Here is a 62814-nt window from a genome sequence, read left to right as displayed (position 1 = left end):
GATCTGCTTCTCTTCTTGAAACAGGAATGACAGGGGGAAGTGGGAGAGCCAAGGTGGAGATAGAGAAACTCATCAGGAGACCACTGTGGTGGAAAGAGGCAGGAGTGAACTTGAACTGGGTGGATAGTGATGAAGATAGAAGAAGTAGATAGATTCAAGGTAGATTTTGAATGTAGGCATGACAGGATTTGTTGATGGAAAGGATGCAAGGATTTATTGAGAACAACAATATCTATAGAGAAAATTCTGTTTGATAATGCCGGGACTTTTCAGGGGATGTTAGATTGTCATTCCTGCCCATCCCCCAAATTTATGGCTGTTCTTGCAGTTTTAAACATGAGATATGAAAACTTTAAGCTGAAACAATTGAGCACTGATCATAATTATCCCTGTTCCTGTCTTGGCAGACCCTTGTGCCAGCTTCTACTTGCTTCTATCTGCCCTTTGCTGCACGGGGCCATTAGAAAGAACTAGTCTGCAGGGTTGAATATCCTGTTGTTGAGAGTCATATATAATAAGAAAGTTGGCAACAGTAACTGCATGATCAGTTCTTGCCTATTCCCTGATGAATAATTTTGAAATCATATCATACCTACTTTCATTTTTGCTTCCTTTATTTCATTTTCCAATTTCTCTTGTATATTCCTCCTTTTCAATACATTTTTTCTTCTGGTTTACCGTTTACTATACTTACACTTTCAATAGTATTGTATTGCCTCCATTTTGTTGACTTATGCTCCATTTTCTCTTGCAGAGTCTTTAATAATTATAGTGAATATATGCTTAAGATAAAAAATGATAATGGTAGAGAACTGTATGAAATAAAAAGTAAAATTACCTCATTCCTCTGAATATATCCTTCCCAGAGGAAGCCATACACTCTGTGACTACACAAATATTACCATACTATACATGTGGCTCTGCAACTGAATCACACGAAATATCATTGTTCTATGTAGATATATAACAATTTACCTCACAAAAAATTACTGCATAGTATTCTACTGACTAGTAGGATAGGCTCCCTTTTTTGTTAAAAACTATATACACACATGAATATACACAAACATTCATAAAGTACATCAAGGTAAGCACCAAATGGTCAGGTTTGGTCAATTCTGGAACTAATAATGGGCGAGGGGATTTTTCTTTTTAACCTCAGGCACTTTTGATCTTTGGGTTTTTTGGTAATGAATAATAAATATAACTGTGTAATTAGGAAAGATTACAAAGAACCCTTACACTGCTGTAGGGCTTTACAGTCAACCAAGCAGTTTTGCATCTTTCACTTCATTTCATTTTCACGAGTATGTGGGACACCTGTGAAACACATCACTCACACTTACAAGTGAGGAATTGACGGTTAGAGAGATGACACTACTAGTCCAAGGTTACGTGGTCAATGAATGCAGACCTGGAGCAGGGGGACTGATCCTGTCTGCATCCTGTGGTTCAAAGTGGTCACTTGGCTGTTTTTATTAGTGGGCCAGAGTTCTCCCTTTTCAGCCCAGGTGCCCTTGTGAGCAGAAGAGATACGGATATCCTTAGTGATCCCCAATATTCTTCATCTCATTCAGAAAATTGGCAACTGTTGAGAGCTAAGACCTCTTTGAATAGATGGAGTGAGATCAGGACACAGCACAGTTATTTCATGGTGGGAACACGGTCACCACTGTTTGGTAGGACACACCACTCCTCTGAGCCTGGCCCCAAACAGGCCACATTACGGGCTCAAGAAGCATTTCTACACTCGGTGTATATTTATTTGCTGGCTCACCAAATGATCCTTCATATCACTCTGGCTTTATGCTGCCCTAAAGCCTTAACCTTAGAAGAGATTCAGACACAGCTTCTGATATTAATATTTGCTGAAAACAGCCATATTGTTCTAAGACGTGATTCCACAACATATTGAGTACTAGCAAGATGATACAATTTACAGAACATAAGATTAGGCACTGTCTCTTTGCTCCATCCAAAGCCATGAGCAGAACGTCAATATTCTATGAACTGATTAAATGAACAAATCCTGAGGAAAGCATCAGAAAATAGAATTAGCCACGTATGCAAATGTCTGTGGCTGAAAAACATCTCGGATCTCCTAAGTTTCACAACATCTTGCATCTTATCTACCAGGTGGCCTGTTGTAAATAACTCTTCCTAAGACAAAAGATGGAGAGATGCTTCCTGTCTGAGTCAGCCCCAGCACTCCCACTGAGTGCCTACCATGTATCAACCCCGGGGCCTGCTCTGAGAGCTAAGCCTTTGGTTGATCTCATTTTGTCTCTTCCTCTTCTTTACCTAATGAAATATGCCTTGTAAATGTCAATGGAAGGACTGTGGAATTGATTATATTATATTCTCATCTAAGGAAAGAGACCTGTATCAAAAAATGGACAAGGTCTGTCAGACGCTTTGCCACAAGGAACAGAATACTAAAAACTTCCAAACGAAACAAAAATTCTACAACATTATGCAATTTATTGGCATTTTAAAAATTGAGAGATATCAAACATAGAGAAGAGCATCTGAAACATTTATGTACAGTTTAAAGAATAATCACAAAGTTCTATGTAACCACCAGAGAGGAGAAAGAAATAGTATATTTCCAGCACCCCAAAACCCCCTGCCCCATGTGCCTCTTCAGAAACCCAACTCTCTCCACCTGGAAGGGAGGGTGATCATTTCCTTACTTCTATTTATAGTTTCACCACATATGTATGCATTGTTAAAATATTAATGTTTAGTTTTGTCTTTTTTGAACTGTTTATGAATGAAATCATCCTCTAAGAATTGTTTTATCATCTTCTTTTTTGTTTGGTTTTGCTTGATAGATTCATCCATATATGTCTAGAACAACTTACTTATTTTGATTGCTGTATAGTATTCCACTGCATGAACATACCACAATCTAGTTATCCATTTAAGTGCTGATGGACATTTGGGTTGTTCCAGTTTCTGGCTCTTAGGAGCAATGCTGGAGTGAACCTTCTGATATACACGTGCAAGTGTTTCTTCAGGGTATGTTCCTAGGAACAGGTGGAAGCACAAGGGCATGTGCATATTCCAGTTTGCTAGATAATGTCAAATGTTAACCATAAAGTTTGGACCAATCTACACTACTACGAGAGCTCCCATTGCTTCTCACCTCTGCAACACCTAGTATTTCCAATTATTTACTTCTTGTCACTCTGGTGAATATGTAATGGTATTTCTCATTGTGGTTTAAATTGGCATTTCCATAACCATTGAAGACTTTTGACATCTTTTCATATGTTTACTAGCAGTTTGGGTATCCTCTTTTATGAAATGTCTGTCCAAGTCTTTCACCAATTTTTAATGTTTGAGTTGTTTTTCTTTTTTATATTTATTTATAAGATTTCATTATTATTTCATTCACTTAAACCAACAAATATTTATTGAGTGCATGCTGTGTTCTGGGCATTTTTCAGGTACTTGGGATCTGTCAGTGAACCAACAGCAAAGATTCTGACATTGTGGAGCTTACATTCTAAGGGGAGAAAGAGATAATAAACAGTAAGCATAATACATAAGTAGATAATTGGGTATGTAAGGAGGAGAAGAATACTATGAAAAATAAGAAAAAGTAGAACTTATATACAAGAAATAAGATGTAACCTCTACTCAAAGAGGCATTAGAAATGCTGGAGCTTCGAGAACTGTTGCCCTGCTTGAGAAGTAGTCTTTCAGCAGAGACTTGGAGGGGTGAAGGGTTAGCTAATGTAGCCTAAGAGTAGTGAGCTAGGGGATAAAAGTAGTCCATGATGTCAGAGTGGTGTAGGGGGCAGATCATGTTAGGCCTTGGGGTCATTGTAAGGACTTTGTCTTTTACTCTGAATGAACTGAATAGCCACCTTACACATTCCCTACAATGCCTAAACCATCTGATGACTGGGTCAGACCATTGGCCACATTGGGATAATCAACAGAGGACAACATGCTGATTTAAAAAAAAGGAAGTGATTCTCCCTTTTAGACTATGGATGGTCACAGACCTGGAACTAAGAAAGAGATGCCTAAGACCTAATAGAATAAGTTACTGTGGAATTAAAGTCACATGGGAAGTGTATGTGTATGTATGTGTTTGTGTATGTGTCTATACATGAGTTTTCTTATGGTGTCTTGAGCACATTTTTGTTAGTTTGTTTGAAGGAGAATATTACTTAAGAAAACTTGGTTTGATAAGATTATTAATAATGGTGAGAAATGAACTTGTGTATTCAACAGTCATGGATTGCTTTTAAAATTCTGCAGCTCACCTTTCAGTGATTCTCCTTGCCAAGGTTTGGGCTCCATTTAACCAATGCCCTCATGTTCATCAGCAACTCCTTAATATATTCATTTTCAGTCATTCTAGAAACATCCAAACGTACTGGGAATACCTACTGTATGTGGGAGTCTTTATAATACCATGATTAAGATCTTAGTCACTGGAGACAAAGTACTACAGACTGGGTGGTTTATAAACTACAGAAACTTCTTTCTCACAGTTCTGGAGGCTGGGAATTCCAAGATCAAGGCACTAGCAGATTCAGTGTCTGGTGAGAGCTCATTTTCTGGGTCATAGATGGCTGTCTTCTCACTGTGTCCTCACATGGTAGAAGGGGCAAGGGAGCTCTTTGGGGTCTCTTTGATAAGGGCACTAATCTCATTCATGAGAGCTCTGCCCTCACAACCTAATCACCTCCCAAAGGCCCTACCTCCAAAGACCATCACATTGGAGATTGGAGATTCAAATCACATTGGAGATTCAAATTCATATGAATTTTGGGGAGACACAAATATTTAGTCTATAGTACTGGGTTCATGTTCTGACTCAGCCTCTACAAAGGACATGACCTTAAACATCTCTCCAAATCTCAGTTTCAGCATCTAGAAAATGTGAAATAATCATATTCCTTACATGAAATTTGTGAGGGTTATGTGAGATAATGCCTAGAAAATGCTCAGTAAACAAAATTTATAGTTATAAAATTTATACAATTGATTGGAGAAAAGTCGAGAAATAAGATGTAACCTCTAATCTCAAGGAATTGGATGGACAATTAACTAAAGAGTTACTTGTAATAGAAATAAGAATAAAAAATACTATAATTGAAGTATAAGCAAGGTGTTTTGAGAAAAGAGAAAATAAATTCTGCCCAGGAATATTTGGAGAAATTTTCATTAAAGGCTTGATAGTGAGTTAGATTCCACTCATCACAGGAGACAGAAAAGTCAAGCCTACTGAAAGTATGTAAACTCCCAGGCTACCCAGAGCCTCTCAATGAAGTCCCCTTTCTTTACATTTCTGCTGCACAGTGCTGCTCTAGAACATGGTTGTCAGCATCGAGTCCTAAAGGATCCCCCCTAGAGTTGTCATTTCAGAGTTTCTTCACAATAGCACAAAACCTCTGGAGTGCTGTTTTCTTGAATTCATTCTCTTTTGGGGGGTAGTGATTATATTTTTCGATATATTTTCACTATTTGTAGGATTTTTTTTTTAAAACAGTGGCAGCTTAAGAAATTATCTAATTCAAACATTATTGCCACGGAAAACTCTCTCTCAGAACTCTTCCCAGCATGTTTGTAATGTCTAGTCACCTTTTCTCATGTATTAAATAGCACCTGTCACAGAGAGCCCAATATCCACAAATATTTTGGTTTGATGTTCACTGTGGATCAAAACAAACCAACCCCTCTCTATATTTAAAGCTCTCAGGGGGTCCCTTCTTCTTTGTCTCCTTTCCTCAGCAATTTGCTTCTTCTTAGAGTCAGTTATCTTTCTCCTTCAGTGATGTTTGATGCTCTAGCTCAACGCACTGAACTGCTTTGTCTGAGGGGTCTGACATAAGGTGCCGAGATGCATTTCAAGTTTCACAGACTCTGTATCCTCTGATCCTGGATTACTGCAATAGTCTTTTACTTGCTTTACCTGTCTGCACGTCTCCCTCTTCCAATCCCTCCTTCCTGTGGTTGCATGATCAATTTTCCTAAAACAGTGATTCTATCTCCCTGATTGAGAGATTCCTATCGTTTGTCTCAACAAATCTAGACTCTAAACTACATGTGTAAGAAAGAGGCTATCACTCAATTTCTGAAGAAAGAATTATGTGCTTGTAGGGCACAGCTTGTAGGGCACAGCTCCTTAAACAAAGAAATCTGCTGATCTCATACAGGATTTTGGAAAATGGTAGATTTCAGGAATTTGTGGACTTTTAGAGTGGGAATTGTTTGAGAATTGGTGGATCTTAAGCTTGGAAGTGCAGTTATTGGAGTGAAATTATTGCTGATTGGCTCACATTCAGAATTATGGGACTGTAACTGATTGGCTGACTTTCAGAAGTGTGAGACTATTACTGATTGTTGGCTTTCAGAATCATGAGTACTGAAGCAAAAGTTGTCAGTGGTCAATTGGGAAAAGTTTCAATTAGATTATAGTGATTTCTTACTCAAGGCTTGGGAATATGGCCCTTTCTATGGCCCAAATCCATTTCTTGAAATTTAAGAGATAGGAACATTTTATTTTCATATGAGTAAAGAGAGACTGTGTCTGATTTTGTTCCCCACTGTATGGCTAGTGCTTAATATCATTGACTTAGTAAACAGATCTAAATACCTTTGCCTGTAAGTCTTAGTCTCTTTGGGCTGCTATAAAAAAAACCCATAGAATAGGTGGCTTATAAACAACAGAAATTTATTTCACACAGTTTGGGAAGCGGGAAGTCCAAGGTCAAGTCACCAGCAGATTCAGTGTCTGGTGAGGACCTGCTTCCTAGACAGCCATCTTTTTACTGTAACTTGACATGGCAGAAGGAGTGAGGGATCTCTGTGGACCCTCTTTTGTAAGGGTACTAATCCCATTCATGAGGGCTCTGTCCTCATGACCTAATCATCTCCCAAAGGCCCCACCTTCAAACATCATCTCATTAGGGATTAGGTTTCAATATAAGAATTTTGAGGGGACACAAAATTCAGTTTGTAGAACTGTCCTTCAAAGCTCTAAAATCTATCTGCCCTCCACTCTATCCCACCTAGCTACCCTTATTTTTCAATATTGTCCAAGGTATAATCTCTGATTTAATTAAGCCTTCTGACCATTCTACCCCACCCATTAAACTGAATGAAAGGCTCAGTTGCTCTTCTTCACTCAACTTGACTCTCTCTTCTGTCATTATCCCAATGTCTTGTCTGATTTCACCCTACTTACAAGCTAATAATAAATCTGTTACCATGTCATGGAAGCTGGTAGAAGAGATGAAATTTCTGGGCCAACAATAAAAGACTATATCAATCACAGCAGAGCAAATTGCATGAGCACCATGTTTGCATTGGTTACCCTTGCCCCCAAGTCATCCAGGGACAACACAGAAGGCTAAGATGGATACCTGCACACACAATAGGTTGTGTTACTGGAGAGAACATGGAGCCTGGGGCACCACCATTTTATAGCAAGTAGTAATCAAGCCTGCTCTTTGTCCAAGAGGAAGATTACTTCATCTTTCAAGGTTGATTGCTGCAAACACAACCCTGAGAAATGGCCTGGCTAAAAAGCAGTCAGAGCCTTGTATTCTTGGCATGCTAGTAAGACATATAAGAGCATGAGAGACCCATAGAGGACTATGTCCCAACACACAATATTTCACTCTCTCAAGTCCCACTTCAAATCATACTTCCTCCTCAGTGCATTCCCCAGCTATATCAGTACACAGTAACTTCTTCCTTCACAGAACTCTTAGGACTTTACCTTTAAACTCACTATAGCACTTGATCATGTACCTCTTTGTATCGTATTAAAATTCCAGGTTTTCTCTTCCCAGCATGATTTTACGTCTTCTGAAGACTTTTTTTTTAAAAAGGTTATCTTGCAAATGCTACAAAACGGCAACAAACTGATAAAAACAAGTCAGAAATGTTAAATTTTTAAAATTGTATTAAGAAGAAAAATTGTTAATTATCAAAAATATTTCTTGAAAATTTAAGACACAGGGTACATAACTATAGATAATAAATTAGCAACCAGAGGCTGCATTTTGGTAAATATGTTACCATTCCTATGCTTGAAAACCATGTGTTGGTAAATCAGGTGATTTCTTATGTTATTTGTCAGTCTTTCGTGTATAGCACTCCATTTCTTGAAGGCAAATTATAGCATAAGTAAAACCATTACATAAATATATATAATGTTTTTGTTACATATTATAAAGAAACAAAATTTAAAAGAAAAAAGTTTTTTTTCATGGAGTACCCACCAACAACTTGGGTCATTTATGTTCCACAGAACACAGTTTAGGAAACAGTAAGTCAAATAACCAGAGGCAGATGGAAAATTAACTGTTGTTTGGCTTTCTTCGCAATAATCTTAATCACACAGTCTATCCAAAATTAGCAGCTTGAATAAACTCAAGTCTGAGACATGGTAAAACTGTGGGGTAACTTATTTCAATGGCCAAGCAAGTAAATAGATACGTAGGGGATTCATTAAACCATAGCTTATTTCATGGAGACCAGATCACCACGTGTCTAGGTGACTTTAAAGATATTTAAAAGCACTTGAAGAGAGGGCAGTGCATAAGATCAAAGGCAGATGTTTTTCCTCTTAAAAATCAAAACAATTCTAACCCCTTTCTTAGCTCCAGCTCTGTTCAAGAATTCTTGATGAGACAACTGTTCCTATTCAATTTATATGCAATCTAAGAAGACTAACTTTAAGGAATCCACATTCTGTAAGTCTGCTTGCCACTGTTCATATCAACAGAATTCCACAACTTTTCCAGCCTTATAAGCATATTTATCCCACCTAGGAGCTGCTAATTCTCCCTACAGATGTATGGTGAAGCTCTCTCTATAAAATAGTCTTTTTTATTTTCTTAAAATCTAAACCTTCATTCCAGATCCTCTATACATATTCCTACTCTACTTTGAGATTCATCAATTTAAACTTATTAAAAATAATGCCAATGATTATTGGCCGTGAAAGATAACCAAAAAAGTTACCTCTGGTCAAAATTGTTTGTTTGAAAGTACATATTCAAGCACAATAAAACAAAAGCAAAGGGATCTGTTTTCATGGCATAAAGCAACCAGAGAAGAGGAGAGGAAAAAGCAACACAAGTTTTGGAAGTTGGAAAGCAGATGGTAAGTGGTAATTGTTCTAACAGACCTGAGAAATCTGAATCCCAAGCAGCACTGGAGAAAGAGAAGATGCCATGTGATTTGGACTGAGGAATTGGTAAAAAAGGCTCAGGAATTAGCAGCACCAGCGTCCTCTGGAAATGGGGCTGGAGACAGGGCTGACAACAAGATTGGTTGTGATCTTGTTTAAGAAGAATTGGTTCCTCAGATCTCTGTCCCCGTTCTAAGACGCTGGAAAATTGCTTCTCCCTACCCTTGTAAAAAATGGAAGTTTTAATCTCTAAATATGGTTTTTCAAAAATAATTTTGAACTGAAGGACACTCAACTAGCTAGTTGAAAGCAGGGGCACTAGTGAACAAATGGAAATTAAGTTAGAATATATATACTGAGTTTTTATTTCCCCAGCCTTATTCCCCAACTTGGCTCCCAGAATGCTGGCATTCAGGCCTATATTCCCCAGGCAGTAGGTCAGAAGAGCCATATGTAGCAAATCTGACTGCCCAAGAGAAGAGACTTCAATAAAAGGACACATTTTGAGATTCACATTTAAATTCCCCAACTTGTCATCCTATGTTGAAGCCCATAATCTACAAGCTCTATGAAAGTTCATATTTTGTCCAATATGAGTATATATCCAAGGAGCTCCAGAGATTTGAGAAAAGCATGAAAGACAGAAGCCAAAGCAAACAGAAAAAGTTATTTGGAGGAAAGAGAAACAATACACTTTTAAGAAAACTTAAAAAAAAAAAAGAAACTACCATTAATGACTTTAGAGATACAAGAGGAGACATTACATGTATGAAATGAGAATCAAATGGTGTTAAAAAACCTTTAAAGGACAAAGGAGTTCTTGGAAATTAACAACATGATAGCAGAAATTAAAAATGCAATGGAAAGATTGGAAAATAAACTTGGGAAAATCTCCCAGGAAGTAAAAGATTAAGATAAATAAATGGAAAAGAAAGAAAAGTAAAGAAAATTAGAGGACTGGTCCAGGAGCTCTAGCATCCTGCTAATAAGACTCTAGGAGAAAGAAGGGCAAATGGATAGAATAGAATAAGAAATCATTAAAGAAATAATTCAATACATTTTCCCCAAATGGAAGGACATTGATTTCGAGACGGAAGGAGTTTCATCAGGTGATCAGCACAGTGGAAGGATACAGACTCACAGTGAGACGCATCACGGTGCAATTTTGAAACCATGGGGTTAAGGAGAAGATCCTAAAGTTTTCCAGAGAAAAAGAACAGACCAAGAATCGAAAATCAAATGGCATTGAGCTTCTGAAAAACAACTGAAAACTGGATGGTCATATTTTCACAAACTTTATCTCCTATTCATTCTTCATCAAGAAGCTACTGGAGTAGGAACTCTTCCAGAAGAGGGAGTACACTAAGAAAAGAAAGTCATAGGATCAAGGAAACAAGGCCTCCCATAGAAGATAGGGGAGAAGAGAATCTCTAAGATGGTAGCGAAAGGAAAGGACAAAAAATGATGGTAAAATCAGCCCACATAATAAGATTAGCCCCATATGGATTAGTCAAGGGTTAGAAAGGAAGAAAGTTAAAATTTTAACAAAATTATGAGTTCCTAATATTTTACTGGAAAATCACTGCACCCTCTTTCAAATTGTGTGTGGTGTTTTTAAAACACGTCCACAAATTCTTTGAAACTCTTTCCTTCAAGAGATAGAGATTAATTCCCTCCCTTGATTATGTGCTGGATTTAGTGACCCACTTCTAAAGAATAGAAAAAAGGGGAAGTGATGATATGGGTCTTCAGAGCCTAGGTCATAAAAGGTATTGCAGCATCCTTTCTGTCTCTCTCTATCGCTCTCTCCTGGATTGCTCTCTCTGGTGGCATTCAATTGGCAAGTTGTGAAGATGATCAAGCAGCCTCTGGAAAGGCCCATGTGGTGAGAAACTGAACCCTCTAGCCAACAGCCATGTGAGTGGCCTGTCTTGGAACTAAATCCTCCAGCTGTAGTCAAGCCTTCAGATGGCTGCAGACTCTACTGTCATCCTAATTGCAGCCTTGAGAGAAATCCTGAACCAGAACCACTCAGCTAAGCTGTTTCCAAATGCTTGACCCACAGAAACTGTGAGAAAATAAATTGTTGTTATAATTGCCCACTAAATTATGGGGCGATTTGTCCCACAGCAAAGGGTAATTAATACATAGCCTTTTGGAACTTGCTAACCTATGACTATAAGGTCCATCCTCCCCTCTGTCGCTGAGTGATATTACATCTCATTTTCCCTACCTGAGTATCACAGGCTTCTCTTCCCCTTCTGGCCATGAGGCAATTTTTGGAGAGAGTTTTACATTGTACTCATGTGTAAAAAGAACTGTAATTTTGATGAGTTAAGGAACCAACCAGAATTTGTATATGCCCAGCTACCAGCTGGTGAACACCTTCTTCTTCCTTCCTGCACTGCAGTTCTCAGCAACATCAAAGTCTTGTTTTAAATTTTGAGTCAAGTTTTTTTTCCCTTGCATTAGTTAAGCAACAAGACAACATCAGAAGACTTGGGAGAGACTTCTTCTTCTTCTTCTTTTTTTGCTGAGGAAGATTGGCCCTGGGCTAACATCCGGTGCCCACCCTCCTCCACTTTATATGGGATGCTGCCACAGAATGGCTTGATAAGTGGTGTGGTGCGCGCCAGGGATCCGAACCTGGGAACCCCAGGCGGCTGAAGTGGAGTGCGTAAACCTAACCGCTACGCCACCAGGCTGGCCCCGGGAGAGATTTCTTTAAGAAGATAAATTAATAGAAAACTCAACATGGTTGAAAATACTGAGAGAAGATTTATGCAAATGCGGGAAGAGTTTGGGGATTAGTGATAAGAATAGAGAAAGCTAAGAAAATGTAAAAAAATATTCTGTTACTAACTCTAAGGAAAACCAAAAGTTGTGGAGGAAAGGAAATCTGCTCTTAGCAAGCTACGTGGTCCAGTGGTCAACAGTTTTTACACAGTCATGGTAGTGCAACCACCGAATATTGATCTAACTCCATTTACACTATGCGAAGAGGGATGGGGGTCAGGAAGTTTGCCTATGTACGTGGTTAGAATGTGTGTGACAAAGCCTCATAGCTCTTATGTGGAAATAAAAAATAATGCCTCAAAATGAAAAATCAAGAAAAAACTATATGAGCATATTATGTACAAAATTGAAGTAAATGCCAGAAGAATGGGTTACCAGAGTAGAAATGGGGTGCTGGTGTGAAGCAGGAAGTGGCAGAAGGCAGAAGGGGTGGAGGTCGAGGAGGGGAAGTGGGCAGAAGATTTCACTCTTATCTGACTCTTTGAACTGTGTTGCAGTTTTAAAAAGTAAATTATAAAAGAAAAGAAAAACAAGATAGTTACTAAAATAATCACTAAAATGTAGAGAAAAAATCTGTAAATGTTACCCATCAATGCTTTACATCTTTTGCGATGCCAAATTGTCTTCCAGGGGTACCCGGAATGTGGTCTTTACATCTACAGGGAGGAATATCTACATGACGTTAACTTCTGCTCAAGATCTTCCGATGTTTTCTGAATTGATTCAAAATAATCCTACGACTGGAGCCATAATAACCTACTCTTTGAAAACAATCTTTTGTGGACTGAGATGAAACAAAATTTCTAGTGACTGCTTTAATTCAGTTCTGATGACTATTTTGTTTTCTTTGTTGATTTAAAGTATGAAGAAGAATATTCTATTTATTGGGTAAATTTTCTTCATTTTAGCCTTTCTTTACCTTTGCAATGTCACTCAAAAAATTTTAAAGCAGGAGCCAGTTTGATTTAATAAGTATGAGGCATTCATTACATGATCATAGTCTAGTGGGAGGGGGCAGAGCTGTAATTAGATAATCATAATGCAATGGAATTTGTGCAAAGATTAATGTATGTACATTCCAGAGAAATAGTAGAGTGAAAATTTGCCTGGAAGCTGCCTCAGATACTTATGGAATGAGGTGAGATATAAATTGACTAACTAAGGATTGGGGAGAGGTGATAAGGGAAGGTTTTAGAGAACATAAGTCTTGAAAAGGTTTTTGGAAGATTAGTTTTTTACTGGGTGTACAAGCAGGGGAAGAGCTTTGCAGGGAGAAGGAATAGCATGTGGAAAGGCACAGGGGCGCAAATGGCATTGTGTATTCAGGAACCGAATTGCTTCAGCATTGCCTTGAATGTAAGAGCTGGAGAGGAAGGCAGAGGGCCAGTCACAGAGGGCTTCATTTGTCATCATAGGGGACTTAACGCTTCGCCCTGTAGACAACAGAGAGGCAGAAAAGAAACTGGTGATGCCATTGAATATAGATGGATCATTCTGGTGAAGGATTTTTTTTTACTTGTTATTATGAAAATTATATAAACATACAGGAAAATAGAATAGTATAATGAACCACCCTAGACATAAATTTCACAACGGTTACCGTTTTTAAAAAAGTGTTTATTGCGGGAAGTTTCAAGAATAAACAAAAGTAAAGAAAATAGTATAAAGAAGCCTGATGTACCCATAAGTCAGTTTCAACAATTATTAACTCATTACCAATCTTATCTATGCTCCAGCACACTACCCTCCATTCCCAGATTATTGTGAGGCACATCCCAAATATCATATAATTTCATCTGTAAATATATAAGTGTATATCTCAAAGGAAAAAGATACTTCAAAAAAAAAAAAAAACCCAAACACCGGCAAAATGTATACCACCAAGAGTGAGCAATAATGTAAACTATAGATGCTGGGTGATTAGGATATGTCAATGCAGGTTCATCAGTTGTAACAAACGTACCACTCTGGTAGGGGATGTTGATAATGAGGAAGGCTATGCATGTGTGGGGGCAGGGGGTAAATGGGTGGCTCTGTACCTTCCCTTCAATTTTGCTGTGAACCTAAAACTGCTCTAAAGAGATGGTCTTAATTAAAACAAAAACTACCTTCTAAAACAAAAAAAACTCTACAATACCATTAAAACACCTAAGAAATAACAATAATTCCCTAATATCATCAAATATCCAGTCAGTATTTCAGTTCCCATTTGCCTCATAAAGGTATTACTTGTTTGAATTGGGATTCAAATAAGGTTCATATACTGCAAAATTGATATGTCCCATAAATATCTTTTTTTAAAATTGTCTTTATTGTAGTCATTTGGTTCATTATTATTTTTAAAATTTTTAATTGTGGTAAAATACACATAACATAAAATTTACCATCTTAACCATTTTTAGCAACTTAACCAATTCAGCAGCATCAAGTATTTCACATTGTTGTGCAACCATCACCACCATCCATCTCCAGAACTCTCTTCATCTTGCAAAACTAAAACTCTGTACCCATTGTTCTCCTCTCCCCACCAGCCCCTGCAACCACCATTCTACTTTCTGTTTCTCGTGCATTTGACTACTCTAGGTACCTCATATAAGTGGAATCATACAGTATTTGTCTTTTTGTGACTGGCTTATTTAATTTAGCATAGTTCTTTAAGGTTCATCCATGTTGTGGCGTATGTCAGAATTTCCTTCCTTTTTAAGGCTGAATAATATTTCATTATAAGTATACACCATGTTTTTATTTATCCATTCATCCATTCTTTGATAGCACTTGGGTTGTTTCCACTTTTTGTTTATTGGGAATAATGTTCCTGTGAACATGGGTGTACAAATTTCTCTTTGAGACCTCACTTTTGATTCTTTTGGGTGTATAGCCAGAAATGGAATTGCTGGATCATATGATAGTTCTACTTTAAATTTTTTTAGGAATCACTATACTGTTTTCCATGTCAGCTGCACGATTTCACATTCCCAACAACAGTGCACAAGGATTCCAATTTCTCTACATCCTTGCCCACACTTGTTATTTTCTGAGAGTTTTTTTTTTGGATCATAGCCATTCTAATGGGTCTGATGTGGTAGCTCATTGTGGTTCTAATTTACATTTCCCTAACGATTAGTAATGTTGAGCATCTTTTCATGTGCTTATTGGCCATTTGTATATCTTCTTTGGAAAAATATTCAAGTCCTCTGCTCATTTTTCCATTGGGTTGTTTATTTTTTGTTGTTGAGCTGTAGGAGTTATTTATATATTCTGAATATTAACCTCTTATCAGATATATTATTCGCAAATATTTTCTCCTTCTCCATGGGTTGCGTTTTCACTCTTGTTGTGTTCCTTGATGCACATAAGCTTTTAATTTTGATGTACTAAAATTTATCTATTTTTTCTTTTGTTGCCTAGGCTTTTGGTATCACATCTGGATTTTTTAAAAGATAAAAACACATCATAAGTTCATACTGATAGTTTCCAATTTAAATTCTGGACTACAAGGTTTTTTAAAATTAAATTTAACCTTACCAAACTGACCTTTTTATCGCCTTTTTCTCATGCCAAAAATCCCAGCTGGCACAGTCCATCCATAGAAATACCATCTTAATCAAATATTGGGCCTGGAGAAGTTGAATTCTTGGTCAAGACTTGCCCCTTGAGCTGTCTAAACTGGAGCAACTCATTTTGGGGAACTAGTTTTCCTTTTCCTTCATTTTGATTTGACATACTCATGAAGAACTCCACCCAGCAGGTGTTCAGAAAAGCTTAAAAGGGCAATTTTTCACCTCTCAAGGGGGTTGGAAAGTACACTGTTTGGCCCTGGAGCTCTTCCACACCATCTGAAATGTCTTAGGCAGCCACAGGACAGTCGCAGCTTCAATTTTTAGGGACTGCTGGCAGTGGGGGTGGGGATTTTCTTCTTTCCGTCAGTTTTTAACTATCTCTGCAGCAGTGAAAATTATGTCTATGGACACTTTTATTTATTGGCTACAGCTTTTGCGCTGCTTTTCGTGGGGTATTTTTTCAATAGGGGCATTTGTCAGCTTTTCGCAGGATTCTCGGTGAACTCTTGGAAAATCTTTCCCAAAGGGGGACAATGCCATTTCTTTTACATCTTTGGAAAAATCTCCTTAAAAGTCTTAGTTGTCCAGTTATGTAGCTTTCCGTGGTTTTCCTGAGTGGTCGTTTCTCTTCGTGTACCATTAGCAATTTCAGAATGCAGGAATACCTGCGGCAACTTTGTAGCCACAAATCTACTTGCTGCATGGAAGAACTAAGAGAGCCTGCAACAAAATCTCCCTGTCTCCTTCAGAGACAGAGGAAATCTTACCTATGGTCCACGTAGCCTCAGGTAAGTCAAGGTGTTATCCCCATTGTGTTGGTGGGAGGGTGGCAGATTGTTCATGAGAGCACAGGGGAAGTAAAGGTGATCTGTATTTCCCCCCTAGGCATGTGTATCATCTTTCAGCCTAAAGGCTGGGTTATCTTCTACTTCTGGCTGTGAGTGCTTAGAGTATGAGCAGTGGCCTACAGCAGAAGGTAGCTTCATCCAGCCTCTGCCCACCCCCATCTCCACATAGACCTTGGATCTTACTTCGCAGGGAGGATGGGAACAATGTTCAGAAGCTCTATCAAGGTTTTCCCTAACACCTCCAATCCCATCCCCATCTACGCCCACTCTCAATCTCATCATTCTTTCTCAGCGGAAGGGATAGGTAGTCTTTATGCAGTTCAGAGTCAAACTTTTCTCTTATGATCTGGAGCCTATCTTCTTCCACCTCCTTACAACCTTGCTTCGTCAGTCATTCCCTCTCTCCTATATTTTCAAATGCCTACATTATTAAAAAATATAAATAAAAGAGCAAACAGCCCAACTTTGCACTGAATATCCTACATCTCTTTCCATTTATAGTTAAGTTCCAAGAGTCATCTATTTGCAGTATCTCACCTCCTGTTGACTCTTCAATTCATTGCAATGAGGCTGCTGCCTCCATCTTGCCATGAAATGGCTCCGGGGCAAAGACATTCTTATCAAATCCATCGTGCCTTTCTGGCCTAACTTTTTTGGCTTCTCTGTGGCATCTAATACCTCTGACCACTCTATGCTCCTTGAAACTCTCTTGGCTTCAGTGTCACCAGTTTCTCCCGTCTCCCTCTCTGACTGAAAGTTCAGCCTTCCTGTGTTCTTCTTTCCTTGCTGCCTCTTGAATGGTGGTATTTCTAGAGATTCTATCTTTACTTTCTATATTTTTTCAAGTCCATTCTCTCTCCAGATGTTGCCATCCACATCGATGCCTTTACTATTATCCATTTACTGGTGACTCCAAAGTCCATCACCAGTTCAGACTTTTCTTTTGAAGTTGTTTGTACATTTCAAAGGCACCTCAAATTTGAAATATTCAAAGCTTATTAGCTTCTTTCCTAAGCTAGCTCCTTCTCCTGTGGTCTCTCACTCAGCTTCCCAAGCTGGACACTCCGGAGCCATTGCCAACTCCCTTTACTCATTAGCCCCACATGTTAATGCACTTACAGCACTGGCAAATTTAGCTCCTTTGTAGTTTCATATCCAACCCCTTCTCTTTGTCTGTTACTAACTTAATGCCTGACAGATTGTTGTGAAAATTAGGTGACATACCGCATAATTAATGTACCTAGAACCTGATAAAAATCTTAATTGGATTCCAAGACAAAACCAGCATTTCCAGATGCTTCTATTGTTTGGTATATACAGACCCTTGGGAATTAACATTTCCTCTTTTAAGTCATTAAAATCTAAGTGATTCACACACTACACTGAAATAGCAAGTCACTAAATACAGTCTATTCACTTGAAAGATTTAGACTATGAGATGCTTCAGAAATCAGAGATTGTTCTGACTTTGGAATTGTCAAGTGACTCCTGGTGTGTTTTAAGTTTCCGGTAGAAATAGTTGAGCCAAGGACTTGATTTTTTTTTTTTTTTAAAGAGCTACCACTGATTTAAAATGTCTTCTCCCCGTATGATTTCCTTCATTAAGTAGTAGATAATAACAACAATAAACAAACACATAGGGACAGAGATTGGATTGGTGGTTACCAGAGGGGAAGGGGGGAGGGAGGAGGGTGAAAGGGATAATTCGGTACCTGTGTGTGGTGATGGGTTGTAATTAGTATTTTGGTGGTGAACATGATGTAATCTATGCAGAAATAGAAGTATAATGATGTACACCTGAAATTTTTACAATGTTATAAACCAATGTTACTGCAATAAACAAAAAATAAAAAAATAAAAAAATAAAATGTCTTCTCCCTATGGAATCTCCTTTTTCTGGGACTTGTGTGCTGGGTAGTTGCACACTCTAATGCAGGTTTCTATTCTCTCTCTCGTAATCCTTTCCCCTTTGTGAGGAGGAAAAGCTATTGTAAATCCACATTTTATTTCATTGAGCATTCAACCATGTGAAAAATGAAATAATAAACAGTTTATTTTCTTTAGTATTCTCCAATATGTTGCAAATTATCTGACTTATCACATATTTATCATGCAATGAACTTTGTTGCATTACTATAACAGAAACCCACTCTACTCTCTTAAAGAGTATTTATTGGAAAGTAAATTTGTTGGCTCATGTAACAGGTAGGTTTTTCTTCTCTTCAATCCGGTCATCCTTGTCCTCCTCCCTGTGTCAGCAGTAATGATTGTGGTCTGGGGAATGCCATATCCTGATTGGCTTTGATCTGGCTGGAAAGGGGTGGTATTAAATTGGGAAAGAGCCACTGTGCTCAGGTGATAGCAATGGAGCTGGGGATAGGGATGACTTCCCCTGAGGTAGATAGTTTCCTAATAAAACGGTGGGCACCTAAACAGAAAAATGTCATTCCGTTAGGAGGGGGAAAGATATAGGCAGCCAACAAGTGTCCGTTATGTGAAGCATAATTAAAATAAAGGAAATGGAAGAGGGAATAAAGGAAAAAGTAAAGGAGTTGCAGGAAGATTCCTTGGAAGAAAGAGAAACATGTAGTGGCAACAGAGCTCCAAGAAGAAAAAACAGAAGACAAAAGAAACTAAAGGAAGAAAAGCAGAGGAAGATTTAACTGGGACAGACGGAGTCTGAGTTTAAGGGAGAACAAGGAATTATCCTAGGACATTTATTTAACTATTTTTAGTGAAGCATTTCCAACTTTTGATGCGTTTTGTTTAGCTCCTCCTCTCTTAATGAAACACTTGAAAAATAAAATTTTGTTAGTGATTGTTGTGGCTATGCCTTTTTCTCAATTTTAGGGTGACTAGTGCTGATTGAATAAGAACTAAGTGTTTACTTTTCAGATCACAGACTTGTGCATTATACCAGCTGCATCCCTTTTCCGTCCGCTGATTATCTGCCTTAGCCACTGTTGGTTGACCACTGGTCATGTCCAGCTAAAGTTCTGGAAGGTTTACCAGAATGAGGAAGTGCAGCAACTGGACAGATTTTTCAAGGAATATGCAACCAAGCAGAGTAAACAAATCTTGGCTCCTTTTTTTAAGAAGGAATCTTTGGTCATATCAAATTTTTAGGGCTGAGAGAATGCCTGCATCTTGGACTCCTTTAGTGTGACTAGGTAGATATTACTTAGCCTCCATAGCTTGTGGAGGAAGCTACGAAATACAGTGACCACCCAGAGTCTACGGTCCCAACTGGAGGGACCCTTAACCACGAATAATATCATATCGTTCAACACTTACTTTGTTAGTTAACATGTAGCAGACTTTGATTAAAGTGGCCTCTTTGGTTACAAAAGTTTTAATGTCATCCTCTCACTTCAAGCATCTAGTTTTCCAAATTTCTTTTGGTCCTTCATAAACAGGGAGAAGAGGAAACTTTCCATTTACTCATAACAGTTCATTCCAACTGCTAAAGAGATCCAGATTTCTAATAACTAATGGATGAACTTGAGAGATTTGAGAAGACTCAATAAGTGTGCAGGCTGCTGAGGGAAGTATTTCTGATTCCTGGCAATGTTAAATAGTGAATAGGCAACCAAGGCAGGCCTCCTCAGTTAACAGCTTGGGTAACAATCTGGTAATGCCATTTGAATAGCGCTAAACTGTCTCTCTGCCCTTTTGGCTTTGGCACATGATAAAAATCTCTGCATTGATCAAGGTTGGGGAATCAGAATGAAGGCTTTTATAAAATACTCATATTATATAACTCTGTAGTTATGCTGTGCAACTCCCACAAGCTCTTTATTAGAAAGACAGCTTCACACAAAGGTGATGAAAATACACTTGGAGCCCAGGAGATGGTGTGCAACCTTTCTTTACTATGAAACTTTTACACAGAAATTTTTCTGTTTTTATGGATCACCACTCAGTTAGTGGAGAGACAGTATTTCATGCATCTGACAATCTTTTTCCTGATTTTCCTTACCTCTTGTCTTTTCTACCCATCTCCTCTCTCCCTCTCTGTGAACCTGGGTCCTCCCCTTTGTGCTCAAGTTTAAGGAGATCCAATGGATCTTTCTAATAGTTTTTTGGTTTTTTTTTTTGAGGAGAGATCAGCCCTGAGCTAACAACCATGCCAATCCTCCTCCTTTTTTTCCCTCTTTCTCCCCAAAGCCCCAGTAGATAATTATATGTCATAGTTGCACATCCTTCTAGTTGCTGTATGTGGGACACCACCTCAGCATGGCTGGACAAGCTGTGCATCTGTGCAAGCCCAGGATCTGAACCCCGGCCGCCAATAGTGGAGCGCGCACACTTAACCGCTGAGCCATGGGGCCGGCCCCCTCCAATGGATCTTTGACTGGAAATTCTAGACCTGCGCTGTACATTACAGTAGCCTCTAGTCACAAATGGCTACTGAACACTTAAAATGTGACTAGTGTGACTGGGGAAATCAATTTTTAATTTAGTTTAATTTTAATTAATTTAGATATTAAAATTGAAGCTATTAAACAACACTAAACACAATTTTATTGTGGTGAAGTACTACATTTCACTGTAACCTTTGAAAATTTAGCATTGAATTAAGATGTGCTAAAAGCATAAAATACACACTAGAGTTTAAAGATTTAGTATAAAAAAAGAATGTAAAATGCCTCATTAATAGTTTCTATATTGACTAAATGTTGAAATAATAATATTTTGGATAATTAATCTAAATGAAATATATTATTAAAATTAATGTCACCTGTTTCTTTTTACTTTTTAATGTGGCTATTAGAAAATTTATATGTGGCTCATAATTCTTATGGACAGCACTTTCTAGAGTCTCACATTCTTCAGGATGGAGTGCCTATTGAATACAAACAAGCCACTCTCTTGGTTATATAGGCCACCTTTCATAGCATAAATTCAAGCCTAAATGCCAAGAGACTGGCTTCCCTCTCTAGAATGAGGAAAAAAAAGGAATGGAGAACAAATCTCATCCTGAAGCCATCACCAGTTCCAACACTCAGCATCACTGAGAGAATCAAATTAAGCTGCCTTCAACAGCGTGGGTAATGAAGACATTGGGCCAAGAGAGTTTTGATGGCTGGGTTGAGAGAGAAAGGAGAGGATATTGTAGACAGGTAGAGAACATTCCAGGGCATGGAACATTTTCAAGAGGGCTAGTTAGGGGCTGATTTAAGAGGCAGGCCCTTAGACATGAATATCTTGGGTTCCTGGAGGGGTGAGTGTATTATAAAGAAGAAAGAGGAAACTGAGCAGAAGATGGAAATATCCTGAAAAGAAGCTTTGGGATGGATTGTAGGCAAACATTCTTCTTGGAGGCATCAGTTAAAATACATGGCATTGTGATATCTCTTCTGATATCAGACATTTTCTTCTCCCAGATTCAATCCTGGTCTTCTGTGCCACCAGCTTGAATGTTTTTCCACTGATGCTGCATCTGCTCCAGGGACTCTGTTTGGTCCTTAGTACCTACCTCAACGTCCTTTGAAGATTCAGACAGGTAGATGGGGAGCAAACAATTTCCTCATAGTCTGCTAAATTCCCAAAATGTGAAATTTCAGTGGTTATTGATGTCATTTAAATGCATCAATATAATTTTAGATATTTATCATGTCCAATAGTCGTTTTACAGAGAGAAAAAAGAGATGATGCACCTAGCCCAGGATCAGCCACTAGTCAGGATCAGCTGACACTACTAGAAACAGAACTGGGACTGTATCTTCAGGCTCTTGAGTCCTAATTGGGGTCCAACACTACATATATCACTTCCACCAGTTTTAACCGATGGTGCCACACTAATCGTAACTTTTACTTGTAATTTGAGTTCACTGCAGAGCCCAGTAGATTCTGGACGGCTGTGTAGGCTGCCCTTGTATGCTGATGGTCTGGTAAAGATTACTGTTTATTTTATCTGGTACATTATGAATTTTAAACATGTTTTGGTCACAGACAAAATATACTTTTTAAGATTTTTAGGGGATAAAAATGATAGCAAAAATTCTAACTGAATAAGCTTTGAGGTAAGAAAGTATTCTCAAAGAACATGATTTACCTCTTCATTTTAGAGATTTCCTGGCCTGACCATCAGCAATACTTCATGAGAAAAAGAAGGAATTTGGTTAATACCAGCTATCTAAAAATTAAATGAATTAAAATTAGATGCTATTTTTGAATGTTTAGAATTAGCATTAGAATTAGCATCCAAATAAATAGCTTGTCTTGTTGATTATAAGTCAAGAGTAGCTTTAGGAGGTTGAAGCTAAGATCCAAGCCAATATATGAGAAAAATCGCATCCATAGTTTCTCAAGAATATGGAAAATTGTTACAAATGGCACTGTTTCTACAGAGAGTGCAACATACAGTATCCAGAAACTGTCTATACATGGTGAACTCTATACTGTATCATTTCATCCATTTTTCCAATGAGAAGGGATAAATACAACTGAACAGGTGGTACGCTTTTTTTTCGATTACTGTAAGTAAGTGAAATGAGTAGACTCTCTTTGGATGGACTATGTAATATGTGGAATTCGTGTTCGTTATCTTATAGGGAGTTATTTGTAAATGAAATCTTGTGGACATGAGATTGCAAATATGTGATTTATAAGCCAAGAAAAAAATACAGCTTTAAATCCTAGTGCCCTGCATTTCAAATTTCTGGCTGATTTATAAGCCTTTTAAAGTCCATGGTATTAAGCAATTCAAAATTTCAATGGCTGTATATGTTTAGCTAACATTAACTCCTCAGCTAGCCACCCTGTGGCATTTTGCACACTATTCTTCATTTTTTCCGCCTGTATTTTTTCTCGTCTAGCTTTTTCAGAAACGTTATCCCTATTTCTGTCACACTGTCGCCTTTTAGTCTGTCTTGCAAGAATGTAACATCAGCAGCCAAATGAACCTAGGAAAGAAAAAAAAACAGGCTTGTGTCACTCAGGTTTTGAAAAAAAGCTCTCTAAATTTTTCTGTTTTCTTTTTCAGCTTTATTTACCCCATAAGGAGCTGACTTTCCTTATGGAATGGTAAAAGCGAGCTTGTTCTTAGATGAACGGTCCTTTACTGTGTTTCCCCCAGAGATGGTCTGGCTGTGTGTCAGCTCTGTGTTGTGAGTCTGCAAAGAAAAGGGCGGTCCAGGCCAGGCTCATCTTGGCTGACTCTGGGGCGAGCCCAGAGATGTGGGCCCATTTTTGCTCACAGCGCTGGGCAGCACTATGTATCCGTCTCAGGAAGAACACATATTCCCAACTCAAAGATGCCTTGATCCACTGTGACTTGCCAAGTAGAACTTCCAAGGATAAATGGATTCTTAAACAATTCCTCTCCAACTGACTTGCTATGAATCATTCTGTCATTAGCTAAATAACATAATTGCTTGTCCTAACAACATTTAGTAATCACTTATGGTTTGAAAGCTTTGAAAAATTATCAACTAAATAAATATAAAATTAAAGATTGAAATTACAGACATGCATACTTGATACCCAGCCCTTCTTTTCCACTGGAAAGCATTTCCCATTTCCCAGACATTGAAGCAAGCCCTAAGGCTTTTCTAGTCACTATTTCTAGTTTCTATTCATTAAAATGTAATCCCATGAGAGCAGCATGATATTGCTGACCTACTCTCAAGAGTGTCCATTCAGCTATTTTCGGTCATAGAGATAAATAAGCGAAAGTACCTAGTAAAAGCAAATAACAAGTGAAAAAGCCTGGAAGTAGTAGGCAATTAATTAAAATTTATAAAATCTTATCTGACTCACTCCTCTCTCTCACTAAGAATTCCTTGGCCAACCAGTCTAGATTTGTTAACCCATAGACTTTGGTGTGGCAAATTATCTGACTCGTACGGGGTACAAAAATCATACCTTTGAGATGCCCACCACCCAATAGAAGGATGTAGACTGCACTTTGAAATATAGAAGCTAAATTCACCCTTATTTTTTCCCCATAAGATCTTTTTTTGTCTTTGTCAAAATTTAACAGCAAATCATTTAAAACAAGGAGATGACATTGAAGTCATTTAGATATTTGGGGCCACATGAGGTCTGATACCTACTTGTCACTCAACATATATAATCAACTGTTATCCACAAAAGCGGGAGAGTTATCCTATTTTTGACTTGGTTTTATGGTTCATCTCTTTGCCTGTAGGCTCCCAGAACTCTTCCCTCCCCCTTTCTTGACTTCATTGCCACTGATTGTAAGGCAAGCCTAAAAAAACGGTAGGGTAGAAGCATGGAGGACCTGTGTGAATAACACATTTCTATTGTTTTACTCTTTTGGATTACATCTTATTATATCCTTCCCCTAATTATCACAAATAATTGAAAATCATATGCATGCCTCATTATTGTGTAGGTCAACACACGTCTAGCCTTTGTCCACTATGTGGTCCCACCATTCTTAACAGCTAACCTTCTGGAAAAATGAGACTCTGTTGACTATTACTTCTTCCTAAGCTGCTCTTGGCTCACCAGTCTTTGAGAGATTGTCTTCTTCTCCCTCCACTTTCCCAAAACAGCTTTTACCGAGGTCCTTCCTGACTTTTTGGTCCATAAACGTTGTGAATATTTTTTGAGTCTTGTTTTACTCTGCCTCTCTGCTGTCCTTGATCTTGTGAATCACTCCCTCTTCTTGAGATAGTCTCCTCCCTTATTTCTATAGCTCCATTCTTTCCTGGTGTTTTTCCTCCCTCTGATTACTCCTTCTTGGTATCCTTCGCAGCCTTTGTGTTCTCCGTTTAACCTGCTCATTATGTTTTGTTGTTTCCTAGGGTCCCATCTATGACTCCTTTTTCTTCTTGCTCTACACACTCTCCCTAGGCATTCTTTGACAGTTCCAATGTCTCTTTGGTCCACTTGTCTCTGTGACTTCCAGATATGCATAACAACTGCTTAGTGGGTATCATCACTTGTGTGTGAGTTAGACCCCTCAATCCCAGCAGCTTCCAAATTGAACACCTCACTTTGTCTCTTCCCATCCCCAATGTCCCCAGTGTAATCCTCCTGGTTTTGTTCCTTTGGTTAATAGTACAACCAGCCCTACAGGTTGCTCAGAAACCTAAAAATAATTCCTGAATCTTTTCCTCAATTGTGTCCCTTTAAGCCAACTGATAACCTACCTAGTTATCTGTTCTACCTTCTTAAGGTTGCTCAAATCTGTCTTCTCTCCTCTCCTACTGTCAGAGGTTTGTTCTGGTTTTACTTGAGGTTACCATCATCAGCTTCCTAACTGCTCTCCCCATCCTCCAGCACTGTCCCCTCCTGTACACTTTCACTTTGTTAACAAAGGAATGAAATTCCTAAAACACAGATATCAAAGTATCATTCCGCTGTTTATAAACCTATAATAGGTTGTGTCTGTTTTCAATATAAAAATCCAAATTCCTAAGCTTGTAACATGAACACCTTTTTTATCAGGCCTCTGTAAAGAATTTAAACCTCGCTTCTCGTGACAATACTTCTCTCAACCTGCATGTCACTCATACTGAACTAGTTCAAGTTCCTTGTTCCTTGAATGAAACATTCTTTTGGTGCCTTTAGATATGCTGCTCCTTTTACCTGGAATACTATTTTCCCCTGCTTGCCTTACCCTAAGACCTTTGCCTAACTCCTATTTATCCTTTAAATGCCATCTCAGAGTTTCTCTAGGAAGCCTTCCCTGCCCCCAGCTCCCTCCCCTCTCCCCGTCCTCCCATAGCCCTTAGGTGCACTTCTTTACACATCTGATTCTCTACAGGACAGAGGATTCTTGAAGGGCAGCAACTGTGTCTTGCTCTTCTTTGTAAGTTCAGGGCCTGACTCTTAGCAGATGCTAATGATTGTCTTAGTTAAAGCAATGAATAATTCAGGTGTGGAAGCCAGCCTCCAAAATGGCCCTGCAGTGACCCCCACCTCCTGTTATTCACGCCCTCAGGTAGTGCCCTCCCACAATGTACCAGGGTTGGCAGCACCTGTTGTGATTAGATCTACAAACAGGCCTGTGTGGCCAGAAACTTCCTGAAGCCTCCAGCCAACTGCCAGCAAGGCACTGAGGCCAAGTGAGTCAGCTTGGAAGTAAATTCTCCAGCCTCAGTCAAGTCTTCTGAGACTGCAGCCCTGGCCAACAGCTTGATTGCATGTGTTTAGCTATGAAAGGCTCTGAGCCACAACCACCCAGCTAAGCCTCACTCAGATTTCTGATCCTCAGAAACTGTGTGAGATAATAAATGTCTGTGGTTTTAAGTGGCTGTATTTTGGGGTAATTTGTTACATGGCATGGCATAACTAATATACCTGGCAAAATGAACTATGCGCTTTACCATTTCCAGGGCACCTCTGATAATCCCACAAAGTAAATTGCAGTAGCACAGAGAAGATCGTCCAGCAGGGAGCTCTTCCACAAACTCCACCAGAGGATTCTTGTCTAGAATCAGGGAAAATTCACTTCTGCCTGAATTGTTACAGGTCACACTTGGTGTAATTCCCAAGTACATCTTGAAAGCAACCTAATAAAAAGGAAAAAAAATTACTAAAATTTGGTCTAGAACAAATGTCTATTAGTAGGGCACCCCAATATCCTGTTCCAGGTGGTGCACAATGGTTAAACATGTGGAGATTGTAGGCAGGAAGTCTGGGTTCACTCTTAGCTTTGGAATTTACTCACCCTGACTTGTGCAAGTCTTAAACCCTTTTATTTTTATGCAACCTCTTAAGGGACTAGTTTGCTGTGAAAAAAATATGGTTTATGAAACAGAGTTAAGGCATTATTTTAAAAAAAAAATCTTTTTCAGAAATAAATATCTTTTAGGAGGGTAAAAAATTAAAATATTATTAATCATCAACAAACTACTACATTTGTCATACTGAGCCTAGTAAAATACAGGATCTGGAATTAAAACAAGAAGTGGCCCCAGGACACATCTGCCACAATAGGAAGATGATAGAACAGAGAATGCTGTGGGAAGATTAAACCCAAGGGTGTGTTTTGGGAAATGGAGAGGATCATATCACTAAGAATGACAAGTCTCTAATAAGGAGCAAGGAGTAGTGGTGGGAGGCATATAGATGAGTCATAAAGTAGTTTCTGCAAAAAGTTTGTGGTTTTACAGGGCTGAAAGAATTTTATAATGTAGACATAGAAGAAACCTTAGAAACTATTTCTTTTATACCCCCAGTTTCACAAATGAATAAGCTGGGATTCAGAGAAGTAAAATGACATGACCAAGGCTATACTGTAACTTAGTTCCTTGACTCCTAATCCAAGGCAGTTTCTTTTCAGAAAATGCACAGGCCTGGAATTTGAAGCTTATTAATGGGAATTTGTCAGCTTGATATGTTGTCATCTTTCAAGTACCTTAATTAAATTTTTAAAATTAAGACCAGTGTAGGAAAGAATGGAAACAATTTCCTTGAATTATAATTAGAAGTACTAAAAGGTTCATCATTCACTCATTCATTCATTCATTCATTCAGTAGGTACTCATTAAGCACTGCCTGTCTAGCATGGTGCTTGGCACACGGTGGGAATTCAATAACTATTTGAAAAACAAATTATTAAATGAGCATCCATTCTGTGTTTGACACCATGTTTAGACCCAGAATACAAACGTAAATAGGACGTAGTTCCTCTTTTATATGAGCTCATAGTCAAAAATGGACTATAGATATTGAACAAGTAATTGCAATGGTATGATAAGTCCTACAAATACAATGTTGTATATTAGGAAGCAATCATGGAAATATTCAGAGGTAGAAACTTCTTCCCTGTCATGAATATTGAGTGAGAGTTTGCCAGGTGGACAAAGTGGGGTGGGAGAGCTATCCTAGGTAGAGGGAATATATCATGGGCATAAAATACCATAATAAGGTTCAGGAGAGGTTGGCAGCTATCAACTTGTAGGCAGCAGGGAGCCCCGAAGGTATGAGTAGGCTAGAGTAGAATTGAATTTCTGTTTTAGAGGGATCTCCTGCATGTCAGCAAGGAGGATGGATTTAGGGTTGAGGGTGGGGGTGGGCATGAGGTCAAAGGCAGAGATACCAATCAAGAGGTAACTATGATAGCCTAGGAAAGAAATGATGAGAACCCTTCTCATTTTGTCTTTCATTCAAAATTCAACCTCTCCCTAAACGTTTCCATATAAATTTCAAATAGCCCAAATCCTAATATTTGGTTCAAGTCTCTAACACTAGTCAATTTAAGAGGATATAAAATGAATCTTCCAGATCTTATGTCAAAGTAGTAAAAGTTGCAATCTTAAGTAGTGAGAGAAAAAACTACCGTGGAACTCCAGGCTTGGAGACTTGATCTGGCTCCCAATCAATTGGCTGAAACAGACTTCTGCTAATGTTGATTCCTCCGGCTGGAAAATTCCTAGACAATTATGTGTATGATTGAGAATCAGAAATCCAAGCCCCATGAAAATAACATAAAAATGGAGGCTGTGCACTTTGAATTTACTCTAATTCTCAGTGTTTTGGCTCTAGTTTCATGGTCCAATATCCACCAGTAGGAGGCATTATCTGAACATGATTGGGAAATATTCATTCCTAGGGAATGACATTGTTTCCTTATCTGGCTGAATTCAGCCTGAGAAGGAGGACTGTTGTTTCTAAGGAAGAAAGAGCTCCACCCTCAGCTGCTGCCACAGCTGCTCTGCCAATGAATAAGAGCAAAGCGTTTTCCCTCTTTGTGTATCTCCAACATGGATGCTTTTCGGGGGGTTTTAAAATTCTTCCTTAACCAGAAAACTGCTATTGGCTACAGCTTCCTGGCTCTGCTGACGGTGGGAAGTGAGCGTCTCTTCTCACTCGTGGCTTTTAAGTGCCCCTGCAGCACTGCGAATCTGGTCTATGGGCTGGTTTTCCTCTTTGCTCCTGCCTGGGTGTTACTGATCCTGGGATTCTTTCTGAACAACCGGTCGTGGAGACTCTTCACAGGCTGCTGTGTGAATCCCAGGAAAATCTTCCCCAGAGGCCACAGCTGCCGCTTCTTCTATGTCCTTGGCCAGATCACTCTGAGTTCATTGGTGGCTCCAGTGATGTGGCTTTCTGTGGCTTTGCTCAATGGCACTTTTTATGAATGTGCCATGAGCGGGACGAAAAGTTCAAGACTCCTGGGACTGATTTGCAAGGGCAAGCCCAAAGAGTGCTGGGAAGAACTTTACAAAGTATCTTGTGGCAAGACCAGCATGACACCCACAGACAATGAAGAATTGAAACTGTCCCTGCAAGCCCAGTCTCAGGTAAGAGAGGACAAACTCGCCTTTCTCTCCCAGCATGAGCCTGAAGTATTCTCTCTGTTCTCCTGTCAGCCGGGGCTATGTCTGAATCCTGCTAGAACATTTTGAAACTAAATGCAAAATGCAACATGATGCAGCATTAAGACAATCTCGGGAAAAGCTTTTTAGAGGTTAGATGGCTCAATAAAATTGCTGATTGGATTGTTTTTTCCATTTCCAAAAAGAAAATATCTTCTGGGTTATGCATCTGTAAATACTTAAGTACTTTAAAACAATCTCTCTGGGTTGACTTTGCAAATAATGCATGACACTAACTCATAACCGACTGTTAATGGCAGAGCTGTAATCAGAAATTTCTGCCTTCTATCAATTATTTATTTGCAAACTTGTTTCTTAGAAACACACATACAAACAATATTCATCTATTAAAATATAGACAAACCAAATGAGCTAATACTTTTCAAAGTTGCATGTAATATAATAAGTGTAGGGCTTGCCTTGAATGATTTCTGGCAACTGCTATATCTATGTATAAACGTTGTCAAGATTGAGAAGAATTTCCCATATAAAATAGGACTTGGCAGTCTTTAAATAGCCTTCAGTGAAAAGGGACCATATTCTCTAGGGAGATTATGTCTTTTTGTGCTGTACAGCTAAAAAAGTTCTTACATTACTTTAGAGGCTCAAGATATGGGGCATTGTTTTATTTAACAGAAGGAAATCATAGTTTTACCTAAGTGATGCAAGGAAGTAGCTTGTCCTCCTTCCAGACACATAAGCACAAATCCAGATGTGAAGCCTTGCCCCTGCCTCAGGAAAAGACTGAATTCCTACTTGTGAGTAGTAGGAATTGCATTCCCCAAACCAAACAAGCAATAAGAGTAGATAAACAGATCCACAATTTGTCAGGAATGCTATTTGTTTCAGAATAAATGCACTGAAAATCGTATAATTATATTTTCAACAACGACTTGCCTTTACGACAACACGTCAAGGCAAAGTCTGTTTTTTTAAAAAATTTTTTTATTGAGGTATAATTGACATCAAAGTTTGTTTTTAAAATCACACATTCCAAAGCTGGATGGCAGTGTAGTCATAGTCTTTTCATAAACTGATAAACCTAAAAATGACCCCAAAGAAAATCTTATGTTTAATGTACGAAGAGCATCTTAGATAAAAACATGCCAGGCTCCCAAATGTCTTCCCTCTTTTGTTGAAGGAAGGTATTAATTACGAATGTTATGATACAATGAGTGATTTATGGTTTATGTCCTCAGGGTCCAGGCTCCATTCAGTTAGTGCCAGATCCAAACACTTATCACTGCGTGAGCTTTTCTTCTCTAAACACAGGCATAAGGAAATGGTGCACATCCTGTCACAGCTCAGCCTGGGCACACTGACCTGTTTACTCCTCGGCAGAATGAGAAGGACCTGGGGCTGATTCCTAGGGGAGGATGCATGAGGGATGTGGACAAAGGGAGCTGTGTCCATAGAAGGTGCTGAGCACAGCGGTTCAGACAGGCAGGAACAGCAAACAGTCCAGACCAATAGTTGAGTGTGTGGGTGGGGGTGGAAAAAGTGCCCCATCCATGGGTGGGGCAGAGAAACAAGAACTCCTGCTGGGTGGCTCTCTGTTCTTAAGGAAGGTAGAATAAAGTAGTGGCAAGAACTTGGCCCTTGGGTTGGCTAGCCTTGGGTTTGAATCCTGACTCTACCACTTAACAGCTATGTGACCTAGAGCTAGTGGTTTGACTTCTCTGAGCCCTGGTTTCCTCTCGTTGGGTTATAACACCTACCTTGGAGAGTTGTTGGAAGGTTTAGAGATAATGGACATAAATGGGCATAAAGCTGCTGGCACATGTTAAGTGTTCTAAATTCTAAATTGATGAGACAATTGAGAGAAGATACTCAGGCAGAATGCTACAAAATTGAGAGCTATTTATGGCTGGTGTGGGAGCATCTACCATGTCTAGTTAGATTCTGGGCATTATGAATTGGAGAAGAACAAGAGGGCTCAGTGCTTAGCACTCAAGTGAGAGTGAAGCAATGCTAAGGTTATGCAATGTGGGGTCATGAAAATGGGGGTAAGAGAGGTCTGAAACTGATCAAATAGATCATAACTCAAGCAGAATGGCTCAGATGTTGTGGTGAGATGGCCTACTGGTCCACAAGATGCCCAGCTGTGGGGAAAGAGGAAGGTAGAGGATGAAGAAAAGAGGACGTTCTGAGGTAGCCAACCACAAGTGATTCAAAGTAAATATGAGGACTTCCGTTCATTAATCATAATGATAGAAAGGTACTATGAGCTCAGTAACACTTTCACATAAACATATATACATTTGAAAAATAGCAGCATGTGATAATAGCTAACACTGAAAGCATGTGTGTGTCCAGCATCACCTCATTTTAATCTCCAAAATTACCCTCTGACGTGTGTAACCCCCATTTTACAATTGAGGAAACTGAGGCACAGACAACACCCATAGTAAGGGGAAAGTTGCGCTAATCCAGGGTTGGCTTCATGTGGAGTCTGAGACCCTTCACAACAACTGCACAGTCTGAGCCAGAGTTTAGGAACCACCGATTCAAAGCATTGGAGCTTATCTATGGTTCTGTTATTACAGTCTGAATGGGTTCCTTTGAAGACGACTGTTTCTATTTTCAGACAGGCCTATCAGCTGAGAAATACTAATGGTCATTTAACTAAAATGCCAAGAGAAACTTTGAAAAAGCTCTGTTGGTTGTCCCACTATGAAATTAATTCCCACTGTGAAAAATATAATTAGAACAACAAAAAGTTTAGAGGATAAGTTGAGCTATTTAGACTTCTGTTTTTAAAATTCAGAAAAAAAATCCCAGCGGAACCACGTGTATTCACAGAGGTATTTGTTTTTTCCAATTACCCAAATTCAGAACCTATAAATCTGAAGGTAATTTTTTTCTCAGTTTTCATTCAGCCTTTAAATTCTTATAACTTCAGTTTCGTTATTGTATTATGTCTGTCTCGCTGTATTATGAATAATGAGTAACGATATTTCTCTCAGAGAGGGTCTGCTATTCTCTGCAAACAAAGTAACATGGGAAAAATCAGTGACTAGACATGTATATGCAGTTACCAATGCCTGAAAACACCTGGCTAAAGAAGTAGCCATTTGCTCAAATGACCACATTTACTCATGCAGAGGAATTCCTTCCTCTGATAGCTAATACCACTTGAGCAAATGACCAATATTTGGATAATCTATACTTCTTGCTCTTTTGCATTTACCTGCCTTCTGGATATTTCTTTGCATACCAGCAATGGTGGGTAGCATAGAGATTACAGATTAGGTAAACCCTAATTTTATTTTGACTGTTAAAAACGTGTTTTTAAAAAATTAAGATGAAGTATTTCAACTGAATATGGCAATGACTGTGGCATTAATTTAGCCAACCCTTCCCAATAACACCGTCTGGCTCCCTGAGAAGTGACTTTGCTTTTACATGTCCTCATTGTTTCTTTCTTTCTAAGATTCTAGGATGGTGCCTGATCTGTTCAGCATCCTTCTTCTCTCTGCTCACCACTTGTTATGCTCGCTGCCGATCTAAAGTTAGCTACCTTCAGCTGAATTTTTGGAAGACGTATGCACAAAAGGAAAAGGAACATTTGGAAAATATGTTCCTGGAGTATGCCAACGAGCTGAGTGAGAGAAACCTTAAATGCTTTTTTGAAAACAAGAGGCCAGATGTCTTCCCCATGCCCACCTTTGCGGCCTGGGAGGCTGCTTCTGAGCTGCATTCTTTCCACCCAAGCCGGCAACACTACAGCACCCTCCATAAGGTGGTGGAGGATGGGCTGGAGCTGAGCCCTGAGGATGATGAGACCTCGATGGCCCTTGTGGGTACCGCCCACAATGTGTAGTTCACCCATCATCACTGACTCACAGTGTCCAAGGATATACTCATTCTGATATCTTCCTACTGCATCAACAGCAACCTGTATATCTCTGTTTTCTCACAGTTAGTGTTTCTTTATGAGACAATAACACAAAGTGAAGCAGTTTTGCAGCTCCCAAGTGCAGATGGTGTCAGGATGTGTTCAAACTGATGCTGAGTGACTGACTGGTCAAGGATGATGACAAAGGTGCTTTCCCATCTGTTGGGGATTGGGCCAGCTGCTTCAAGTTCTAAGATTTTATGATTCGACAGTGAGACTCATGCAAGAGGGTCTGCCACTCTCTGTAAATATTGATGATGGCATCTGGGGACAGAAGCAGTGACTTGTGAGTGAGTCAACATAGACTCTTGTACATGGTGAGATCTGTGGTGTAGTCAGAAGGAGTCCTTGTCCTGTAAATCTATCCTATCGCCTTTCAAGGATTCTGCCATTTGAAATTCATTCCCTTGGAATCTGAAGATATCTGTTCTCAACAATAACCAATTGAAAGGACACGGTTCCTAAAATTCAGAGCTTTTCATACGTTTTCTCTGTGTACTGAAAGAATGTCTCTACAGGCAGGGCTATATTACGATTTGTGTGGGTCCTAGGCACTTTTGCCTTCATGGACCCCTTTCTATATTAAAAAATACACACACGTGTGCATGCACACACATATATTTATAACTGTATTGATATAAAGACAAATATTTTAATATTACATATTAAAACATTTTCTTCAGCATAAAGTTCATTTATTTCCTTCTGATTTTAAAATAAATTAAAAATGTTTTGTGGGAGTCTGCAAGTATCATGGGGCCTAGGCACAGTCGCTACTGTGCTGAATGGGTAAGTCGGCCCTGCCTGGAGGTCTGGGGAAACTGTTCAAAGCAGTGATGGTATAAAACTGTTTTGTAGTTTTACATTTATAAGAGATAATGCAAATTTTGCATCCTACTATGTAATATATCTACGTTAGTTTAAATATATATATACACACATACATATATATATATATACACATATATACATTTTTTTAAATTCCCCCTAAATCTCTGAGTGGAATTGATGCTTCAGGAAGAGGCACCATGTTTTATGCTCTGGCTCACACCTTATATCACTGGGGGTCCTGGTCTCTTATTTTGAAAATCCTGGGGATTAACTCCTTATTGCCATGGAACATCATGGAAAACTGGGTGTGGAGGACCCTATAGGTTTAAGACCTGGATCATATCCTTGTGAACTTGAAGGTGCAGGGTCAGATGTGTGTATGTAGGTGGAAGGGTAGGAAGTGGGGGCTGTGAGGTTGCAATACTTGAAATACTATTTGGGTTGTAAACACGATGTGTGATAAATGTTTAACAACTGGCTTTCAAAAAAAAAAACCCTAGTTTGAAGTCACTGCCAATTTCCATGATGTAATTCTAAGTTACCAAGGTGATGTCACTGAATGCAGGGTTAGGAAGAAATGTTAACCATGGCTCTCTTGAGCCAGTATGAGCTTTCAAGGAAGGTTTTACAGGTAGTATGTTTTTGCGTTTACATTGATTCTAGCCAAACCAACTTCAGTGCATCTGGGTTTCACTTTAATAAAACCTAACAGTGGTAAATTAAGTATGGCTCAATGGGTCCAATTGAGAGAGGGAGTCATTCCCCTCTCCTTGAAGCTGGCTTTAACAAACCAACAGAACATAGCAAAGTGAAGCCAGATTGTAGAAGTATTTCAGCCCATGCCTTGGTCTCTGGCAATGCTCTACCTGGTGGAAGCCAGCCACCATGTAAGAAATCCAATTATCTTGAGAGCTCCAAGCTCTGAAGAAGTCCAACCCAGCCAAGTGGAGAGACAGAGAGAGAGAGAGAAGGAGAGAGAGAGAGAGAGAGTCCTGGCTAGCCCCAACTGTTCCGGTCTGGCTTAGGTGCCAGACATGTGAGTGAAGAACATTCTGGACATTCCAGCCTCAGTAGACACAACATGGAGAAGAACCAAGGAACCCAACCAACAGCCAGAACAAAGGCTCCAGATCTATGGTCCTAGTGAAGCCACTCCAGCCATCCAGACTTTTGAGCCACTCCATCTGAGGCCGCAGACATTGTAGAGCAGTCCCCACTATGTCCTGTCCAAATCCCTGACCCAGAAAATCATGAGCTTAAATAAATGTTTGTTGTTTCAAGCCACCAAATTGGGAGGCACTATGAAGCAATAGATAGCCTGAACACTAATACATGAGAATCAGAATTTATTAAAGGAGAGAAATTAGAGGCAAATTGGATTTATACACAGATTTATATGAAGATTGCCCCTATGCATAGGCTTTTCCTTAATAATTTTTTTCCTCTAGATTCCAGTTAGCAGTATAGCCTCTATGAAATGATTTGAAAGATGCTGAAGTAGGTACCTCTCCAAAATGACTCCACCAAAGCCTGAGATTCATTTCTAATTATTTCTGGTTAAACTTGGTTTAAAAGGAACACACTGCTATGGGTTAAATTTTGTTTAAAAGAAAATTTTACTGAGAGGGGTAGCATTATTTGTCATTAAGACCTAGAAAAAAATGAGAGTGGAGGATACAGGACAGGCTGGCCTTGAGTATGTTAGAGAGAGACTGGGCTTCTAATCCAGCTCCTCAGTGTTGTCTTCAGATCGTCAGCATCAGCATCTTGAGGGAGCTTGTTAGAAATGCAGAATCACACCCCATCCCAGACTTTTGAATCAAGTTTCCAGTCTACAAGATCTTAGGTGATTCCTATGTAACTTAAATTTTAGAAGTGCTAAAGCACTGGTTCTCAAACTTTAGCTTATGTCAAAATCATCTGGAGGGCTTGTTAAAGCGTAGATTGCTGAGCGTCAGAGTGTCCAACTTGGTAGGTCTGGGATGAGGCAAGAGAATTTGCATTTTTACAAGTTCTCAGATGAGGCTGATGCTGGTGGTCCAGAGATCACATCTTGAGAACAACCGCTCTACAGCACGAAGCAGGCCAAGCCGGGGAGGACAGGAAGACAGGGCCCACTCTGAATCAGACATCTTTGGTATGTTGTTGTCAACCTGTATGAGAACACAGGGTGCCTTTCCATTTATTTTCCATTTATTCAAGGCTACCTTTGTCCTTTAGGAATATTTTAAAGTCTTCCTCACGTAAGTTCCGCAAGTTTCGTGTATTTGTAGGTATTCTTCTTTGCTGCTCTTGTAAATGGTTTCTTTTATCCATTATACGTTCTAAGTGATGGTTATTTGAGTACATGAAAAAGCTATTGCTTTATGCATATCAATTTTATACCTCTCTACTCATCTTTTATTATTTTATTCTTTGTAGAGCTTTTCAGAATTAGAAAATAACCATTTTTACAACCCACAACGACATAATAAATCCAGACAATAGATAATGAATTCTAAACTACTAGGTGAAAGCATGATGGGGTGAGGACCACGGAACCTGAAGCCACTTATCTATCTCAGCATTCCTAGAAATGGGACAACCAGGTATCTTGTGTCTCCTAATGCGATGCAATGCAAGAATAAGTACACAGAACTACTTGTGAGATATTTGTTTCCTAAAAAATTAAATCTGAATCTAATCAAGTATTTAGATCTAACTATTAGTTTACAGGAAATACAGGCCACAGAAAACAAGTTAATTAGCACTATGAAGTGAATTTAGCATATAGGACATTCTATTTGACATATGACCCAGTTTTCCACAGACCAATGACATAAAAAAAAGGAGAATAAAAGAGATATGATGACCAGAAGCAACATATGGGCCTTATTTGTTTCCTGTTTTAAACAACTGAATGTAACAAGATATCTTTGAGATATTTAGGGAAACATGAATGGGTATTAAAAGGGAATTAGATGATTTCAGGAAATTATTCATTTTGTTATGTGTGATAATAACATGGTGGTTTATGTTTTTTTAAAAAGTCTTTACAGTTAGAGATGCATATTGAAATATTTGTATGTGAATTACCATAATGTCTGGAATTTTCTTTAACGTGCTTTGCACAAAAAAGAGGAGAGCTGAAAGATGAACCAAGATTGGCAAAATATTGAAACTTATTGAAGCTGGATAGTAGATGAATGGGATTTATTATATATTCTCTTTACATTTATATATGTTTGAAAAATTTCATAACAGTTTTGCAATGAAAGAAATTATATGTTCACCTCATTTCTTTTGTTGAAATTTTGTCAATCAATTTCTGCTTGTCTGGAGTTTACCCTCTAGTATCATTTTCAGAAAAGGTTCTCAGGAATACTATTTCCTGAATTCTTTCATATTCAAGCTATTGGCCTGTGCTATACTTGAAGGGCAGGTTAGCTGGTTCACATTTTCTACAAATTAAGTGTTAATATATCTCTATATTTTAAGTGTTACTCCATTGTCTTTTGTCACTGAATGTTGCTAAGGAAAAATCTGATTCCTTCCTGATTTATTACTAACGTGATGTTTTTCCCTATATTCTCACAGGATTCTTTCTTTATCTTTAAAGTACAATAACATTACTAAATATGCCTTCACTTAGGTCTTTTTTAAATCAATTTTTCCTGCTACAAGTTGTACTCTTTCATTACGGAGAAATATTTTCTTTTGAATCAAGAAAATGGAGTTTGTGAGTTTCCCCTTATTCTCCTTGTAGCTCTATATGATTTTCAAGAAACCTTATAGTTTTGGATTCAGAACTAAGCCACTGCTATGTTCCTATTGGAATTTCATTAATTTAATAACAGTTTTAAAAAACTAAGTTAATCTGTGGTCTTGATACATGTTTCACTTATTCCTACTCTCTCCTTCCATTTTGCTGTCCCACGCAACCAGAATAGACTCAACACTTGACTTTTTGACATTTGTAGCCCCTCACCTGTGAGGTAAGTAGCAAGGAGCAGTGGATCTGTATACGCATCTCTTATGTGGCAGCTGCAAGGATGAAGATTTTTCTCTTGTGTGTGGTTGCTGCCTTGATTGTTATCATATATTCAACCCAACCCCATCATTGCCCAAAGTTCCCAAGGGAGCCTAGACTGCCCTGAGGAGCTGACACAAGGGAGGATCTGGCTCCAGTTCTAATCATTTATAGCCATGGCTTCTGACTGAGCCTTAGTGAAGCCCAAAATGTGTGCTGAGACATAAAGAGATTTTAAGAGAGGCACAAGGGAAAGCTGAGCTGCCAACGCTGGTGCTTGAGTACAGAGGCTAACCCCGGAAAGAGGCCTACATTACTTGTAGGCCAGGCAGGTGTCAGTGGCTTTGGACTTATACCTGTTTGAGTAAGATTTTGTTCAAGACCGTCAGGTTAGTTTAATCCCTTTTGGGGATTCAAACATACTTATTACAAATGTAAAATGTCATATTTGAGTCTCGAAGGAAATCTACTTTTAGGCAGCTTCAAATAATGTTTTCAACATTCAGTTGTTAAAATTGAGTTACGCAGAAAGAACACTTGCCTAGCTGTAAGAGAGAGCCTATTCTAAATTTTGCTCTTCCGCTAAGGAGGAAAGGCAGAATTAACATTTAGTGATAACCTATTATGTGCACTTTACATATAATTTATATTTAAAATTTCACAAGCATACTGGGAAAGAGGTATTACTGTTTCTATTTTTATGAATAATACTAAAGTTCAAACGGTTAGGGTTAAGCTACAGGTAGGAGATAGAGCCTAAATTTGGACCTGAATTTGTCTTAGTCCTAACTTCTACTGCATAAATCCTGCCTCACGTTGGTGTATTCTTAAGTATTCACTTAACCTTTAAAAGTATGTTTTCTTGTGTAAAATTAGAGTGTTGGATTAGTACATCTCAGAGTTTCTTTCAACTCTGTCGTCCTAAATCTTACAGCCAGTAGAACGTGAATTCCCAGTCAATTGGCTTCTTGGTGTCCTCCTGGGAATTGATGTCTATCTCCAAGTTTCCTGGCCTCTGTGTGGCCGCCTGGCCTCTTTCCCACCCTGCACAGCTTTTTTCACCTTGGATTTCTAGATATTTGGGACAGTTATGCTCAAACTAGGCTTAGTTCACTATATCAGTAAGGTCAACTTCTCATTTTACTTCCTTAGATAAAAATGACAATTGATAGAGAAGGAATTTTCAGCATTGGAAAGTTTGTAAAAGATTTAGAATAGTCCCCAAACTTTAATTTTTATCTTTTAGAGCCCGTCTTTCTGTCAGTCCTTATGACTAGCTATCTTTTCATAGTTTCAGATTTTCTGATCTTACAGCCACACCCATGCCAGAGAAAAATCTTGAAAAGTTTTACATTGTAATGAAAACTGAGATTAAAATGGGGAAAATGAATTAATTAATTCACCTAATCACATTCTCTAGATCATTTCAAGGAATAGGATTAAGTAAGAAAAGTATGAACTCAGGTGATATTAAGTAATTTTGCTTAAAAATAATATCCGGAAATATATGCATCCTTGTGCAAAGTACTTAACCTGTAAAATGGTTACTAGTCGCATTGTAACAACATTTTATTCCTAGATTTTAACATAAAGGGATGTGCTTCTGCAATAATAATGGTTGCTGATGGTATCAACAGAACAAAATTATTTTTCCCAAAGGTTTTGTTGGTATTTGCATCATGGGAGGAAATATGAGGGATAGTAATCAGTGTTTTAAAAAGGTTTGTTCCTTAAACAATTGGCTAACTATGAGTGGGTTTCACTGACCTTTTATATGAAGTAAAACAGTTAAGGAAATATACAGTTACAAACTAGTGTTTGATCAATTTCCATCTTCTGTGGGGTGAATGTCCTGGAAGACACAATTCTTTCCCTACCTCTTCCCCAAGAGATAAGCTAGTCATCCCAACCACTGGTGGGGTGAGCTTTGTTTCAGTCAAGACTATTCTTTATTATGTCTCTCTAGTGTTTCCCACTTTTTTTCAATGACATTTTATTTTACTTGTAACACTCCTAAGAGATAAAATGAGAGGTAACTCTGGAAGAATTTGGACTGGGGGTCTGGAGGAGTGGCAGCCCTCATACGCACCTTGCCTCCACAGCAATCACCCTAGAGTGCCAAGGAACACAGTTTGAAAACCCTTGCTCTAAATCAGTGCATGCCCATTAGGATCACTTGGGGAGCATTTAAAAAGCTCTGATGCCTAGGCCCTAATCCCAGAGACCGTGATTTAATTGGTCAAATGTAGGGCCTGGGCAGGATGGTTTTTTTGGAAATCTCCAGGTGATTCTACAGAGCAGTAAGGATTGCATCACTGAGAGGTCAGGGCAAGTCTGGACAAAATCTTACTTCTGACATGACCTAAGAATCACACCAAGCAGGGATGACCCAGATTGAGGCTGGCCTTCCCGATGTGTCTACAAATCCTTAGGCCCAGCTAGATCTTGCTTTAGCCTTTGGGGTTTCGTCTCCCAGAGTATTTCCTCAATAGTTTTCATCTCCTGGTAAGGAATTTCATTGTAAATGTTTACATTAATGAAATGCTCCCAACTCTATTGCTATTTTCAAGCTATACACTTAGGTGTGTGTCATAAGCCAGTCTCTTGTGAGCGTCATCTAAATAAGTTAAGCAATAGAAATAAAACAAAGAATCTCCAAAGGAAAGTGAGGACAGTCTAGATTTTCATGTGCTGAGATATTTGGAAGATTGAAAACTCCCCCTGGAATATCTTTGGTAATAGTGCCAAGGAGACAAGATGCCTAGATAAAGCCAGATTTCCTATGCGACCTGATCATAAACGAAAGTGGAAGACGAAGTTTCATAAGTAAGGTGAGAAAACTTGCAGAATTTACTGAGAATTGAGCCTTAAGAGATACTTCTCTGTAACTAAAGAAAAAATAATGTTACACAAATGTAGTCAAAATAAAATTTTAAGGGTAATTTTCCTGCAAGTGCCTTGCCTTCATATTGGAACTCTGCCATGAGTAATTGATGTGGTCTTCCGGGTTAGACCTAATCAGTCTGCAGAATCCACAGATCTTGTGGCTATGCACACATGCTGTTGCACAAAGAAGACTTGCTACGCTTTTCTTCTTTCACGCTTCCCAGAGGTACAAAGGGGACTAGATCAACTGTGTGGGTGTTTATATAAGGCAGTTCTTGCCTACTCAGTGGGGAGAATTAAGCCTAAATGATTATGTTTGTTTAAACAAGTTTCTTATTTTTAATAACATCTGTGCCATATTTCTAGCCCAAATGGTAAGAATTCTCAAAATATTTTATGGGTTCCTTTTGCTGTTAATATTCATCATTTTTTAAATATTGAGATTTTTATGACTATAAAGGGTTTTTCTTTCCTTTTAATTTTTCCACTCCCTTTTTCCCTGCTCAAAAATCTTACTAAGGAGGAAAATGGCCTGACATTCAGCTAACTGTGAAGCCAGCCTTCTCTGGAATGCTGTGTGGTGTTGTGCTGTGACTTGCATGGAATTCGATCCCTGTTTATCAAGGGCTCCCACTTATTTTAATGTATGTTGGAAAAAGTAGAAAAAAAGTAAAGCCATTCAATAGCACTTTACCACCAAATTGTGAGTTAGCCTTTGAAAAATAGTAATTAATGGCAAAGAAAGATGTTCTATTTAAGCTTCATCTAATTGGCTTCCATTGCTCAGTTGAGGGATGAAAGGAAGCAGTAATCGTAGGAAGGAGTTGAGAATGAGGCACATATGGTGCTGGAATCTACCTCTGCCTGCACTGTGCTGGGAACTGCTCTCTGCGACCTGGTCTTCTGTTGCCTCCTAGTTAGCTGCAAATCCTTCAGATTAATGACTGAGTCTTTCACTTGGCTTCTCCCCACCCCTTCAGCTCCCTGCACGAATCATGTGGTAAGGAACGTCTGACTCACAAACCCAACCTGGACTCTGAAGACTCTACCATTCTAGTCTCTCCATTTCCCGCTTCAATCTTTTGTGTCGGGGTAGGAAGCACATACAATAATGGCTGAATCCTCAAACATCTTTTCATAAATTATTTCAGTGTAAAACAGTGGCAAGAAACCTAAATATTTTACTACCTTTGTAACTAAAAGAGTCACAACTGTTGGCTGTCTGATGTGGGTGAAATAAGTGGTAGCCCTCCTGCAGCCTCTCCTCCCTCCCCGCCCTGCACTGTTGGGATTTCCTGACAGGATATCTTGGGTATAGCATTGAGTTGCCTGAGCTGGAGTACATTTGAGCTAAATGGAAATTGCCCTCCCTCAGTATCTATGTGGGGAGCACGGAGCCTCCTCTCCACGTTTCAGAAGACAGAAGGCTGAGCCAGGGCGTGTTATCATCTGGTGATGCTGACCACTAGGCAGTGGCAGTAATGTGCTCCCAGCCCTGATAAGGTGAAAGCAGCATGAACGAGGCAACTTTTGAGAGGATCATCAGCCAAAACCGGTCCTCCACATCAGTGAGAGATTTTAACAAATGGCAAGGGTTGCCTAGTAATAAAAAGCTTCCAGGTCTCCCTCTGTTTTATGCCGTTCAGGCTGCATTTCTTAGTCTATCCCTTAGAGTAAGTTGTATGTAAGACGGAGAGGTGTGTCAGTCTGTGTGCACGTGGGGGGTGAGAGTGGAGGCAACTTTAAAATTGAGATTTAAATTTTCATCCTCGTAAAAGAAAGAACATTCAAAGGACAGAAAGAAGCCTCCCCATTTTGTACATAGAATTACAATGTCAACAGAATTCAAGTGCTGTGCATTGCACTGGGTGCATTACATTTAGGCTTAAACCCAGAATTGTGAATTATGGTGACTTTTAAGGAAAGTATTTCTTTTAAAAATGTACAATTAAAAAAATTGTTTAGAAAATGAAGGAAGTCAAATATAAACAGAAAAAAAGAAATGAGGGAAAGTAAACCACAGAAGTATAAGGAACAAAACTGTTTTGTTTTTAAGAAGAAACCCCTAAGATATGCTGTCTCCGACTTGAATGGCCAGGTTCAAGTTCATTTCACCTGGCAGTTTTCTTATTCACATAAAAAAATCAGGTCATCACTGGTAACATTCTTTGAAAAAACACAGAATGACAAGAGAAAGGACTGAAAAAAAATTTAGAAAAAGAGAAACAAAAATAAAGGCTCCATATGATTAGAGGAAAAGAACAAACTTTTATGATTGATTCCTTTATAAGAAATTCAAAAGAAAACCTAATACCGTCTATTGTTGTACAAAACCATTTTTCCTGGGAGAATTTGGTTATCTCCCTTCCACTGAACGTCCCTGAGTTTACTGTTCTGAGAAACGTCTGCCCCACTCTTGTCAATGGTCTAAAATATTTACTTTCAAAGAACAACGCAGTTTCACTTGGACTACTTCTTAAGGGAAACATTTTTTTTGAAAGGTTTGCTTACTTGATTATTATCTGCAAAATATATAAGAATGACAATTCTTTCTATTTCAATACCTTATAGATAGCATGCTAAATGGAGTCTGCTACACTATTGTATATACAAATTCTAGCCTCTGGGGCAAAGGAAAGCAAACACCAGCATCAGTAAGATGAATAAAGTGAGCAGCAGGTTCACAGGTACAGTAAGACTCAAATTCCTGTTACTAATTTCCTAGACTGGAAGAACAGGGTCTTTGCCAATGACTTTGCCCCATTTTGGGAAGTCTCAGAATGTTTTTCATACCCAAATCCCCTTCCTGAGGGATTCCCTATGATGGGCCGGCTCTGTATCTCATTCCCCTGCTGTTCTGGCCAGAGACAATGGACTAGGACGGGCTTTGGAGAGCCCAGGCCGTCAGTACCTAGTTTGGCTACAGGCCTGGAAGTGGCCTAACCTGAAAGCTTTACCCAACAGAGGGTTAGTGATTGACTGACAGGTTGGAGACTCTCTTTCTGGAACTTTGAATATGAGACACACAGAGTCACAGTTTGGATGATTGGGCAGAAGACAAAAAAATACCCAGAGAAAAGAGAGTAAGCGGAAGCTAGGAGGCAGCAAAAACCATGGGGCAGCAGGATCACTGAGTTGGAGAGAAGATAAAGGAGCATAGAAAGATATTAGCAGGCAGCTGCAAGAGCAAAGTAAGCAGAGGATAGCTAAGTCACCAAAATGGTGGAGGTCTGAAGTAGGGAACCACTAACGCCTGCTACCCAGATGACAGGATAGACTGAAGGATTTTCAATTTCTGTTCTTCCATGAGGCCTAGCTGTTGAGTCACAGATATCCTTACCTTAAACCCCCATGACCTGACGTAATCCAAATGCCAGCAACATAAAGGAGTCTACCTAACACAGTTTGGCTCCGTGATGAATTTTAGGATACATTTCAAATATTTTTCATAATAAATGGAAATGATTTATTTAAATGATCAATTTTATCTCTAATTAGCTTCTCCTAATAATAAAATTTTTATCATAAATGTGTTTGGAAAGCATGAAATATATTCTTGTGTAACTAGGCAGATGTTTTTAGATCTTAGATCAGAGAGAGGTACAATTGCATTTTTTATTTGTCCTTATAATAAACTAAAAGAGATACATGCCTGTTAAGTAAGTTAAATGTAATATCTAATCATTTGATTACCTATTTGATGCTTGCATTTTGTGATCACAATTGACATTAATATAGTAAGAATGAATCTCCTTCTTATCCTGAAACATTCTACACTCATATAAATAGTGGAAAAAAATAAACGTTTCAATAAAATTATCAAGATGAATTCACTTTCTATTATTTAATGAGAATAAGCTATTTTCCTGTCCAGGATCCTATTGCAGTACAAATCTTGCTATTGCGAATTTTTTATTGTGAGCAACTAGACACTTTTGGAGCACTGGATTTTCAGTGTAATAAATATTACTTGAAATAAGGGGGCTTCCGCAGGCGGTGAGAATTAGGGTAGGAAGGGATGGGTAGGACTCTTTAACTTGAAGATGAATGTGGACCGCTGCCCTCTTGTGGACAGAATAGGAGGAGCAACGGAGTGTAGACGTGTGAAAAGATCTTCAAATATTTTCTAAATTCACTTCAACAATATTTAATGAATGTCTACAACAGGCTGGTTTGCCATGGCACGGTGGGCCAAATGCCAAGAATGCCTGAAATTATCCCTCCCTTTGAAAAGCTTACAGACATGATGGGGAAATGAAATTGCCCAGAAATGAAAGATAACTTCACTGGATAATACAATAAAGGATCAAATCAAACAAAGTTTATGTGCGTTGCCATAACTCAAGAACATTCTATATTATTTCCGTTCTTTGTAAAACACTTTTGCTCTAGTTAGATGGAAAATAGAAATATATACAAAAGAAGCTGGTCATACCAAATTCTTGGAAGATCAACAGGCACAGAACACGGTAAAATTGTATTTCACAGACTGATTAAAACATTAAACTAAAATGCAGATTTAGGTAGCTCCACTTTCATCATAAAGATGTTCTAAGTAAGGTTAATCATGAGTTTCTTTACCTTTTCAAGGTTGTTCTGTCATGTTCCCTTACTCCTCTCGACCCTGCAACTCCTGCTTTCTACAATGCAAACTAAGTTTCACCCTTTGGCAGATTAAGATACGGACATTTCAGAAAATGGACGTGGTTGATTTAAAGCCTGTGACACCCTTACATGAGCTGTAAGTCTAAGCCCCCAGTTCCCGCTGTACCTTTCCCTGGGTGGCAGCTTCAGCGCCAATCTGCCATTGTGCCTTGCATCTGGCCAGCCGTATTCTGTGGTTCTTGGCCCATAATGTCACTTAATAGCACTTCTAACAGTAATAAAATAGAGTAGATTTGATAGTTAGGAGAGAGAGAATATAGATTTGGTTATAGAGAAATTCGTAGGAAAAGAGGCAGTGGTCCTATTTAATAAATTTCAGTGTTTAACAGAAAGTCGTTATTTCAGAAGAAAAGTTTGCATATTGAAAATTGTGCTCTTCAGTCTATTTTGCACCTCCAGTTGCAGGAAGTTGACACCACCCTGAGGACACCACCCTATTCAAACCACACTGCTGAGAAAATAAGGCAGCTTCCCTTGCCACATCTCCCTTCCACCAGCCAACTAGAGTGGCACTTAGAGGTGAGAACAGTTCCTGTGTAGGCAAGCAGTTTGGATAGGGTCAAATATGAGGCCACCAAAGTAACAAATGGCCATAGAAATGTAAGTAACAATCACGATGGCTTCTTGCTTGTGGGCTGGTTGTCAGATGGATTATTGCCCCTCAGCTCCAAACCCACTCTTCAGTGCTTTGCTTGTGATGCTGGAGGTAGATCTTGCAAACATTTCTCCTCTGCCTGTAGAAGATTCTGTAGGGGCACAGTGGGAGGAAAAGGGGCTTCTCTTCCTGGTTCTAGTGTGCCTTTTCTTGGTTTACTCCTGCTGGAAACGGTGACTGGCAGTGCATGGGATACCTAGTGGCACTTCCTTCCCAGCTGGCTAGTTCTGGCCCATGGTTCTATCACTGCCAGCCTTAGCCCACTTATACCCCAGTGGGGGTTTCCTGCTTACCAGTTTTGATTCATAATCCCCTGCCCACCAGCCTGAGCCTGGCAACCCAGAGGCCTTTTGCACCACCCGTGGGCTATAATCACATGTCTCCAAAGACGTTTGAGCCCCAGCCTTAGGAAGAGGGACCCCTTTCAAAATGTGTTCCTTCTTTGGGTATTCCCTCTTGGCACTAGAGTATTCTTTAGCATTTTTATCGTTACTTAGTAGCTAGTCCCCTGTAAATAGTTAATAATGTTTTATATTGAGCCTTCCTTGTTGAAATGATTGTGTGGTTTCTATCTCCTGACTGGGCCCTCACTGATTCACCTGCCAAGCAGTGGCACACTCTTCTGAAAATGTCTAATAAAGTCAGACTACTATGTCCCTGTTGAAGTATTAAATCAGTGCTTCTGAGTACTGGTATATATGCAACCTGTATTGGAGACTGCAATTTTACCACCATTTTTTATTTGTCACCATTCTAAAGGGACTCAAGAGTTTTAGGCTTCCAAATATTTGAAGTATTTGTATAGCTTCAGGCATGGCAGTTTTGTGCTTTCAGATCAGAGGCAGGACAAAAGAAATATGACCAGTATGATTTGCTGGAGTCCTTCTGGAATCAACTCTAATCTTAAATGGACCACTTTATTGAAATATAAAGGATTCATCCAGTAAAAAAAAAATTTCCTCTGCCATTTAGATTCCTCTATGGATTATATGCCTAAATCTTTGCCCTGGAATTTATGTTTACAACAGTCACCATTTAGATTTCCTTCCCTGATTTAGGTATCCTCGTTTATATTGCCTCCTGTGAATATTTCCTTTTAATTATTTCACCGATTTTATATCACTCACCCCCCAAAAATCATCACTCATATTATGTAATTTAATTAAGGTGAAATTTCAATTTATGCTATTAATAGGAAAAGATCTCATTTTTGCTTTCCAGATTTCCCGACAAGTACAATATATTGGGTTCCAATTTTTTAATCTAAAGATCAGAATCTAAGTTTTACAAGTCTTTTTATATTTTCGTACATTTTATATATTTTCCTCTCTAAAAATTTCATCTTACTTTGACAATACCAATAATGTGATGTTTATATTGAAAAATTATAAATTCCCTCAATACCCCTCAGAGCAGCCATCATAATGACATCGACCTGACAGTAAAAAGCTTTCCCAGCTGTGATGAACAGCTTGTGTCACGCCAAGCAGTTGTAAACACTATTGTAACTAGAAGGTGTGGATGCTCTGAGCGAGGACTTGGAGGCTACACTCAGCACACTCAGCTATTTACGATTATAGTTCCATGTCCAGATTTTATCTAGGGAAAGCAATACCTGAAAATCAGGAGAACTACAGCTGAAAAAATTCTCATCTGACATAGATGGAAACTGATGTTCAGTGAGGCTAAATGACTTGCTTAGGGTCACACAGTTGGAATGTGGCTGAGTAGGATGTGGACTCTTATCTTTTAATCTCTACTACACCAGACTTGGTTAGACTATTGCTCTAAATCTGATGAGGATCAGAGCTCCTTGTGTTTAAATTACTTTTAAAAGGCAACACTATAATATTTCCTGTCAAGCCTAACCTTTATGATCATTTTGATTTAAATGATCAAGTTTATCTCTAATTATCTTCTCCTAATAACAAAACTTCGATCATCAATGTGTTTAGAAACCATGAAATATATGGAAATATATGAAATATATTTCATGAAAATCATGAAATATATATTCATATCTCCTTATAACTAAGGAGATGTTTTTTAGACCTTAGACCAGAAAGAGGTAGCATTGTATTTTCTACTCATACTTATAATAAACTGAAAGAGATTTATGCCTCTTAAGTTACAGCTAAACTTTCCAATATTTCATTACTATAACTAAAAACTGCTATGGTACCTCCACTGAAGATTCCACATTTTCATCTTTCTCAGAACAATGATCATAATAGGAGAAAATCTTCAAAGCTGTATATATATATATATTCCTGGTGAGGAAGATTGGCCTTGAGCTAACATCTGTGCCAATTTTCCTCTATTTTGCATATGCGACGCCATCACAGCATGGCTCGATGAGCAGTGTGTAGGTTCACACCCGGGATCCGAACCTATGAACCCTGGGCAGCCAAAGCAGAGTGCATAAACTCAACCACTATGCCCCTGCGCTGGCCCCTAAAGGTATATTTTAAAGAAACAATTTTTGGAAAAAGCACTGGAATAAGGTCAGAAGAATTGAATTCCAGGCTGGCTTTTCTTACTATGTGTCTGCGGTGATGTCATCTAAGGCTCAATTACCTCATCAGTAAAATGGGGCTAATGGTAGATGCCCTTTTTACTTCACAAGGCTCTTGCAAGGGAAAAACAGATAATAGGTGGGAATTACTTTGAGCTTTTCTGAAGAAAGGCTCTGTATTACTAAAGTTTTTCAATATCATGTTGTAATGGTGCTGACAATTATGATAAATTATATGTCTTATTTAAAATTTGTAGTTATACTTTGAGGCAAACACAAAAAGTAGACTTGTATATGAAAAAAATCACATTTAAATAATGGATACATTTTAATGTTGCAGGAAGATGACTTTAGAATTAGCCGGTCATCTCTTTTTTATATAAAATGTAAGGGTGACTAAAATTTTTTGATCGATGATTTGGCCTCTGTCATGGAATTTCTTTTCGGACCACTAGATGGCGCAATTTGAGGTCTAAAGCCTGTCAAAAGGATTTGTCAGAAGCCTAGTGATAGAGTGACCTCCCCTTTGGAAAAAGCAAAGTGAGGAAAATAGAGAGAGGGAAATATTAATACCTGAAGTAAGAAAATTGCCCCCTTCCAGAGGCAGAGTGTAGAGCACAGCATAAGGTCAGGAGACCTGTGCCTACATGCAGTCTCTCACTAACTGGCTCTTAGAGGACTCACTTCACTCCTCTGGGCAAGAGTTTCTTCATCTAGTCAGTTCTCTTCAAACGCATCTTCTTTTTCTCTTTCTCTCTCTTTCCTTCTCTGGAACCAGGACAGAGATCATGAGTTCTGTGGAAGCCACAGTGGATAGGTATGTAGGTAGGTACTCGAGAAGGATGATAATGGTGTTCTGTATAAGCACGTGGTCTGAGAGGGCAGCCAAACAAAGGTCACAACCATTAGGTTCTGCTCCTGATTCTGCAGTGCTTCACGAGCAGCATGTGGCCATGGTAAACTTCCTCTGACCTCGCCCCACTTCTCTATGAAACCGACTCTGTAACATTTGACACCTGCCTTCTCTGAGATGAGTTTACAAGGATTAATGAGATAATGCTCTTGAAGGCCAGACCTTTCCATGAAAGCATCAGTGAGTGACTACGTAACTAAAGTCTGACCCTTCATCTGTCTTAAAATGCTCTTGAATTGGGTGACATCATTCCCACATGTAAAAGATCATTTTGCTGGAGAAGGGAAAATGATTAAGAGAGGCCTTTGAAGGAAAGTGCAAAGACCAGGACACAACCCCTCCACACAAGAGATGGGTGAGGGTGATGACATATTCTCTTCATTGGTAAGAAGAAATCTTGCATGGGAGTGGAAATGGATCTTTTCCAAGATCACTGAGGACAGGAGGAGCAGACAAGAACTTATATGACATCAGAAAGTCAAAAAGACATGAAAAATTTAGAGAAGAGGTATTTGGAAAATGGATTTTATGCACGTTTTCAGTTTTATATTAAACAGACCTGTTTCTTTTAAGCTTTTTTTATTGTGATAAGAACACTTACCATGAGATCTACCCTGTTAACAAATTTTTAAGTGTACAGTACATTATGGTTGACTATAGGTACAATGTTGTACAACAGACCTCTAGAGCTCATTCATCTTGCTTGATTGAAACTTTATGTCCATTGATTAGTAACTGCCCATATCCCCTTCCCCCAGACCCTGGCAACCACCATTCCACTCTTGGATTCTATGAATTTGACTATTTCAGATATCTCATATAAGTGGAATCATGCAGTATTTGTCCTTCTGTGACAGGCTTCAACCATGTTGTTGCATATTGCAGAATTTCCTTCTTTTTAAAGACTAAATACTATGCCACGTATATACCACATTTTCTTTATCCATTCATCTGTTAATAGACTTTAGGTTGTTTCCACATCTTGGCAATTGTGAAAATGTTGCAATGAATATAGGAGCGGTAATATCTGTTTGAGATCCTGATTTTAATTCTTTTGGATAAATACCCAGAAGTGGGATTGATAGATCATATGGTAGTTCTATTTTTAATTTTTTGAGAAACTTCTATACTGTTTTCCATGGTGGCTGCACCATTTTACATTCCCACCAACAGCATGCAAGGGTTCCAATTTCTCCACATCCTCACCAACACTTGTCCTTTTTTTATAATAGAAATCTTGACAGGTGTGAGGTGATGTCTTATTGTGGTTTTGGTTTTCATTTCCCTGATTAGTGACTTGAGCATTTTTTCATATACTGGTTGGCCATTTGCAAGTCTTCTTTGCAGAAATATCTATTCAAGTCCTCAGGCTATTTCTTAATAGGGTTATTAGGTGTTTTTTTTTTTTTTTACTAGAGTTATAGGAGTTCCTTATATATTTTGGAGATTAACCCCTCATCAGATATATGGTTTGCAAATATTTTCTCCCATTCCATAGGTTGCCTTTTTACTCTGTTCATTGTTTACCATGCAGAAGCTTTTTAGTTTAATGTAATCCCTCTTGCTTATTTTGTCTTTGTTGCCTGTGCTTTTGGTGTCATATCTATGGAATCATTGTCAAGATCAATGTCATGAAAATTTCCCCCATGTTTTGTTCTAGAAATTTTATAGTTTGGGGTCTTATATTTAAGTTTTTGATCCATTTTGAGTTGATTTTGTGTATGGTGTAAGATAAAGGTCCAATTCCATTCTTTCGCATGTGGATATCCAGTTTTCTCATCACCATTTGTTGAAGAGACTATCCTTTCCTCATTGCCATACTCAATGGTGAAAAATTGAAAGCTTTTCCTCTAAGATCAGGAACAAGGTAAGGATACCTACTCTCACCAGTTCTACTCAACATAGTACTGGAAGTCCTAGCCAGAGCAATTAGGCAAGAAAAAGAAATAAAAGGCATCCAAATTGGAAAGCAAGAAGTAAAATTATCTCTTTTTGTGGCAAGTATGATTTTACATGTAGAAAACCCTAAAGACTCCACAAAAAACTGTTTAGAAATAATAATGTTTTCATTAAAGTTGCAGGATACAAAACCAACACACAAAAATCAGCTGTATTTCTATACAGTAACAATGAACTATCCAAAAAAGAAATTAAGAAAACAATTCCTTTACAATAGCACCAAAAAGGGTAAAACACCTAGGAATAAACTTAAGCAAGGAGGTGAAAGACTTGTATACTGAAAACTACAAAACATTGATGAAAGAAATTAAATAAAACACAAAAGATGGAATGGCATCCCAGGTTCAAGGATTGAAAGACTTAATATTGTTAAAATGTCCATAGTACCCAAAGCAATATACTGATTCAACATAATCCCCATCAAAATCCCAATGGCATTTTTCACAGAAATAGAACACAACCATCTACATTTAGATATTTTAAGTATTTAATTTCCATTAAAACAGCTAGTATTCTTATAGTATTGCCCATAGAATTGATGTAGTGAAAAATTATTTCATTTTTCAAGCTACTGTTTCAGGATCTTAGTTATATTCTGCAAATATGGAAAGACAATTTTTTGAACTTGTTTAGTGGTGTGCTAAACTCACTACACTAGGACTGGAAGACCTGGATTTCCATTTCAACCACGTGATTCACTAGCCATGATATAATGAAAATAATAATGACAATAAGTGGGAAAATCTTTCATTTGGATTGTCTTTTTGAATGTACAAAATTTTTTTTCACATATACTAGTATTAAATTTATTCTATTCTTTCCGGGATTCAGTTTTCTTATCTGGAACATGGGGATAATAACTGCTACTCTGCCTACTTCACAGAGACACTGTAAGGATGAAACCCAAAAAAGTGTGTAAAACTGCATTTAGAATCACAAAGCACTAGGTAGAACTATTATTGCCACTCACGTGAAGAGTCAGTATGCAATGTATAACAATATTAAGGATCAGGAGGGAAGAGAAGAATGAGACTGACTTACTGGTCAATTGTGAGAACCTGGAGGTAGCATACCTGGACCTCATAAACATCTCATATCCATGCATACTTTCTAGGTCTCCCACAAACGAACAACACAGGTTAATAACGATAGACCTGATTTAATCTGATAACCTAGCAGATTAAAGAAATTCTGGCTAAGGATGCATTGCCCGATCTCATCTTACATCTAAGAAATTTGAGCTAGTTCTGGATGATGCCAAGTTGTCTCTCATATATTAGGGCTGTGAAAGTTCTTAGAGCACATATATTTGCAGGAAGCTTTATTTTTCTCTTGGGAAAACATTGCTCCGGGAATGAAATGGCTACAATATTCTCTGAGACAGCCAAAGACTACCTCCTTCCATGTGCTAAAAATGATTATATACAGAAATTGATTTGGAGCATGCACGTTATCAGGTTGCCCTATTACATGCCCCTCTTTACCTTCTTAAAATATTTTCCCCTGTTTGGGACATACACTCCACACACACCATGTGGTCAGAAAAATCGATAGATGCTTAAAACCCTGGAAACATTTATCTCTGTTCACAATAGCTTTATCTTTGTGCTGAAATAAAATGCTTTTTGATCAGAATCCCCTCTCTTAGCACCTAAAAACAAACACAGATGGAACCTGGTTCAATCAGAGCAGAAAACCACCAAACTCAGGATGAATCAAAGATTTTCAAAACATACCGACAGAGCTAAAAATGCATTTACCTGGGCAATTATGTCTATAATTTCTGAATAACTGTGGCATCTTCTCACACAAGATCGAGCCAAAAAGTCTTCCACCAGCCGTGTTCCAATGCCGTATCCCCTGTGGATGAAGGAAAGAGTGTGATCTGAAAATAATATTTGAGTAATTAGTGAAGTCTATCAATGTTTAAGAATGGATTCATCTGATTGGCACTTGCACAAGTGGATAACAAAGTAAACCAAACTCGACAAGTAAAATGGCTATTTGGCAGTGGGCTCCTTATTTATGCCACAGACCACAGAAGCAGAGAGCAATGCATCCAGGAAATATTAACTAGTCTTCTACAAGTGAAGGAGTCTGATTAGGAGTCAAGGCTGGCCCAAATTTGACATGGTAAATTAAAGTTGAAGGAGTTTTTTGTGTGTAGCCTAATGTTTCTCATTGCCAATTAACTTGCTCATGATTAGCTGTTGACAGAAACAGAATGAGTGTCTAGCTAGCTTGTTGTCGGCTATGGGTGTGGCTCCTAGATTCTCATTCTTCTCTTAGCATAGTCACCGTGGTAGGAGGGCAGGCATGTCTGTGATGGGCTCTGGAAGGAGCGGAAGAAGGGAACAGAGAAATCAATTTTTGTTGCCAGTGCAGGTGTCAGCAGTTAGAACTCTGAAGTTTAGTGAAAAGAAAAAAAGCCAAATTCAGAAAATTTATTTTTCATACCAGGGAAACTGAATCTATGGGACTTACTTGGGAGAAGGTATTTGTATTATCTGTTAGCTCCACCTCACAGCGAATAGCTTGAGCAGTACATAAAGTACAATTCTGAAAGCGTTTTATTGAGATGTGATAATATGACTGAGTATATGACTAAGATGGCTGAACGGACACCTTCAACAAGAGAGACCTAAGAACTTTCAATCTAGTTGAGGAAATATGACCTTAATGGTAGAAATAAAGAGGAATAAGACTGCTTTTGCCAAATAGCTGGCACAAAATTGGTCTTTTAATTTCACAGTCGTATGTACATAGACAAGTGAAATGGCTTGAAGGGAGCAACAGAAGTCCCAACAAGATAAAGACTCCACAGTTTGTGGAAGCAATATTTGCTCCATAGGGTCTAAAAAGGGGGGAGATATTTGGTTCCTGGATGGTTGGGGGGAGATGGATTTGATGTCAGAGTGCTTATTAATTCGCTAAATCTATGAGATATTCTATTTATATTTCTGAGTGGATAGAAATATTCAGTCTAGCTACTTGCCTTTTGAGAAAAATGTTTTGTGATTCTAGCCAGGAAATTCACGCTGAAAAGACTTTTAAAGAACAGAACATATGCTTTACAGAAATAGTTGTACCAGGATTTAAAAAATGTTTCCAGTGTTTTCTAATTTTTCTGCCTATCCACAAGCTTGGCCACTGGGAACAGTGATGGGAAGCTAGAACATTAATGGTCAGTGGAAAATATAAATATATATACATATATCTTGCTTTGGTCCAAGGGTATGTTTCTGCAAAGTAGATATTTTATATATCAAATTAAAAATGTAAGATGCTCTCAGCAGAAGCTATTAAAGAAATCCAAATATGAATTATTGTTTTTCTTAAGGTGAGGCCTTTCTGCAGCCTCTCAAAATTTATTCTTTAATGTTTGATTCATATTTGTGAAAATGTGCATCCAAGTAACTAATTAAGGTATTATTTTAGTTAAATAAATACTTCTTCATTTTCTACAGCTGTTTCATAAAACAATGCATATTAACATAAGCTAAATAAAATGATGTAGCATCTGGAAATGCTATGTTACATATTTAAGAATTATCTTAGTATAAAATAGTTTAAGCAGCTCCCACCATTACAGACAGTTTAGCTGAGGAAATGCTCCTGACTAATTAAGAAGAAATACACACAAAAAAGAAAGGTATGTGGACCAAAATAAACACAGGACAGTGAAAAAGAACTGTCCAATAGAAAAAGGATTAGCATATAGAAAGGGAGGATATCTAGGATTCAAAAAAAAATCTTTCAAGCTCTCCTTTATTTGTCTTTTTTTCTGTATTCCAACTGAAAATACAATGAACCCTTTTAAAAGGCTCTAAAATGTCAATTTCCCCTTCAATCTGTCTAACTAAATCATCTAACTAGCACAGGTTTTCCAGTCATTGCCCTGTTAGAGTCCTTTTCAGGATCCGTAATTAAGAGGTTCAAAAAATGTTGAGAGACATTTTATTATTGGGTAATAATCTGATGATCATATAATTATTCTGAGAAAATTAAAGGGTGAATTTGTGCAGAAAGAATCTCCATGAATAAAGACAAGGAGAATGGACTTTATTTTAAAAGGAAGGAGTGAGTTTCTCTATTTAATATATATATATATATATATATTTTGTGTGTGAGGAAGATCAGCTCTGAGCTAACATCCATGCCAATCCTCCTCTTTTTTTTTCTCTTTTTTTTGCTGAGGAAGACTGGCCCTAGGCTAACATCTGTGCCCATTTTCCTCCGCTTTATATGGGACACCGCCACAGCATGGCCTGACAAGTAGTGCACAGGGGCGAGCTCAGGATCCGAACCCCTGGCCACCAGCAGCGAAGCGTGCACACTTAACCACTACACCACGGGGCCAGCCCCAAATATATTTTTAAGTAAAGCGTAGTAATGGTAAAATCAGTCAAACAATAAAATCACTACAGGAAAAAACTCTCTTCTACCTGTAATGCCCAGTCTCCCACTTCTCTCAGACAACTACCATTAGTAGTTTTTTGCATTTCCTTCCATAAATGATCTATGCTTATGTAAGCATATATTTATATTGGAAGGAGTTATGTCAGAACACAAGACTTCTGAAAAGAATCAAATTTGATGATCCATTATATTGTTAAAAAACAATTTCAGTTTTACCACATCCTTTGCTTATAAATGACTAGCAAAGAAATGATTTCTAACTAGAAAGAAAGTGTCCCGTGCTTGATATTCATGGAAAAGAAGTTCCTTTCTATTGCTTTATACTTTATGACAAGCCAAATGGCAGTTGTCAGAAATTATGTTCAGCTTTAAGATGTGATTTATTGAAATAGAAGAACAGCTGGTGAAATGGAGCAAGCAAGTCATTAGAGGTGGACAAAATGCAGAGGATATTAAGAAACAATGTACATTCCACAAGAATGAAAGATTTCTACTTACATCTTATCTAAATATTTATTCACATCTTCATCTTTTTCATAATCCTTACACAGTTGGGCAACCAGAGCCCCATAGGTGAGGACAAAGAGATCTTTGTTCTGGAGAAAAAGGGATAGTTTTATGTTATAGGCGAAGTTACAAACAATACGTTACTCTATTTCTTTTTTACAAAATTTCTAGTCGGAAGCAGATTTTGAGATCATCTGTTCATATTTCTACCCTCCTTCTAATTATTGCCACAAATTTCACTTTTAAGAACAAATTGTACCCATATTTTGGAGGGGTACATATTTGGAGGGGGAGGGAGCTGTGGAATAAAATAAATTTCTTAACATGAGAACATTTTTCTATGTATTTGCTTACATTACATAACTTGCAGTGTATTTTCGTGGAAGAAGTTTTTAAAAGAATACTAATTGCTGATATAAATTTCTAATGTTCTAAAATGGCCTTTGGTATATGCTGACCATGTTTTCAGTTGAAAGAAATAACTAGGTGAGACTTCTCACGAACCTGTACCATCCCTAACGAATTCCAGATCTGCCAAAGAGACCACAGGATGAATCCAACTGTAGCAGCAAATTTGTGAGATTTTTCTTTTCTTTATACTTTGAGAAAAAAGGAGAATTTGCACTTTCCTTATAGACCTCCCAAATATGTCCTATTTTCAGAATGAATTAAAAATGAAAACTAAAAGTAAGAATAATATAGGTTTGGTTTAGCATAGATAGGTTGAAAATATGGGAAATAGAAAACACAAAGGTCCATGAATCTATTTTTAAAAATCTCTCTGTTTTGCTTCTGCTATTGAATTCTACCTAAGTAAGGGAAGGGGATATGAGAGATAATTTATTCCAATGCTCTCAGTCCTACAGAGGAGGGAATGAAGCCTCAGGATGACTGAGTGACTTGCTCAACTAGCCAGCAACTGTCAGAGCCAGGACGGAGCCTGAGACAGCAGGCTGCGCTCTGACATGGCAATTATCTCCGAGGTGCACACAAATAAAGCAGTGTTTGAAGTAGAGGTGGGCGGGAGAGGGAGGTAGGAAGGGGAACCCACTGTTGAAAAAATGTTATTTTGTGCATAATCTTGTATTTTCATGAGAGGTCAAATGTAGATTCCAGGTTAGAAGAGGTGTCCTTACCTCTAGACCCAGATATCTTGGGTAGCCTAACATGGAGGGGAAGATAAGGCTTGATAACATGTATTCAATTTTTTTTTTCCCAAAGCATGGGCAGAAATGGTTCAACAAACCAATAAAATTGTTTATTCAACAAAATGGCTTCTATAAAATGTTATACAATGTTGATCCAAATACTTCCAAAATTGGCCCGTTACCACCAGTATCCACTCCCTTATCAATGGGCTTATAGTGTAACAAATATATTTCTTTAATCAGGTAGAATATTTATTATAACAAGACAAGTTTTAAATGGATAGAATCTAAATGGCACATGGCAGGTATGGACATAATTTATGTTGGAAAATATAAATCAAAATATTATAAATGTGTGTAGATATATATTATATACGTTAATTGACATTACATTAAGGACACTAATATGTACAAAATAGGAAAAATATATAGAAAAATAATTCTAGTCTTATTTAAATCTTTCAAGAACCTAATCATAAATCATAAGAAATGTCTGTAAATTATACATGAAATATCTACAGCATAAAAATAAGCAAAGATGAAGGAGACAGAGAAAGAGAGAGAGAGGAGGGTGAGAGAGTGATAATGTGATTGTTGCCACTAGCAGTAAAAGAAAAGAATTAGAAAAAGAGAGAAAAGGAGATCAAGTTTGCCCTACCCACATGCCATAACCTCAGCAGTGTGCCCATTTATAACGGAGACCAAACTGAAATCACAGCATTTTCTTTTCTCTCTCTCATTCTGATGGGTGGATACTAACTATATTTTACTTTCAGCTGAGTTTCAAGTTCAGTACCCATAAAAGCCAGTTTTCCCCATTCTGCCTCATGGCCAAAGGCTCTACCTTGAACTACACGTCCAGTAGGGTCTCAAATCCATACCATTGATCACAGGAAAGGTCAACATAAGTTTATCTTCACAGTTTATAAAACAATAAAAAACAGTCATTTTCATATATGAAAAATAGCGCACCACTAATTAATTCAAGAAGTTTTGGATATATCAGGATAAAAATATGTTTTAACTGGTATACAAATCAAGTGATTTAGGTGCAATATGAACTATGTACAATATTTTTTAGCATTTGAGAGCCCCATATACAAATAAATCAACATCCCAGAATGCCAGAGGAGGCATCTGTAGGCATTCCCAACTGAGGTGTGCTAGTTAGTCACATAATTCTATACCTATGGCTGAAATTAACTTAATTTTATCCAATGCCCATCAGTATCCTGAAATAATTAAAGGAGCTTTAAACTTAATGATGAGTTTTCACATCTGTAACTTGTGAATGCCTAAAACTATAATGAGAGGATTAAAGAAGAATATGTATCCAAATCTAATCTGCAAATAATTAGGTTTTAAAAGTACCTCTGAACTTGGAACATAGAGAAAGGATAATAGCTTATACCAAATTATAATAATAAACACATTTAAGACAAGGAAATATATTTTTAAATACAATCTCTTAATACTGAGTTTTTTAATGATCTATTCCTATTCAATTTAACACATAATCAACTATTTTATATACATTCATTTCCTATTTCATGAAGTATGAAATACAAAGAATTACAAGTATGAAACACAAAGCATTGCTTAATCTTTTCATATTTTCTGTCAGAGACAAAAGAAAAATTTGTCACTTTTATAAATCTAATTAGTCAGAAAAGAAGACTCTAAAAGGGCTGCCCAGTGGCAAAGTAGTTAAAAGTTCACACGTTCTGCTTCAGCGGCCTGGGGTGCGCCAGATCAGATCCTGGGCCCGCACCTATTCACCACTCATCAAGCTCTGCTGAGGCAGCGTCCCACATGGAAGAACCAGGACCTACAACTAGAATATGCAACTATGTACTGGGGCTTTGGGGAGAAAAAAGAAAAAGAGGAAGATGGGCAACAGATGTTAGCTCAGGACAATCCTCCTCCTCGAAAAAAAAGAAGACCCTAAAATATGTATAAGAATCGATTACTCTGCTACAGTATGTAAGAGATCATTGTAACTATTCCCGGAGGTGTCATTCATGATTCCCTCCACTAAAGACTCCCTTGCTCCACTGAAAAACATCTACTCATAGTGTAACCTTTCAAAATAAATCAGAAATCATTTAAGAAAACATTTTCTCTGAAGTAGAAAAAAAATCTCTTTGAGAATATGTTTATAAAAAGATCTTACTATTTTACGGTATTCTGGTCTTCTGTGTGCAGGGCGAGACATAGTGCTGGATAGATGAAGAAGTATTCTTCGATTTCTTTTCTTTGGCTTTTACCTTAGAGGGGTATCAGCCTTTGTCCTTTTGTTTGGTTTTTGCAAGTTCCTTCTTGTTTTGAGACACGAGTGCTACTTCTGCACTCTACCGCTTTTGCTCTTTACTGAACTGAAGAGGAAAACAATCATCCACAGAACCATCTTATAGCCTCGTACCTTGCCACTGATCACATCCTGCTTCACTTGTGGGGATGAGTTCCAATCTAGAGGCATAAAAGCCAATAGTGGGAAGTCAGACCAGAAGAACCAGCTACTGAAAATTCGTTAGCCCAAGGGAGTATAAGAGTGGTGTTTTGTTCTCCTGCCAAGGCATTGTTTTAAAATCACAAACAGAAACCTTCACAGTCCAAGATAGATCTAAAGGTTCGCATTATTCAGTCTTCATATTGATTGTTGTGTGAATTCCAGACAGGATCAGCAATCTATAGGCACTAAATCTTGGGTTCAAACCTGATCAACAATTCTAACGGCTATCACATTATCCCCCAAATAATGGGTATCACAGACCCCCATTTTGTGTTTTTCTAAAATCCAAATATATCTGGTACCTTTTTTTTTCCCCATAAGCAGCAATTTTAAGGAATGATAGAATTTGGGTGCTGATATTTTCTCATAAAACTGTTGCTCAAAATGGGTGTTCTACAGTTTAATAATGTATAATGATTCTGGCAGAGAAAGCAAGGGCTTGGCTTTCTTCTGATAATTCCTGAGATGTCAGCTCTTGAAAGCTCTCTTTATGCAGAAGTACAGATAAAGTTTAAACAAGGAACTCTCTCATCTTGACAACTGCAGGGTGTGGAGGATCAAAGCTGTTCCAGGAATAGAAGCATAAAACTCGATTTAAGAAAGTAGTTTCTTACTTCTTACAGCTTGAGTCAATTAGCCCTATGTGTTCTGGAAAATTCTTGCTATAAAGTGACAGACTTCTGGCTATTTTGAAGAAGAGTGTGGTGTAGTTGAAAGAGCCTAGGAGGATTTGGAAATCTCAGGCTAAGCCACAGTTCTACCATTTACTGGCTGTGTGACCTCAGGTAAGCCATTTTATTGCTCTGTGGCGCAGTTTCCACATCTATGAAATGGCAATAATAATACCCACCTCACGGAATAATGGTGAGTATCAAAGAGATATGCATGCTATAAAACACATTATAATGCTCTAGAAACACTAATTACTATAGATTATTCTTGTAGGTGAATATATTGAATAGAATTCTACAGTATTTAAGGTATTTCCATTAGTGCCTATGTTCAATGACACCATTATCAGGAAAATCAGTTTTGCTGGGTTGTAGGGTGTGAGGGGCTTTCTGGCAGATTAATAACACCTTATATTTGTATAAACTTTACAGTTTACAACATGGTTTTCATTTTCTTTATCTCATTTTAATTCAGCTACAATCTGTGAAGTAGTCAGTACTGTAATCATTACCATTTTATAGGTAGGAACTTAAAGTCAGAGAGGTTAAGAAATTTGTTCAAGGTTAGCTGGATAGTAGGCAACAAAGAGGGATTTGGGCTAAATTTGCTGACTCCAAATCAAAAACCTTTTTTCTATTGCATAAACTCTAATTATGATAGAGCAAAATATTTTAGAGGTAGACTCACAAAAGTTATTAAGGTATGGTGACAGCATGTTGCTGGGCCTAGTTTGGGAGCAATTCTGGGTTCTGGATGAGAGATCACTGAGAAAAACATCGAAAAGGGCTGTGTACTTGGTGGGAGGGGAGTGATGGTACAGAAATCGATTTCACTCAACTCTAATGGCTGTGGTATGGTGACATCAGGGCCACCGTGAGAATTCAGGACATTATGGGTACATTAGAAAAGCCAGCTCTTCTTCCGGACCTATGAGTCTCCCTCTCTCTCCTGCCCCTGCACCCAGGACCACAGGGCTTATGGAAGGAGCCTCTGCTGGGCACCATCCTACAAAAGCACAGTCTGCCGAAGTATAGCAGTAGGCACTGGCTGGGACCCTGGTTTTCTTCTTTCCAGCCCGTGAAACCCACTTGCCTTTAGCAGCTCTCATGATAGGAGTGAGCCTTGTATTCCCCAGGTTCCTTACTTTTATGAAAAACTGACCTTCACTTAAATAGAAGAAAGCATACAGGTTATGTTTCTAACAGGTAGATTATCTATAATATCTGCTCTCACAGCAAACTAGGAAGAAGCATTTCAAAATAATGCAGAAAAGTTTTTCCTCTTATTTTTAAAATTATTTTAATATTTTTACTTTACTGAGGTCATAATATTTTATAACATTGTAAAATTTCAGTTGTATATTATTATTTGTTAGTCACCATATGTATGTGCCCCTTTATCCCTTGTGCTCACCCTCCAACCCCCTTCCCCTCTGGTAACCACTAATCTGTTCTCTCTATCCATGCATTTATCTTCCACATATGAGTGAAATCATACAGTGTTGTCTTTCTCTGTCTGGCTTATTTCACTTAACATAATACCCTCAAGGTCCAT

At 38.3% G+C, this 62814-nt stretch overlaps 2 protein-coding genes across 2 annotated transcripts; one reads left to right on the top strand and one right to left on the bottom strand.

The window, feature by feature from the left end:
* Nucleotides 1-23158: 23158 nt before the first annotated feature.
* On the bottom strand, nt 23159-60291 carry TRAPPC3L (trafficking protein particle complex subunit 3L). The gene is made up of 5 exons (XM_058566406.1): nt 60250-60291; nt 56920-57017; nt 53763-53862; nt 26675-26860; nt 23159-23278 (listed from the first exon to the last, which is right to left on the bottom strand). The coding sequence occupies exons 1-5, from the start codon at nt 60289-60291 to the stop codon at nt 23159-23161; spliced, it is 546 nt and encodes a 181-aa protein (XP_058422389.1).
* Nucleotides 29057-34403, top strand: CALHM5 (calcium homeostasis modulator family member 5). Its single transcript, XM_058566405.1, has 2 exons — nt 29057-29596; nt 33105-34403. The coding sequence occupies exons 1-2, from the start codon at nt 29057-29059 to the stop codon at nt 33492-33494; spliced, it is 930 nt and encodes a 309-aa protein (XP_058422388.1). The 3' UTR covers nt 33495-34403.
* Nucleotides 60292-62814: the final 2523 nt, after the last annotated feature.

The sequence above is a fragment of the Diceros bicornis genome, chromosome 23 (assembly GCF_020826845.1).
Source record: "Diceros bicornis minor isolate mBicDic1 chromosome 23, mDicBic1.mat.cur, whole genome shotgun sequence".
NCBI lineage: Eukaryota > Metazoa > Chordata > Mammalia > Perissodactyla > Rhinocerotidae > Diceros > Diceros bicornis.
The sequence above is the reverse complement of the archived record's forward strand: the minus strand, read 5'-3'. Positions and strand labels throughout refer to the sequence as shown.

Coding starts and splice junctions, on each gene's coding strand:
- CALHM5 (XM_058566405.1), top strand. CDS start 29,057: ATGGATGCTTTTCGGGGGGTTTTAAAATTCTTCCTTAACCAGAAAACT. Junction 29,597..33,104: donor CCCTGCAAGCCCAGTCTCAG/GTAAGAGAGGAC, acceptor TTTCTTTCTAAG/ATTCTAGGATGGTGCCTGAT.
- TRAPPC3L (XM_058566406.1), bottom strand. CDS start 60,291: ATGTCTCGCCCTGCACACAGAAGACCAGAATACCGTAAAATA. Junction 53,863..56,919: donor AATAAATATTTAGATAAGAT/GTAAGTAGAAAT, acceptor CTTCATCCACAG/GGGATACGGCATTGGAACAC. Junction 23,279..26,674: donor TCAGAGGTGCCCTGGAAATG/GTAAAGCGCATA, acceptor TTTCTTTCCTAG/GTTCATTTGGCTGCTGATGT.